Consider the following 65,318-nt stretch of genomic DNA (forward strand, 5'->3'; position numbering starts at 1 on the left):
CTGCATACATTCCTGCTCTCAATTGGGTTTGTTGCTTCTAAAACTGATGTCTCTTTGTTCTTTTATTCCAAAGGATCTGCTTCTGTATACTTATTAGTCTATGTAGATGACATTCTTGTGATGGGTACTGATCAGCAATTGGTGTCTGATTTGCTGTCCCGGCTGTCTACTACCTTCAAGATTAGAGACCTTGGTGATCCTGGCTTCTTCCTTGGGATTGAGCTAGTGAAAACCAGTGCTGGTGTTATCCTTTCTCAGCAGCGATATATGACAGATATCCTGAAACGTGCTGGCATGACCGATTGCAAGCCTCTGGCCACTCCTATGTCTACATCAAAATCTGTTTCACCTGCTGCTGATTTATACGAGGATCCAACGAAGTACAGGAGTCTGGCTGGTGCACTTCAGTATCTAACTATTACACAGCCTGATCTTTCTTTTGCAATAAATCACCTATGTCAGCATATGCATGCCCCCACTATATCTCATTGGGAGAACCTAAAGCGGGTCCTCAGGTATGTTAAAGGCACTCTGTCCTTTGGCTTGCGTATCTCTAAGTCTTCATCTAGGCAGCTTCATGCTTTCTCGGATTCTGATTGGGCTGGTTGTCCTGAGGATCGCAAATCTACCAGTGGGTATGCTATTTTTCTAGGCACCAATCTTGTATCTTGGGTGTGCAAGAAGCAACGAACAGTTGCTAGGTCCTCTACAGAGGCTGAGTACAAAGCCCTAGCAGATGTGTGTGCTGAGGTACTTTGGATAGTGTCCTTGCTACGTGAGATTCGTATATCTGACATATCCACTCCTCATCTATGGTGTGACAATCTTGGTGCTACGTACATGTGTGCGAATCCTATTTTCCATGCGAGGACTAAACATGTAGAGATTGACTACCACTTCGTCAGAGATATTGTTGGTAATGGGGATATTCAAGTGAATTTTATCTCAACAAAGGATCAACTTGCAGACATCTTCACCAAAGCTTTACCTAGTCCTAGATTTTCCTTTCTTAGAGACAAGCTACAGGTGTCTAGTTTACCTTGTGCTTGAGGGGGAGTATTAGGACTCTATGAATCAGAGTTATGTTAGGACTATATGTCCCAGTCTCCCCGAGACTCTTCTTGTATATATATCCCCTATTCCTACTATTGTAATATTGAGTTCATTAATACAATTATTGTGTTCTCATCCTCAGGACCAAAAGTGTAATTTTCTCTTATAAACTATTTAATACTTTAATAATTTTTATTTGAAAACCAAGAAATTCAACAATACTTTAATAGTTAATACTAAAATATTAACTTAAAAAAATATAAAGTTTGAACAATTTAAGATTATTTTGCTCAAAACGATGTTGTTTTGAGTGAAATAACCAATTTTAAAAAGAAGAAAACAGTAGTTAATCGGCTGGCTAGACGACCTAAGTGGTGCCTAGTCGGCCTAAGCGGTGCCTAGGAGGCCTAAGCGGTCAACGATAGGCGGCCTAGTCGGTCAGCCGCCTAGACGACCGATTATGGTGATACGCTAAGCGGCCGACCAGCGCCTAGCAACTAAGGCACGGATAATCGATGTCTAAACATAATTTTTATAACACTAATTTTTAATTTACGAAATATTCATTTTTAAATATACTACCTAAAAATGAACATTCAATAAATTAAAAATAAATTTTCAATGAGTTAATTCCATTTTTGGTCCTAGATTTATAGGTGGTAGTCCACTTTTAGTCATTTTTTTCTAAAACATCCACTTTTAGTCCTAGTATTATTGTGACGTGACCATTTTTGATCCTCTATCAACAAAACAGTTTAAATGTCGTTAAATACAAGGGTATTTCAGTCTTCAATTATGGATTTTTTCAAAAAAATAAATACAAAAAATATAACGAGTCAACTTACTTTGTATAAAAAAGATCAAAATGCCATTGTATTTAACAACATTTCAATGATTTTGTTGACGGAGGACCAAAAATAGTCATGCCAAAATAATATTAGAACTAAAAGTGAACTATCACCTATAAATCTAATACCAAAATTGAAATTAACTCATTTTCAATATACTAAAAATTAACATGGTCCAAAATATAATTTGCCTTGTTTGGTCTATAAATGCTTTTGTGTCCAAAGCTCTTGGGCCGGAGTTCATTACAAAATGACCCGAACCCAATTTCGTTTGTATAAAGTGTCGAAACCTAGGTCTTCCACTCCACTCGTAACAACACAGGCTTCGCATCAGTTCTCTGAGCCTCTTTTCTCCTCGGTACTCTTGACAGCTTCTGGTTTGTTCTCTGTTCTTGTAACTTCACAAGTTATTATATTTTTATTTTGCTTAAGTTAGTCATTAGGGAAGAATTTCTTTCTTTATTTATTGAGTTATTTATTTTACCATGTTTATATCATTTTGGATCTGATACTTGCCTTTCATACTTCTCATTAATGTTTCTGTAGTGAATGATATGTGGGTATTTGATCAAATTTTGTCCAAAATTGAGTTACATTTAACTATCAGAAGCTGTGTTTTTTTATAATCTGTCTATTGATTCGATTAATTAAAGTTTTTTAAGCCAGAAAAACTGTGTCTTGATATTGAGATCCATATGCAAAACGAAGTTAACAACATCTTTTCAATTCATATGCTATAAGTTTGCTGGAACTAGTCACATCTTACAGGTATAATTGTGCCCATATTGAGCTACTATCTCAGTGGAAAACAGTGGGTTATGTGAACAGGATTAGCAAACTTTTATTGAGTTCTAGTGTTCTCTTTTGAGCTATTATTTATTTGTATTGTAGATATATAGTCATGCTATCATGCAAGCTGTTTTCAATGTTTGTGTTTATGAATGGACTCCTCTTTTCTCTGTATTGACAGGATTTGTCACATTAATATCTTGAAATGGCTATCGCATTCTACAACCTCAACTCAGATGCTGGCCTCAAGAAGCTTGATGAGTACCTCCTGACACGTAGTTACATTTCTGGGTGGGTCACTATCTGCTGTTGCATTTTATGGTTGTGTTCCCATCTTAATTTACATTCATCTTATTAATTACTTCTCAGGTATCAAGCTTCCAAGGATGACATCACAGTATATTCATCACTTCCCAAGCCCCCATCATCTGAATATGTCAATGCTTCTCGGTGGTACAAACACATTGATGCACTTTTGAGGATCTCGTAAGTTCTAACTACTCAGAGCAACTTTCAATTTAGTTTATATGATTTAAATTTCAAATTGTGCAACAGCATGCTAAGAATCCACCCTCTGTCTTCACTTTTATGTGTATACAATACATAATTCTCTGATATTACAATTTATTTTCATCAGTGGTGTATCTGGAGAAGGTTTTGGGGTAATCATTGAAGGTTCTGCACCTATCCCTGTAGGTGTGGCAACACCACCTGCCGCTGACACAAAGGTAACCCAGTTAATAGTTTTTCTTTGTTTATTGGCATTTCAAATCTGTTGCTATAATTGTTGATAGTTTTGTCTCCTCTATCTTGCTTGAGTTATTGTTTGGTTATGCTGTTAGTTTTCCTATTTTTAGCTTTCTGTAGCCATTTGTAATGTTTGTATTTTATGATTTAATTTGATTATATTTGTTAGCTTCAATCTTCTTGTGCTTCAACTAACTGTAAACCTGAAACACAACTACAGGCCTCAGCTGCTGATGATGACGATGATGATGATGTTGACTTGTTTGGTGAGGAGACTGAAGAGGAAAAGAAGGCTGCTGAAGAACGTGCTGCAGCTGTCAAGGCGTCAAGCAAAAAGAAAGAGTGTAAGTTTCTCCGTTTGCATTAATTGAATAATTATTTTATTATTAGAAATATTAATTAATGGATAATAATAAAATGTCTGGATGATGAATACCACTGTTTATTAACTTACCTGGGATTTGTTATCTCAGCTGGAAAGTCCTCGGTTCTTATGGATGTGAAGCCATGGGATGACGAGACTGATATGAAAAAGCTTGAGGAAGCTGTTAGAAGTGTTACGATGGAAGGATTACTCTGGGGAGCATGTATGTTCCATTTCTTCTCTCTATCCATGAATCATAATTTTTGTATTCCACTTTGTGTAACACCTCAAGTCTTAATGGCATGACTTCTATATGTCCAACACATATTGAATTGTTAAAGGCCTTTTTAAGGCATTGTTCTTCTAGTGTGTTTAACGCACTGTTGCATTTATCGATTAGGCGCTAGGCGCCCCTAGGCCGAGTACCCTTAGGCGGACATTAGTCGGCCGACTAGTCTGCCAAACTAGGTGCCCGAGTCTGCCAAATTCGGCGTTCAACTCGGCCAACTTGGCCGAGTTTTTTTTTTTTTTCTTTCGGTGTGCTGTTTCTTATTATTGTTACTTGGCTGCCTAGGCCTTCTACAACATTGGTTTGACGCTGAGTTGGACCATAAAAATACCGATTAAAATTTCAATGAAGATTATTGCCTGTTAGACTAAACTAGATTCATAACTGTTGATTTTTTTGCAGCTAAACTTGTTCCCGTTGGGTATGGTATTAAGAAACTACAAATTATGCTCACCATTGTGGATGACCTCGTGTCCGTGGATGAACTTATTGAGAGTACTCTCACTGTTGAACCTGTCAATGAGTATGTCCAGAGCTGTGATATCGTAGCTTTCAACAAGATATGTAAGCTCACTTGTCCTTCGATTCTTCTTTTAATTAATGGCTACAAAGTGTGATCATTGATTCCCATTATTTACCACACATCCACTACTATTCAATGTCTAATTTATGCTATATTTTCTTACAGGAATTTTCTGCACTAAGAAGTTGGAAATTGCAGCTGCTTATACTGCCTACCAAGTGATAGTAATTCTCATTTGGTTTTTGTTTGACATTCTCAGTGTTTCTTGTTAGTGTCTTCCTGGAGTTCTCCTGATTTGCCTCTATTGCTTTCTGGTTGTACTGACAGACAAATTGTCTTTTTAATAACATGTTTTCGTATTTGCAGTTGCCAAAGTATTCTGTTGCCTCATTTATCACAGTTTTAGCAGCCAGCTTATTAGAACATTTAAAATTATTGTCATGATTATAAAAAAGTGCTCTTACTAATTAGAGGAAATTTTTACTTTTTTTTAAAGAAATAAAAATAAACAAAACAAAATATAAAATATGCTTTGTTTACATATTTCTTCAATTTACTTGGCAGAAAATTGTAAAATAATTTGACAAATGAAACGATTAGAGAATTTTTATTGGAATATCTTTTTAGTAAGGTATATTCTGGCAGGGTTCATAAGTAATGAACCTTTGGAATACCTTTTTGCCTTGTAATAAATGACATTTGGATCAATGTAACTACTTATAATGAATGAACCTTACATAAGGAATGACTTTACATAATATTTGATCAATGTCAGAAACATTACATAATTTAAATGAAGAATAATGATTAATTACATAATTTGATGGCAACCTATAAAGATGACTAATTGGTCCACGTTTCTTTGCTATAACACTAATTATAATTACTCCTATTTCTACCAAGAACAACAACATAACTATCACTTGCCATTTCTTGTTGTCTTTCCCAGAACTAGGCTTCTTTGGACCATCAACACGTTGTAATAATGCTTTGAGCATCTCAATTTCTTGCTCATTTCGGTTCACCCTTTTGAACAATCTAAGAATGATCTTCTTCAACCTTGAACACGTTGCAGAGGATCGAACCAATTCAAAAACCATCAATAGTGCATGCCATGTAAAAATTTATGAACAATTCTAAATAAATAAATCAATAAAAAAAACATGATTTTCAAAAAAATCAATAAAAAACATCATACTAACACAAATAATGCTACTTGCTACTGGAACTAGAAAATGAAGTCCTAGAAAATATGGCTACTAGATATGGCTACTGGTATTTTGGCTGCTAGCCTTAGAAAATAAGCTAATTGCTACTAGATACTTGGTCATTTCAATAAAATATGGTAATTGTTCAACACAAAAAATACACAAATATGGCTAATTGCTAACAAATATATGTTTGGCTGTAAAAATACATAAAATCTTTTATTCGTGTAGCAATAATATGGCTTACCAAAAAATACCGTTAGAAAATAAGCTAATTGCTTACATTGATGCCAACACAATTCCAAAGTCTTCGACCAAGATTATCATAACTCCATGAGTTTTGAATGATTAACTCATTACCGCAATTACAATGAAGAATTGTAATTACTTTTCCAAAGTGAAATCTTTGCTTCAGTTAATCAGAAATCTTCATATTTTGCTTCCTCCTTTGTGACGAGATTCTTTTGGCAGATAATTTCTGCCAATGGCACAAACCTAGGGCTGGAAATATGATTGTTCTGTAATGGAATTAGAGAGAAGGGGGTTAAAAACATGTCTAAGGGTTGAGAACATGTATTGGTGTTTTTGCTCATCTAAATAACGATTATTGGATGACATTTGTAAAAGAGGATCAAATTGAGTCAATTTTACAAGTTAGAAGACTAAATTGGGTCATTTACAAAGTTTGAGATTAAATTAAGCAATACTTAATAGTCGAGGGACCAAAAATGGGTATTACCTTTTTTTTTTTTTTTTTTTTTTTTTTTTTTTTTTAAATTTCTTTTAATTTCCATTTGTTGTTAAAACAAATTGTTTTGAGAGTTTGTCAATGACAACAATTGCTACAATTGTTGTCAATAGATGATGTCGATAAATAATTTGAAATAGATAGTTACAATAGATATTGTTATAATGATATAGTAAAAATTAGTTGACAAATTTCTTTAGAAGTTTTCATGCGTTGATAAAATTATGAGAATGGTATGCAAACTTATTCAGTTGGAGCTAGTGGAGTGTCATCATTATCAATTGTTTGGACAATGGTCCTACCGTTTAAAATCGAGGTGTAGTTTTATTTTTTATTAACAACTTTGTAGTTAGGTCGTACAAGTTTAACAATTGTATTTGAAATAGTATACAAGGAGTTAGTCTGTAGAGTGATGTCATACATTCCAATGTCGTGATCAAACACTATTGCTTAAGCTCGAGTTTCCTACATTTAAATATACCATTTATGATTATATCCCCATATATATATATATATATATATATATGCTTTGTTACCCTAAAAAATTATCCCTCTTCACTAACAACAATTTTGCCCAAAATTCATGTTAAAATTTTTATTGTATTTTTTAACACACGTACTCTAACATATTTATAGTATATGTTTAACAATTATGCCAACTTTGATTGGGATGTGGTTCGAAACTAAGACCTTCCTTATGAAAATCAATGAGTAAGTTAATAATAATAAATAGTTAACGGAATATTCCGTCACTAAAGTTTATACTGATGGGGTGCAAATGTATTTTGAAAAATTAAATGATACAATAGAGGGTAAAGCAGGAAAATAAATTTAAAAAAAATCTGTACCATTCATTTCATCAAATAATTGGACAGACAAATTTTAGTTCCCATTATAGGCTCAACTTTATTAGCTATTATTACTGTGTGCGTGTGCGTGTGTATAATTCAGTTCCCGTGCGCTGGGTGTTTCTCATGCGGTTGTGCAGTTGCTTTAGGTACGTAATTTTCTTCTTAAGGTGCGTGATTTTCCTTCTTAAGGGGCGTGATTTGTATGCTTAAGGTGCGTGAGTGTTGGAACATATGATGAGTGAACTTAAAGCTTAAGGTGCGTGATTTCCCTTCTTAAGGTGCGTTGTTTTCCTTCTTAAGGTGCGTGAGTTGTTGAAACGTAAGGTGTGTCATTTTAAAACTTTAGGTGCGCGTGGTTTGTGCTTTTAAGGTGCTTTGTTTGTGTGCTTAAGGGGCGTAATTTGTGTACTTAAGGTGCGTTATTGTAATGTTTAAGGTGCGTAACCGCACAACCGCACGGGAACCCTTTCCCGCACCTGAACCCTTCCCTCTATGTGTGTGTGTGTGCGCGCACACGTGCATATATAGTGGATGCATATGCATGACAACAATAGTGAAAAAAAAAATAACGAAAGTTATAAGTTATAACGGTAGAAGTTCTTTTGACCAAAATATTTTATAGTACAATTCTTATAGCATATGCGTACAAAAAGAAGTAATGAAAAAAAATGACATAAATTAATGATATAAGTTTCATTCACACTTATTAATTTTTAGATATATAGTATAGTAGATATCTAAAAGGCCATGATGGATTATTCCACAAATAACATCTTGAATCCTCTGTAGAAAGGTTGGTGATTTTATATCAACCTTAGCGGGTTTGGCTCCACCTTTTTTTTTTTTTTTTTTTAATTCTTTTTAATTCTTTTTATTTTATTTTTGTTATTGAATAATAATAATAATAATAATAATTATGAAATATATGTGTACCTTTAGAGTTATTTTACATATTAATCGTTAACTTAAATATCTAATTTTAATAATCATTGATACAATGCGTTGGTCAAACTCGCTAATATAATCTGCTATTTGATAACTGTTAACCACTGATTGCCAAACAAGGCTAGAAAGAGATCCAAGTGAGAGTGGTGGAGAGAAAGTATGGCGCCTAAATAGTCGACTTATCGCTAACTTAACCGATTAAATTTAATCTGTTAAAGAGTTCTTAAAATTTACTTCGTGTTATTTTTAAATTTTTCATAGCCTAACATTTTTTTTTTTTGAAATACTCATTTTTATTTTGCTTAATTTTTTAAATTTATTCAACCATGACACAGGTCCATCCCAATGACAAAAATATAAGCTCTGCACATCAAATTTTTTCAACAAGTTTTAAATCCTTTTCAATTTCATTATTAATTTGGTTGACTAACGCTAGGCCAAATAATAAATATTTAGTCCACATAGGGCTTATAGCCTAATTTTTTAATTACAAAGTTAAGTTTTTCCTAATTTCTTTAATTTGGTATGGTTAAAGATGAATGGACGAGCTTATCCCTCTCGTTTCTTTGACGAGTTTCTCTCTCGGTCTTTTGACGAGGTTTGTTTTGGAGTGCAATAAGACAAGTATTATATTGGTCATGGCTTATGTGAAACTCATCCAGAGCGAAGTAGATGACAATGTGTCAATGGACGTCAGTATGAAGATAAAGACTCAGGTGATATGCAAGACTTTCTATCCAGAGATAGACTTGTTTACACTCGGCAAGACCAACAAATATTTGATAGAAGCCTTAAGGTTCCTTGAGGATCAAAACTCTCTTTATGTAACACAGTCTGCGAATTCAAATTTCATTAACTTAGCTAGGAAATTTAATTCTATGTCAGATTGTATGTAATAGCTTTTCATTCCATTGAACCTTGTTGTATTTGTTCTTAATGTTTATTAATGCAATTTAACTTTCAAAAAAAAAAAGTAGCAAACTTAGCTAAAAGATGAGCAACCGTATACACACAAAACGAAACACAATATCTTAAAATTTGACAGTAAAGAATTAATATCCTCTAAAACCAGACCGAAAGGATCAGAGAAAGATTCGGCATGTTGAGATTTGTAATCAAAACGTTAGCATTAGTCTTCACAATGACACCATCCAAATGATTGGTCTTAAGCCAACTTAAAGCTTCCCGAACCGCAAGGACTTCAGCTTCTCTAGGCTGTAATGCACGACCAATGTGTCACTAGAACTATGAGTTTAGAACTGTTATTGCAATCATCCCTTCATGTATGTTGCTATTTCACTTTAATATCCATAGCCTAATGCGACATTAGTGGAGATGATGAAGGGGGAGGGTTTTTTTTTTGTTTTTTTTTTTAATAAGCTAATCTATGTATAGATTGAAAAACAACACACCGTAATTCTTATTATCGTCTAAGTTTACAAGTTTTTTAAAAATCCCTAGAAAACTAAAATCACTATTTTTTGCTAATCAGCACACCGTAATTCTTATTACCGTCTACTTTTACAAGTTTTTTAGAAATCTCTAGAAAACTAAAACCACTCTTTTTGGCTTTTTGCTAATGTTGTGGGCGTGGCTATAAATGGATTTTTGTAGCTTTTTTTATGCATGGAATTTTGGATGTGGGGCACCACGTTATGTCATTAATCATTGGGAAAATGAGTTTACTAAAAAAAAAAAAAGAAAAATAAATACACCGCAACTCACCGTCTCACCAAGATACATAATTATAATATTATTTTAATCTACATGCATGACAACATGAAAGTGGGGCATCACCACGGTGGCATTGGAATCATCCTCTTTTTTTTTTTTATCATCTTTATGTATGTTTATTTTGCTTTAATTTTCATAGCCTGATGCTTAATTAGTCAATTGAATTATCTATCTAATTAGTGAATGTACAACTTTATTTTCGCGTTTCCATACCAGTATATTTGTCTTCCTAAAGGTTCTTTGAGAACGCTGGGAAAAATAAATTCTATCATGCAATAATCATTTGTCATTATCTACATTTATTTGCACAAATTACTTTCACACAATGCACATATAAGATGATTACCTCAATCTCATGAAAAAACATTCCTTTTACTTTTCTTCTCTTTTCAGCCCCTTCCCTTCTATATACTAAAATCAACAGAAACAATTAAGAGAACAAAAAAAATTGCTCGATTTGCTTTAATGGATGCCGGTGCAGAAAATGGAGTTGGATCTGAGCCGAAGGAGTGGAGAAGAAGAAGCGCTAGCTAGGGCAAACAAAAGAAGCCATGCATACATATGATCGAATAGCCAAGAAGGCTAACTTTTAAAGTATATTAATTTTGTTTTGATTTGTTTGGGAGGTAAATGTGAAAGATAAGTTAGTGCAAATTAAGTGCAAAATAAGTGCATGATAAGTGGTATCTAGCTTATTACATGTTAATAAAAACATGATTGATTGTAACTCAAATGCTTACATTAAACTAAACAAATATCCTCACTTGGATAATTGATCCCTGAACTAATCACAATACACCTTCACTTGATGACACATGAAAGATAATAGTGTCAATCTAATGGAATTTTTTTTTTCTCATCCTATATGACCTGATTTCCACTATTTTCTTTTTTGGACGAATCGAACTAAAACATATACCATATATGGGGTGAGTAAAAATTGAATAATAAGAAACTAGAAGTGTGTATAATATTAAGTAGGTCACTTCATATAAATGTATACCGTTTTTATCCTTATAAGGCACCTTCACATGATGACACATGAAAGATAATATGTCAATCTAATGAAATTTTTTTTCTAATACTATATAACCTAATTTCCACTCTTCTTTTTTTTTTTTTTTTTAATGAACTAAAACATACCATATATGCGGTGAATAAAAAAAATGAATAATAAGAAACTAGAAGTGTGTATAATATTACGTACGTCACTTCATATAAATGTATACCATTTTTATCCTTACGAGACACCTTTACATGATGACATATGAAAGATAATATGTCAAACTAATAGAAATATTTGTTTCTCAACCTATATAATTAACCTGATTTCCACTCTTTTTTTTTTTTTGAATGAATGAACAAAAAAATACCATATATGCCGTGAGTAAAAAAATGAATAATAAGAAATTAGAAGTGTGTAAATATCACTGTTGCAAAAATCCCCGCCTAGGCTGCCTAGGCGCTAGGCGCTTCTGGATCGAGGCGAATTGCTCCCTAGGCGTCCTCCTAGGAGGCCGCCTAGCGCCTAACTCGGCCGACTGGGCCGAGTTGGCGGCCGACTAGGCCGAATTTGACCGAGTTAACTCGCCCAACTAGGCAGAGTTAGCCGAGTTAACTCGAGCGAGTCGGCCTTGTTAATTTTATTATTACATTTATATATATTTTTATTTATTTATTTATATAAGTAAGAGAAGTAAGAGATATATATATAATATATATAATATAATATATGACATACACCCACACACATAAATTAATATTTTGTTTTTATAGATCGCCGCCTAGAACCGCCTAGGTACCGCCTAGACTGCTTAGGCGCTAGGCGCTAGTCTACCGCCCGACTAGCGCCTAGCGCCTAGCGCCTACTGCAACCATGGTAAATATTACGTACGTCACTCCATATAAATGTATACCATTTTCATCCTTACAAGCCACATTCACATGATGACACATGAAAGATAATATTTCAATTTCATGAAAATTTTCTCAACCTATATAACTTGATTTCCACTCTTTTGTTTGGATGAACTAAAACATACCATATATGCGGTAGTGAAAAATGAATAATAAGAAACTAGAAGCGTGTATAATATTACGTACCTCACTGATAGATTTAATTAACCCGGGGTAGCCCGAATCATTAAACCCGAATAAATAATAGTAAATAGCGAATAAACAATTCGATAGGAAAGATAATGGACGAATGTCGCGGGGACAATTCTTGTATTAAATATAGTGTGTAAGAGTATTACAAAGGGTGTTGTATTAGGACAATTAGGATAACATGTCTTGTTAAGACAACAATGGGCTATTTTATATTACAAAGCTCTCTAACCGCCCCCCTAAAACGGGGGTTGGTTGTAACAAACTTTGACCGTGGGCCCCCCGAGTCCTTCTTTGACCGAGCCCTCAAGACCGACCCGGGGTCGGCAACCCAGCCGAGGCCCAAGGCGCCAACCCGGGGTCGGCACCAACCACGACCTAATGCCCAAACCGAGGTCTTAGGTGTCGACCCGGGGTCGACACCCACCATGGCCTAAGGCTAACCCGAGGTCCAAGGTGCCGACCCGGGGTCGGCACCAACCACGACCCAAATCCACCAAAGTCACGGAGTGCCGACCCGAGGTCGGCACTCGAGCCATGGCTTACACGGAGCTTAACCTCGGGTCCGGGTTCGCTCAGGTCCTCCTTGCTCCGCTCCTCCGGGTCAGTTCGCTCCACTCCACTTCCTAATATATCCATCATCAGTCCCCCACTCTCCGAGCTGCGAGTATTCGTTAGTGAAGGAGAGTAGACGTTAGCACCACTCTGACCCGTCTTCCGTGCGTTTTTTGGCCTTCCTCCTTCGATGTAGGGTCATTAGGGTCGCCCCGTACCTCGACTTGTTTCAATACATCTTCCAAGCCACGAGCTCCCCAACCCCAAAGAGTAGGGGTTATATAGCTTTCTCGGCCTTTGCTCATATGAAAGTGCTCTAAGACAAACATCTCTAGTAGGAATTGGAAACCTTGCTTCGTGTTCCTCTCCATTGGACCCTCCATCCCCTTCGTTTTTCTATGGAATACCCGTTTTAGAAAGCATAGAGCTCCTCTACCCAACGCCGACTTGATTAGGGACGTTAATGTTTTTATGGGGTCAGGGGAAACCATTTATATTGGGCCTACGTTGAGTGAGTTGAGTATGGCATACCTAGGTCTTGCCCAAGGCACCCCCTTCCCCCGAAATTATCGACCTCGGGTCCCATAGTAGCCTCGGCCGAGCCCATCGAGGTGGGCTCCAATTTCGAGGCCGAGTCCTCCTCCGAGCTCACGGCCGAGCTCTCTCTCGACGTCGTCGCCGCGCCTCCACCTGAGGTCGAGTCCGAGCTCCACGCCGTCGTGTCTAGAGGTGGCTACCTACTCCCTCCTTGCCCGTATTTTCCAAGACCATATGAGCTCTCCCACCAATGCTGTCATAATCAAACTTTTGCTTAACTATGTGTAGGAAAATCTCCCACAATGACCTCCCGCGATGACCGCGCGCCCGCACCCGTACCGAAGAGGAAAAAGGTCGGAGGAGGAGGGGGTTGAGTCACCCGGGCGTCCTCCTCCGACTCACGCCTGAGCCGCGACGCTGCTCCACCTCTTCTCGCACCGGTTGCTGCTCTCGCTCTCGCGCCTCGTGCCCTAACCCCACCTCCACACTGGTTGAGGTATTCCCCTTCCATTGTTTGCTTTCAAAATTCCATTAAGTATACTTCATGGTGCATATTTTTCCCTTTTAACTTTTAGGCTCTCCTTGGGTGGACCATTGTTTTCGACGAGTTTGAGGCCTCGAAGGAGCAGGTGTCAGACCTGGAGAAGCACCTAGCATTGGACTAGGCCACGACTAAGAAGAAACATGTTGAGGAGCTTGTCCGCGCCATCCCTGCCTACAAGGAGCCCGAGTAGTTCAAACGGGACGTCGAGGCCTACAACAAGGATAATTTCGCACCTCCACTCGAGGCCCCTATTGGCAACAAGGATAATTTCGCACCTCCACTCGAGGCCCCTATTGGTGTGTTCACCATTCGTTTCACCATGATAGCCTGAGCACTTGTCCAACCCCGGGTCAGTCGAAGTACGTCCGAGGTGGGCTCGAACAAGGCACTTGACCAACCCCCGCTCGACCAAAACATTGCTGAGGTGAGGTTGGTCGGAGTCGCGAACCTAGCCTCGGCCAAGGCCTAGCTCCGTTGTGGCGGCGATGCCTTTGCTTGGTCCAAGCTCGGGGCTTGGGCTTACTTTGGGGGTCGGACCCCTCTCGCCATGGACTACCTTTGTTTTTTTTTTTTTTTTTTTTTTTTTTGTAGTATGTAGCTATTTAGCCAAGGATACTCACGAGCCAAAAACTCTTCTGTTGGGGTTGGTGCGCGAGGTCGGACCTCATGCCCCCTTAGGGTACGATAGCATTTCGACTCGGGTCCTTGGATGTCAGGTCGTCAAGCTCTTCCGTCGGGGTTGGTACGCGAGGTCGGACCTCGTGCCCCCTTAGGGTACGATAGCCCTCCGACCCGTGTCCTTGGACGTTGACAACACTTGCGTGCGTAGGGTGAAATGTCAAAAGATATTTGTATGATAAAACGGAAAGTATGTGACTCCCCGAGTGTCGGTCTCGAAGGAGGGACGTGGAGGTATGTCAAACATTTGGGAGTTTACTTGATTGGATCATGCATAGGACTTGAGTGTGGTGAAGGGTGGAATTGCAAGTGAGAGTGTAGTTCATTGGTTGGTTTGAGTGCAAAAGAGTAGTAAAGTAAAAGTGATTTTGGGAATATGTAAAAGAGGTAGGGATTGGATAGTGTTCATGAATATTGCATAGTGAGAGTGCAAGGTCATGGATTAGGATTGCTAGGATATTGGCTATTCAAGAGTGTGTTGTCTTAGTCCTTTTCCACCTTGTGTACTAAGGCTTCTTTGACTTAGGAGTGCCTTCAAGCATCCAAAGTTCTAAGAGGAATTTTATCAAACACTTAAGCTACACATTATCCTACTATTCTTAAGAAGTCCATATGAACTTTGATTGTGTAAAGCTTTAAATCCTAACTCTAATCAAAGACATGAAAGAGTCAAGAGCTCAATCTCTCATCTAGATTGGCTAAATCCAAACAAGATCTCATCAAAACAACAATCAAAAGACAAGAATAGATAATCCATCAACACAAACTCATAGATCCGAGATATAGAAATAAGATCATCACAAAAGCAATATTCAATCACACAATCCAAATCCCTAGACTAAATTAGCTACTCATAATATGAAATGCAAGCAAAAGCTAATTTAATCCAAGAATAAGATTACTAAAATTATAGAAATGAAATAGAGATCACCTAGAGAGAAGAAGATCTTCAATCCAAGCTTGTTGTCTTCTACAATGGAGATTGATCTAATCTAAAAACTAAGAAAAAATGGAGAAAGTTCTCCAAAGGAAAAACTAAGAAAAGGGAAAACTAAAATTCTGGAATCCTCCTCTAGAAATTCATCAAAGGGGTTTAAATAGTCTCCGAAATGACAACCCTAGCTGAAATTCGCGCATCACGCCTCCACGCCTCTCACACGCGTGTGAGCGTGCGTGGGGAGCTTCTGGAAAGTTTCCACGCTTGCTCACACGCGTGTGGCCTTCCAGTTTGGTCCTCCAGGGCTCCGCTTTTGCCTGGTTTGCTCTTTAAGCTCATCTTTTGGTCCTATTTGCTCCCGGGACTCCTGTTTTACTTCTTTTAAGCTAAAAATAGCTTTTGTGCATCAGTTAGTGATTTTCAAACATTTACGTACATAATTTACCAAATAAGGATGCTATAGACGCGATAAAACACCCTAAAATGTGCCTGAAATAAGGGTATCTCGGAGTCTTATCAGGCGTCGGGTCGTCAAGCTCTTCCGTCGGGGTTAGTACGCGAGGTCGGACCTCGTGCCCCCTTAGGGTACGATAGCCCTCCGACCGGTATCCTTGGACGTCGGGTCGTCAAGCTCTTCCGTCGGGGTTGGTACGCGAGGTCGGACCTCGTGCCCCCTTAGGGTACGATAGCCCTCCGACCTGTGTCCTTGGACGTCGGGTTGTTAAGCTCTTCCGTCGGGGTTAGTACGCGAGGTCGGACCTCGTGCCCCCTTAGGGTATTTTTGGAGAGGTCGGGTAGGTACCCCCCTTCCCCCTCTAAAAGTAGTGAAAATGAGTCATCCATGGCGAAAATTTCACAAAGTTTATTGCAATGAAGGGGACGGACCACCTTCTAACAAATGAATTACTGATAGTACTTCAATAAATGTTCAGCATTCCATACTAGGCATGGTGCGGTAGGCGCACAGGGTGGCGTCTAGCTCCTCAATCCAAGGTCCTCTTGCCGATTCATAAATCCTCCGCTACTATTAGGTACCTCCTCTTGCCCGACCCCACGGGTAGGGCTCCGACTAGGTAGGTTGAGCGACTCCTTGCATAGTTAGCGACTTAGCGCATTCCTTGGCCATGCTGGGCTAGGAGTAGCATTGTAAGATTGCCCTCCTAGCCGTGGTGCAGGCCCCCAATGGGGCTGCGCAGCTGCCTTCGTGGATCTCCTCTATGACGGACCTCACCTCGTCAAGGTACAAGCAGCGCAACAGGGTGCCGTTGTAGAATCTCTTGTAGAGCATGTCCCCGAGGAACGGGTAGGTTGGAGTTCTCTTCTTCACGAGCTTGGCTTCCGCCTCGTCTGGGGGTAGGACACATGTCTTCTTGTACTGTTTGATATGGTCTAGCTAGCTGGTAGGTCGTGCTTGCACGGGGAGGACCGGGTAGGCCTCCAGACTTGACCTCATCAGAGTGTATCACCGAGGAACAAGTAGGTTATCCTCACCCGCTTGGCATCGGCCTTGTCAAGGGGCAAGCTGCCCAAAATAGGTTCTTCCGCTATGTAGTGAGCGGGGGCGTCCCCCCTGTACTACCATAGGGAATGCCAAGGTCGAGACCAGCGCGCACGGTCGCGACCAAAGGGTTGATTACATTGCCTTGCTAGGCGAGGTTGGACCTTGCCAATCTACTAGGGAGAACATATGTCGATGTTTAATTTGGGGTCAAGTCCCCATTTATCTTTGAAAATAAAATAGCTTCAGGCTTCCGGGGTGGGTCACCAGGTGCACCTTTTCTGGAATAATAATATCGGCTTGAAACTCTAGGGGGTCCAACCCGTTCCTTGGTTCTCCAAATTTGTCCTACGCCTTCCAATGATTCATTGAAGGGTCCCATGCCTCATGATGGGGCTCGGGTTCCACACATTTAGAGAAATAATTTGCTAGTCGTCACCTAGGCTCCTCGAGGGATCCATGGTGGTCGAGCTTGATCTCCTTGTGTTCTTAGCGGTTGAGCTCGGGTTCATTACGCTTGTGGAGGCCAGGTCTCCAGCATCTTGCTTAGTCTTGGAGAGGTTGGGGTGAAGGTCGACCGTTGACCACCCTTGCATGACCCCCTGAGGTGCCCCGGTGCCAAGTTGAGGGGGTTGCACTACTCCTTGTAACCCCTTGATGAGGCGATTTGGAAAGGTCGTGAGTTGTTGGATTATGACCACTTCATCTTGGAGTCCTCGGGGCGGAAGTGGAAGGGCCCGAACATCTCATTGGAGCCCCTCCACGAGGTGGGTCAACAAGGTGGTAGCTAGTTGGAGCGCGACCACCCCTTCCTAGAGCTTGTCCACCCTCTTCTAGAGCTATTCGACCTCATCAGGGTGAGAGTTTGGGGCTCAGTCTCTAGTTTTCCTCGACCGCTCCACCCGGGAGGCTTGCGCACGTCGCGACAAGGCCTGGAGTCCACGGCTTGGCGACCTTCGTGAGAATGATTCCTCTACCGGGGGGTCGTTCGCAGTCGGCCTTAGCCATAGCCAGTCCTGAACAGGTGCGTGGGTGCCCAACTACGTCAAGGCAGACTTGGATCGGGTTGGTCACCCCTTACTCGCTCCCTGGTGTCCTTGCTTGTCTTGATTAACCTCACCTCCTCCACGCCAACCAGACGGTCGGGGTGAGTTGACCTCCCCCTCGGCTTGAGTGTTTAGGGCTCGGGGGAGCCGGGTGCTGGCCTACCATACTCTCTCGGGGGGTCGGGGTGAAGGTCGGCACTCCTCGAGAGGCCTCGGGGCCGAGATGAGAGCTCGAACACCTCCTCGGAGCCCCTACACGAGGCGGGTGAGAGGGATAACGGCTTGCTAAATGGCAGCCCAACCCTCCGGGGGGCTGAGACTTGTGGAAGGGCAGTAGCTGGATGGCGGCCCACCCCTCTTGAGGGGGTGGGACGGGTAGGGGAGCCGTAGGTGCCGACCCCTCATTGTGGTTGTTGGTGAGGTGGTCCCTAAGGTCCCCCGTCGACCTCACGGAGAGGATCCGCTGATGGCTGACAGCCCCGTTACGACCGTTCCCGCCTGGGGTGATGGGGCGTTCCGGGAGCCGTGTGAGTTGTGAGAGTTTGATCTCGATCTCGTCATAGCTAGGGATAACTAGCACGCTTGAGCCTGACGTCGGCTCTCAATGAAAGCACCAATGATGGATTTAATTAACCCGAGGTAGCCCGAATCATTAAACCCGAATAAATAATAGTAAATAGCGAATAAACAATTCGATAGGAAAGATAATGGACGAATGTCGCGGGGACAATTCTTGTATTAAATATAGTGTGTAAGAGTATTACAAAGGGTGTTGTATTAGGACAATTAGGATAACATGTCTTGTTAAGACAACAATGGGCTATTTTATACTACAAAGCTCTCTAACTGCCCCCCTAAAACGGGGGTTGGTTGTAACAAACTTTGACCGTGGGCCCCCCGAGTCCTTCTTTGACCGAGCCCTCAAGACCGACCCGGGGTCGGCAACCCAGCCGAGGCCCAAGGCGCCGACCCGGGGTCGGCACCAACCACGACCTAATGCCCAAACCGAGGTCTTAGGTGTCGACGCGGGGTCGACACCCACCATGGCCTAAGGCTAACCCGAGGTCCAAGGTGCCGACCCGGGGTCGGCACCAACCACGACCCAAGTCCACCAAAGTCATGGAGTGCCGACCCGAGGTCGGCACTCGAGCCATGGCCTACACGGAGCTTAACCTCGGGTCCGGGTTTGCTCAGGTCCTCCTTGCTCCGCTCCTCCGGGTCAGTTCGCTCCACTCCACTTCCTAATATATCCATCATCAGTCCCCCACTCTCCGAGCTGCGAGTATTCGTCAGTGAAGGAGAGTAGATGTTAGCACCACTCTGACCCGTCTTCCGTGCGTTTTTTGGCCTTCCTCCTTCGATGTAGGGTCATTAGGGTCGCCCCGTACCTCGACTTGTTTCAATACATCTTCCAAGCCACGAGCTCCCCAACCCCAAAGAGTAGGGGTTATGTAGCTTTCTCGGCCTTTGCTCATATGAAAGTGCTCCAAGACATAAACATCTCTAGTAGGAATTGGAAACCTTGCTTCGTGTTCCTCTCCATTGGACCCTCCATCCCCTTCGTTTTTCTATGGAATACCCGTTTTAGAAAGCATAGAGCTCCTCTACCCAACGCCGACTTGATTAGAGATGTCAATGCCTTCATGGGGTCGGGGGAAACCATTTATATTGGACCTATGGTGAGTGAGTCGAGCATGGCTAGGTTTCGCCCCGAGCACCCCCCTTCCTCCGAAATTGTCGACCTCGGGTCCCACGGCGGCTTCGGTCGAGCCCATCGAGGTGGGCTCCGATTCTGAGGTTGAGGCCGAGGCCGGGTCCTCGTCCGAGCTCGCGGCCGAGCTCACCTACGATGTTGCTGCTACGCCTCCACATGAGGTCGAATCCGAGCTAAATATAAAACTATACCGTTTTTATCCTTACCAGGCACCTTCACACGAGGACACATGAAAGATAATATTTCAATCTCTTGAAATTTTCTCATCCTATATAACTTGATTTCCACTTCTTTTTTTTGGATGAACTAAAACATATCATATATGCGGTGAGTGAAAAATGAATAATAAGAAACTAGAAGCGTGTATAATATTATGTACCTCACTATATATAAATCTATACCGTTTTAATCCTTACTAGGCACCTTCACATGAGGACACATGAAAGATAATATTTTAATCTCATGGAAATTTTCTAATCTCATCCTATATAACTTGATTTCCACTCTTTTTTTTCTTTTTTCTTTTTTTTATGGATGAACTAAAACATATCATATATACGGTGAGTAAAACATGAATAATAAGAAACTAGCTAGAAGTTTGTATATATAATATTATGTGCGTCACTACATATAAATGTATATTAGTTTTATCCTTAGGAGGCACCTTCACATGATGGCACCGCACATAAAAGATAGTAGTGTCAAGTTAATGAAAATTTTTAAAAAACAACTTCACATAATGACACTACATATAAAAGATGATAGCATCAATCTAATGAAAATTTTTAAACTGGCAACTTCACATGATGGCGCTGCACATAAAGATAATACTCTCAATCTAATAAAAATTTTAAAATAATTTTCTTCCCATCCTTTATAATTGGATTTCAACTTCCCTTCCGTATATATAAGCTAGCCGCTTTCCCGTTCCCTTCTATACATATTAAGGGAGAAAATTAAAAGAAAATTAGAGTTCTGATTTTGGTTTGATGGCTGCCGGTGGCGGAGATGGTGTCGGAGCTAGCAGATGTAGTAAAGGTGGAGGAGCGGAAAAGAAGAAGCGGGGGCCTAAGCAAAAGAATCCATACAAAGGGATCCGTATGAGGAAGTGGGGAAAGTGGGTAGCTGAGATTCGTGATACGAATACAAGGCTCTGGCTCGGCTCCTACTATACCCTGGTGGCTACTGCCCGGGCCTACGGCGTGGCCCTGTTTTACTTGCGTGGCCCGGCAGCCAAGCTTAACTTCCCCGACTGCGTGGTTGGCGATGGGCACCACCGCCAACTCGTGCCAAAGGAGATTCAGAATCGAGCCACAGCAGTTGGATATAGGATCGATGCAATTCAGAGGGGACTACATATATCATCCACTCAGATGAGCGTCAACGTTGTTGATCACCGCCCCGAGTCAGATGTTTATGTTACACCTGACTTGAACAAGTACCCTCACCTCGACTAATCCTACCTTGACCTGCCCACAAATTAACGGTTTAAGGATTTATTTCTTTGAAAATCAGCCTCAATTGAAAGTAAAATAAATAGGTTAAATAAGAAGAGTGAAAAATTTTGCAAAGCCTTTTTTTTGTGGGAGTTCTGGAGTTGTTAAGAATAGTTTGGGAGAGTGGGTAAGTGATGGTTTTGCATTGAGGATCAGAGAAGTAATAATAACCAGTTTTATGGCTAAAGTTTGAGATATCTATCATGGATGGATGGATGTTTTATTGGATAAAGCCTCTTATTATTATCTTCCAAAGTGATTCAATTCATTGTTGGGTTTTAATAATAAGGTAAAGTTTAATTTGCATCAAACACATATATACAAGGTAATGTTGAAGGCGGTGGCAATACTTATCACAACTCACCAATATATATAGTTATAAACTTATAATGGGACACCACCACCATCGGAATATGAGCTCACCAAAAAAAACAACAACAAAAAAAAAAAAAAACACTTATCACCTATCACCTATATAGATAATATAATGTTATTTAATCAATATGCATGACAACTTGATTTTGGGGTACTACCACCTCCTCATTGTGAATATGAGTAAGCAAAAAAAAAAAAATGCATCTCATCAGTATAGATAATATAGTGTTATTTTAATCTAGTGCCTGACAACTTGATTTTAGGGCACCACCACCGTGCTATTAGAAATATAAGTTTGCAACCGTCAAATGCATATATGATCTCTAATTTTGGTTAATCTCTATAGCCTGATACTTAGTTAATGGAACAGTCTACACAACTAGTAAGCTAGGCAACCAGAATAAGCTTAGAATGCTGGTAGACTTGTGACTTTCCAAAGCGTTCTATTACTTCACTTACATAAATTAAAGTTGCAGATTAAACTTTCCATTTGCTATAAATAGATGGAAGGTCTGATCAAATGCATGTATGTATGAAATCAGAGACTTTTAGGTTCAAAGTCGGTTGACTTCCCAATGTCCACTGCTCAATTATTCTCCCACATACCAGTTATCACTAAGATCATAGCATTGCATATCTGAGTTTTTATGGAATCAGTTGCACATGATTTTGCTTATTTTTTAGTGCAATTTATCTGGCTTAATTTGCTAACTAATTATATCCTTGAGTTTTAAGGACAGGGATGCTTTTCCTTAGCTGGTGAATATTGATATGGGGAGTAGAAATTCTTCATCCTCTTGGAAATTTTTCATTCCGTTTAGCATATGCATCATTTATTTTTTACAAAGTAGGAACTACAGCATAAGAAATTAAAGTCGAAACTAAAATCATATATAGTCCTTAGGGTTGGAGCATCTGGGCATTATTAGTGGTGCGCTAGATATATATTTCTAGTTGAATTAGCTGATAATAGAAATTCCTAAAGTTTTAAATCAATCATTGAATTGAATTAATTCTATCACAATCCAATATATGTTTAAATATTAAAATTAAATTAATTGCTTCCTTTATTATTTTTCTTTTTATCATCCTTATACAGTTATACATAGTATTGTTTATAATTTTTATTTCAGTATATAAGACTTAGCTACGCCCACACATTGCACATGTAAAATGATTATCTCAATCTCATGATAAAACATTCCTTGTTCTATCCTTCTCTCTAATTTTCAATCCCTTTCCTTCTATATACTAAATTCAAACACAAACAATTAAAGAAAAAAATTGGGGGTTCTGTTTTGATCGATTCAAGTGCAAAAAATGGAGTTGGAACTACCACTGGAGCTGAAGGAGTGGAGAAGAAGCCATACAAAGGGGTCACATGATGAAGTGGGTGGCTAAGATTTGTGAGTAAGTTTAAAACACAAGGATATAACTTAATCGGGCACATATAAAACTATGGTAGCCCCACTACTCGAGCCTACGACATGGCCCTGTATTACATACATCTCCCGTGACGAAGTTCAACCAACACAGCCAACACCCGCCAAATGAGATTTAAAATTGAGTAGTTGAAGTTGTATACAGTGTGGGTGCACTACATACTGGGCTTTATGTTTTTATATATATGGTCCACCAAGATGAGAATCAACGTGATTGATTGTAAGTTAGATGTTTATGTTACATCTGAGTTAAATAACTACCCTCACTTGGATAATAAATGATACTAGAATTGTCCAACAAGATTTATTGATACATTTTTGTATATAAATAAAAAATTATAAATTATAAATTAAAAAATGCTTGTTAGTGCAAAATAAGTGCAAGTTAAATGCGCACATACCTGATTATAAGTGGTATATCTAGCTGATTACATGTTGATAAAATTTAATTTATCTAGCTGATTACATGTTGATAAAATTTAATTTTACCTATTTTTTTTATGTTACGAATTTTCAAGAGACCACCATACATAGGGCTTAGGTTGATTTTATCACCTAATATTGTGGGCCCACATCATAACATATACTTAAGTATTTTGTAGCCTCCAAAAACCGGTATATATAATTATCATATATTCATATCAATCATTATAATGTTATTTTAATTAGTATGCATAATAAAGCGAATGTGGAGTATCACCACTGTCTCATTGAGAATATGAATTTACAAATATCGCACAATATATAATAAATAATTTAAAAACCGGATAAGCAATGCATATCTCGTCTTCTCTAGTTATGGTTTAAAAACCGGATAAGCAATGCATATCTCGTCTTCTCTAGTTATGGTTAAGTGACATTGCTGATGAAATCATCCTTTTTTTTACTTCATTTATTATTTTCCCTTTTACATCTTTAATTTATGTTTGGTCATAGTTCATTTTTAATTTCGTTTTGGTTAAGTGACATTGCTAATGAAATCATCCTTTCTTTTACTTCATTTATTATTTTCCCTTTTACATTTTTAATTTATGTTTGGCCGTAGTTCGTTTTTAATTTCGAAGGGAGTAACCTGCATTGTGTTTTTATTATTAATTAATAGAAGAAAAGGCTAAGAGAGTAACAAACATATATGCCACTTATGTCAATGGCAAAATAAAAAATGAATAAGAAACTGAGTAGGTATAATAATATTACTTCAATTCAATGGCAAACTATTTTTTTATTTTCTTCTCGTTGGTTTCAGGGCCAAGGTTAATCACTCGACAGACCAACATAACCAATTGAATGAAAATAAAATGTAAAAAATAAACAAAGACATTTTAACATAACCAATTGAATGAAAATAAAATGTAAAAAATAAACAAAGACATATTTTAACGCAGAAACCGAACAGTCTAACTAGTAAAAAAAAGATGTAAAAAAAAGATGTGAGTGAACTATGGATACTCTCATACTCATTCCTGGTACATGAAAGAAAAAATGGCAAACCAGAGAATACCACATGCATACATGGATTATATACTATAAGCAATGCTATGATAAATGCCTTAAGTAATTAAGGTACAGAGTAGCAATCTTACTAGACAATTAAATGCAGGTGAAACAATGTAATACCAAGCCTCCATAAAGAAGAAAAATAAAGAAAAATTTACTTTATTCACAACATGGTGTCAAAATAACCCAATTTATATATAATAATAAAAAAACACAAATGCAGCAAATAATGATAAAGAACCCAAAGATCCATCAAGAAGAATTAAGAATTCACCTTAAATTAAGGCAGAATATGTCAAAATAATTCAATTCACTACATCAAAAACAACTAGAACAATTAATGATCAAAGCTCACAGGTCTAGATCAGAAAAAATCCATAACAATTCACCTAATATTAAAACAGAGTTCATCAAAAATAAAGCAATTAAATATCCAAAAATGAAATACTTAATTATCAAAAAGCACAAAAGCCCCACAAAAAAAGAATGAATATGGATTCACATCATATTTTAACGCACTATCAATATAACCAAATTCACTTTATACAAATACATATTAAACAAAAACAACAAAGGGAATCCAAAAGCCCCCTAATAATTACTACGAATAAACAATAAACAGAACACTAGAAATCAACACTTCCACAACAGAGACAAAACCCATACGAATAAACAATAAACAGAACACTAGAAATCAACACTTCCACAATAGAGACAAAACCCATACACAAAAAGATATACAATTAAATCCAACAGTATTTAGTAAAAGAACTCAAGAAAACAAAATCTTGAATTCAAAAGACTTACTACAAAAAATCACTTTAAAAAAATAAAAAGAACAATTCAAAACACTTAAAAATGCTGAACAGCATTTCAAAAACTAAAAAGAACACTTAAATAACATCATTTCAAGAACTAAAAAGAATACTTAAAATGCTGAAAATCATTTCAAAAAATTAGAAACAATTGAAACCACTGAAAACCATACACAATTCACTACAATAACTGGGGTGTGTCAAAATAAACCCAATTCAATATATCAAAAACAAATAGAACAAATAATGATTAAAGAACTCAAAGCCCCAACAAGAAGAATCAATAAGAATTCACCGTAGAATGTGTCAAAATAACCCAATATACTACATCAAAAATAACTGAAGTTAATAACAGAACACACAGACCTCAATCAATCAGGAAGGAATCCATACAGTTCCCCTTATGTTACAGGGGAATTTGTCAAAATAAAACGATTAAATATATCCAAAAATAAAAGATATTCAAAGCACACAAGGCCTTACCAAAAAATTCTATACTGTCAAAACAACTCTATTCACTATATTAAATATTTAAAAATAAATAAATAAATAAAGGAACTCCATAACCCACAAAAAAATTACTACGAATTAACAAAACCCTATAAATCAATGCCACAAACAAAACCCATACACTAAAAGATACACAATTGAATTTACCAAACAATATTTAGGGAAAGCCCAAGAAAACAGAATCAAGAATTCATAGGTCCAATAATCGTTACAGTTCATTTGAACTAAAATACTTGAAAAGAAGATAAATTTATATTAAAAAAAAAATAAAATACTTGAAAAGAAGATAAATTTATATTAAAAAAAAAAACAAAACAATAAAGTATACACGATAACAGTGAACCACTTCAAATAACTAAAAGTCATTATCATTTCAAAAGTAAAAATTACACTTAAAACCACCAAAAGTCAAATAATGAACAAATATCCCAATTCAATATATATATCAAAAACAAATTGAACAAATAATGATAAAAGAACACAACCCATTATAAAGAATCAATAAGAATCTACCTTAAATTACAGCAAAATGTATCAAAATAACCAAATTCACTACATCAAATACAATGATCAAACACACAGGCCTCAATCAAGAATTCACCTTTTTAAGTTACAGCCGAATGTATCAAACTAACCAAATTCACTACATCAAAAAACATCAAACTAACCAAATTCACTACATCAAAAAACAACTTTTCAAAGCACACAGGCCTCGATCAAGAAGAATCCATAACAATTCATCTTTCATAACTATTCAACTTGTATCCAAAAATGAAACACTTACTGATCAAAGCACACAAACCCCACAAAAAACGATGAATAACGAATTACCTATTGAAAGCAGACAGTCAAAATATTACCAGATCAACTCAGGAACTCCAAAACCACAAATAATTACAACAAATTATCAGAACCCTCTATAAATTATTACTGATTCAGGAACTCAAAATCCCACAAGTAATTACTACAAATTATTAGAAACCTCTATCAATAAATAGAGCCAGAGACAAAACCTATACACAAAAAAGATATACAAATGAATTACGAACAGTATTTAGTAAATAGTAAAACATAAACACACAAAAAAAACAGAATTTTTGAATTCAAAAATGATGAAATAACGAATTGAAAGCAGACTGTCAAAATATTACAGATTGACACAGGAACTCAAAACCCACGAACAGTTAATACAAATTATCAGAACCCTCTATCCTTATACTGAAAGCAGACTGTCAATTACCCAGGAACTCAAAACCCACGAACAGTTAATACAAATTATCAGAACCCTCTATCCTTATACTGAAAGCAGACTGTCAATTACCCGATTGACTCAAGAACTCCGAAACCCACAAATAATTAAATACGAATTATCAGAACCCTATATAAATCAACACTGCCAGAGACAAAATCCATACACAAAAACGATATATACAATTGAATTATGAACAGAATTTAGTAAAACATAAATCCAAAACCAAAAACATAATTTTTGAATTCAAAACCCACTACAAAGTATAACGCTCCATTCCAAATGATCAAGAATATATATTATATATATAAAGGGGGAGGGGTGTGTAGCAATAATGGAGTAGAAGGCTGACAGAAAGAACAGGAAAGAAAGAAAGAGCAGTAAAGAAAGAGCAAGAAAGAAAGAGCAGTAGAGGGAACCTGAAGAGAATAATCAGCCATCGTCATCACAGAGGGAGGAAGGGGGGTGGGGGGGGGGGATTACGAGACAGTAATTCAAAAAATATTACAACTGTGGAACCGAGCCATTTCCGGCTCCGCGTATGCGAGAGCCAGTTTGGCTGGTTCCCTGTTCGCCCATCAACGGATGGAGCTTTGTGTTTAAGTTTGAGCCTTGAGGCCCCTTTTATAGGAGCCTCAAGGCTCCCATGCCACTTTTCCCACCGATGTGGGAAAAGTGGCAAAACTAAGGTAGGAGCTCGGATTTTGTTTTCCATCACAGTTGGGAACAAAAATTAACCTCACAAGACTATTTTGCCCTTCTGTTTTCTTCCTCGTCTCCCGTTTCTTCTTCTTCCCTACCAAACTGGAAACTGGAAAGCTTGCCGGTCGCCGCAACTGCCCTCGCCGCCGCATCTGCCCTCGCCGCCTATGCCCTCGTCGGTCACCGCCTTCGCCGCGCCGCGCCCGCCTCCGCGGCTCCGCCTCACCGCCTCCCCTCGCCGGTCGCCGCCTCTCTGGCTCTGCGAGATTTCGACGCAGCTCACACACGCACACGGCACACAGGATGAGGATTGGGGATTTGGGGCTGAGATGAGAAATAAAACCTAAAAATTACCCCAAATTTTGCTTAATCAAAGGCCCAAAATATTGTAAAAAATAAAAATAAAAATAAAAATTGGCCCACAAAAGGCCCAAAAATTTGTTCCCAAATTAAACAATATTATTAAGAAATATTAATTTTATTATCATTACTAGTTTCATACGCTCATTACGCGAATGGGTTAATGCCCAATGTTTATATTTAAATAAATATTTGAAAGTATATCAATGCAAGATTATATAGGAGAAGTTTATACATGGGTAATTGAATGTCGAATTTTTTTATTTAAATATCTAACTCAAAGTATATGAATCCAAAATAATATAGAAAATTCATTATAATTATTACTAAAATAAATGTTTGCAACCTTATAAAATCGATAATCTAAATATTTGGTCTAAAAATGATAGTCTAAATAAATACTACTTTTAATTTGAATTTTTCTAAGTGTTCTTAATTTTCTTTTGAGTAACATTGCCATTGTCTTAATCTTTACTATTTGTTCTATTCTTTTTTGTTTGTAGTGTGTTATTTGCAATTCGGTTATTATTGGTAACATAGATGACAACGTCATGCAATGAGATTATGATATAGAAGCTATGGACTTTTCTTTAGGTGTTCTGCTTGGTGTTCATTTGGTTCAACCATTATTGTTGAATGAATTATTGTTGATAAAGAAATCCCTAGTTTAAGAAAAAAGATTAAATAAATTAATAAAAATTTGAAAATTTAAAATATTATGTAGTCCAAAGATATTAAAAGGTAGTTTCTCGTTTCAATTTGCTGGGTAATGGGTTATTTAAGTACTTTCATTGTCAATAAATCCCCCAAGTAGTTAATATGATTGGTTTCAAAATATTTTTTTTTATTTTTTTCATGGTATTAAAGAAATACATATGTATCATTTTTTGGTTAACTACTAATTTATTTAATTCAATAAGAGTAAAATAGAGTGATTCCGCTTCAATTTGTTGCGTTATATTTGAGTACTCTCTTTGTCAACCAATCCCCAAGTAGTTAATATAGTTAGTTTCAAATTATTTTTAAAAAATTCATAGTATTAATAAAATACTTGGTAAATAAATATATAACATTATTTTGTACTATAACTTTGATATTTAATTACAAGATATTGTAAAAATAAGATAATAGACAATGTAATGAATATCAATTGATAAATTTGAATGTAAAGAATCTTTGCATGTGAGAAAATAAAGACAATATAATTAACTAATGAAATTATTTCTCTTATTTAATTTAATTTAATTTTTTGATAATGAATAATTTTTTCAAATAAAGGTATTGTAGACACATAATTCTAAATTAAAGAAATACATATGTATCATTTTTTGTTGTAACTACTAATTTATTTAATTTAATAAGAGTACAATAGAGTGAGAAACTTAATTATGTCAAATTTGATTGAGATGAGGTTCGAACCTAAGACCTTTCTTATAGAAATTAATGGGTAAGTTAAAAGTTAACGGAATATTAACGGAGAAGAGAATATTTAACAGAAAACTTAACAGATAATCATAAAAGTAAGGTTAAATTAGGTAATCTCTATTAATAATATTAATCTGAATTATCTTAACCATCTATTTGATTAAATAATTCATCTGAACCATCCATTTGATTAAATAATTTGACCGCCATTTTTTCTACCCATTTTAGGCCTAACTCTCTTTGGCTCTTATTAGTATAGTAGATTAATACACAAGGGCATATAGGTCTTTATACTCATTATTCCCATACTCTTTTACCTCCAACCAAACAACAAAATTTATCTTCGCATAAATTTCTTTTCCACCAACCAAACAACAGAATTTATCTTCCTTGTAACTACTTTTCCCCGGAATTTCACTTCCACTTCCCTTCAAATATTTTCCGCGAACCAAACGAGCCCTTAGTATTTGAAGGTTTGAGTATCAACTTGCCTTGTGACCAAGGAGTACAAACATCAATAGTTATAACATGGACCTGGGTCCACCTTGCAAGGTGGACTCGTCCTAATTTACATACTGAATGTTCACAATTCAAATTGTGAACATTCAATATGTAAATTGTGAACATTTAGTTTTGAACATTCAGTAAATAAATTGTGAACATTTAGTATGTAAATTATGTATTTTGGACCAGGTGGACTCGAGTCCACAGAATAATTTGCCCACAAATACAATTCGTTAACAATACATCTTTGACTCTTTAAGTGGGTGTCCTTGAGTACGTCCAATGATTCTGCACATTATTGTTGTCCCTCGGTGACCTAATCGGTCATGTCAAAACTAAAATTCATTGGGGTTTATTAATTTTCTAGTCACCGCAGTATGATTAGGATTCTATATTTGATAAACACAAACGTTTAGGATTACAACCAGGAAATCAATACAAATAGAAGAGTTATAGATTAGACTATAACTATGACACATTAAGAGTCCTAATACTCCCACTCAAGTTCAGGTGGGGGCAAGAACCTGCAGCTTGTCACGCAAGAACAAAAACCTCGGTGCAGCAAGAGGTTTAGTAAAAAAATTTGCCAACTGATCCTTCGTAGAAATGAAATTAACCTGAAGATCACCTACAGCCACCTTGTCTCGAACAAAGTGATAGTCAATCTCAATATGCTTCGTGCGGGCATGGAAAACTAGATTAGCACACATGTAGGTGGCACCAAGGTTGTCACACCACAGCTTCAAGACAGGCACATTAGGCATACCTAACTCACGCAGCAAAGGCACAACCCAAGTGACCTCAACACAGACATCCACAAGAGCCTTGTATTTAGCCTCAGTAGAAGACCTTGCCACTGTACGTTACTTCTTACAAACCCATGAAACAAGATTAGAGGCTAGAAAAACCGCAAAACCACTCTTAGACTTCCTATCCATATGATAGCCAACCCAATCCGAATCGGAATAGGCATGAATATCAGTGTTAGGGGACTTACTCAACTTCAAACCATAATGTAACATCCCATTAACATACTGTAGCACCCTCTTAAGTTGAGCCCAATTACCCATCATCGGAGCATGCATACGTTGACACAGCAAGTTAACAGCATAGGACAGATCAAGACGAGTCACAGTGAGGTACTGCAAGGCACCAACCAAATAAAACTCATGTACTTCGTGGGATCCTCAAACAACTCATCCTCCTCAATAACGGGACGAGAAACAGGAACTAGAGTCGCCAACGGCTTGCAATTAGACATACCTGCACGCTTCAGAAGATCTATCATATACCGCTTTTGAGAGAGCAGCATGCCTGTAGCAACACGCACAGTCTCAATGCCTAAGAAGAACCCTGGAGCACCCAAATCACGAATTTTGAAGGCAGTCGACAACTTGGATATAAGCGTAGACACCAAAGATGAATCACTGTCCATTACCAAGATGTCATCCACATAAACGAATAAATAGACTCTCAAATCCCCCTGTGAAAAAATAAAGAGAGAGGCATCAATTTTCGAGGCTCGAAAACAACCAGACAATAAGAAAGATTGCAACCGAGTAAACTAGGCCAAGGGAGCCTACTTGAGCCCATATAAAACCTCTGCAAACAATAAACGTGGTCAGGAAACTCCATGTCAACATACCCAAGTGGCTTGCGCATATATACTATCTCAGCTAGCATGCCATTCAAAAACGCATTGTGCACATCAAGTTGCCAAATGACCCTGCTAGAGGTCAATGCCAAAGACAACAACAACTGAACTGTGGTCGGTTTAACCACGGGACTAAACGTATCAAAGAAGTCTTGCCCAACCACTTGGTTGAACCCCTTGGCCACCAACCGCGCCTTGTGCCATTCAATAGAACCATCGGCCTTCCGCTTGGTGCGAAAAATCCATTTCCACCCAACTACATCCATCCCTGAATGGTAGGGCACAAGCCGCCATGTCTGATTCTGCAACAAGGCATTAAACTCTGCATTTATAGCCTCCCTCCATTCGGGAAACCTAACAGTCTGCGTGTAATAAGTAGGCTCCGAAGGACATACCTCAACAGATAAAGCAACGAAGTCCACACCTTCAGACCTGCTTCTTGTGACCATATCATGAGTACGAACCGAGGGCTGAGTAGCCTTAGGAGGTCGAGCACTGACTACAAGAGCAGACTGACCAGAAGTGAATCTTGCGGACCGACCAGAAGAGACCGGGGTCATCACAGAAGAAACAACTAGAGCTAACATACGAGAGACAGCCAGGGCTCAGGCAGCGAACGTACGGATATTTGCAAAACAAGCTTATCAAAAGGAAACACATGCTCATCAAAACAAACATACCTATATATAAAGACCTTGTTGGTGGTTAGATTTATACAACGATACCCCCTAAACGACTTTGGATATCCAAGAAAGACACAAGGAACAGATTGGAAACTCATAATTATAGGGGCGAATATGAGGGTAACACAAACAACCAAACACACGAAGAAACGAATAGGACGGAGGAGACCTATGTAATATAGCATGAGGGCTATAGTTGTGTAGAACAGGCGTAGGTAATTTATTGATTAGATATATTGTAGACTCAAATACATATTCCCAGAAATGAGAAGGAACAGATGCATGATCCAGCAAAATAAGACATGTTTCTACAAATATGACAAAGTAACAACATCCATTAACAGAAAGAACATGCGCAAGGCCCCAAATGCCGGCACTACGTGTCGTTGCTTGTTGCAGGAGTTTTCTTGCTAGAAAGAGAGAAAGTTAGACAAGAATTTTCATAGTATACACCAAATCCAAAATATGACTACTAGACCATGCCAAACCGACGCGGACGCACGAGCAGAAAAGAACGAAGACGAAGAAGACATTGGCAAATAGTACAAGCCACTCGCACTCTTACCCCAAAGAAGAACCTCTCTAGTTACGATGTCTTTCACAACAAAATATGAGGGGTGAAATTCAAAGAATACATTATTTTCATACGCAAATTTCTGAACAAAAAGTAACGACGCAGATAATTTGGGAATATGAAGAACACGAGACATAGTAAAAAAACCTAAAAGGGGTATAAAACGAAGTATGACCAACACTAGAAATTAACAAGGCCTTACTGTTACCAACACATAGAGTGTCAATACCCGTATAATCCTCGGACGAAGTAAGAGCATGAATATCAGGCGTAGTATGATTAGTGCCACCTGTATCAGGGAACCAACTTTGAGATGTCAAAGACGCACTTAAACCGAAATCGTCTTGAAACACCATGTTAGCTTGTGCACCATCCGAAAACCGACGATAACACGTGACAACCATGTGACCAGTTAAGTCACAAAATTAACACCGAGGGCCATTGCCATTTCGTGACCACTGTTGACCGCCATGTCCACGACTCCTGAAATTCTGCGCATGCTGATTTAAATTGCGAGAATTATCGCGCCATTGATTCCAGTACGTTGATTCCCATAATAAGCCCATTTACCAACATTACTCTGACCACCACCGCTTCACCAATTCTGCCCAAAAGCACGTCGTCCACAGCTATTGCCTCTGCAAGCAACAAGAACAACTGGCTCCGACGCACCACTAGCAACAACCGGAAAATCATCTGCCATAAAAAATTCCTGAGCACTGAGGAAGTCCGCCAACTCTTCCAAGGTCGCCATAGTCTCACGGGTAGAGAGAGAAACAGTGAGAGACCTATACTCCGGACGCAAGCCACGAAGAACGTATAGATTTTGTTCCTCCGCTGATACTGGCCGACCAGCAAGAACCAAGTCTTCTACGACCACCCGTGCTTTACCCAAATAATCAGCAACATACGCGTCACCTTGCCAGAGACTCTGCAACTGGCCAAGAAAGTTCAAAGCACGCGCACTGGAGGACGAAGTTAAGGCCGTCTCGATCGCCACCCAAACCTCCTTGGATGTACATCTACCGACTGCCAAATGCATCACCTCCTCCGAGAGAGATAGGAGATGGTCATTGAAAGGATGGCCTGATCCTGCTGAATCCAAAGACCATAAGTCGGGTTGACGGTAACAATAGTAGGAGAGGAAGCTTCTTTGGCCGGCAATTGCAAAGTCCACGACTGACACGGTATAAAACCGTCAACGTACCCCAACAGATTGTGGCCTCGAAGAAAAGGGACAAGTTGAGTCGGCCAAAATAGAAAGTTGCGGTTGGTGAGTTTGATGCTTACAAAATGGTGAGCGGTAGAAAGAGAATTGGGAAGGGAAGGAACGACAATATCAGAAACAGTCCGCTCGAAAGAAATACTGACAGAGCTGTCGTTAGCCATGAGGGAGAACCCAGCAACTGATACCAGATTACGATTGTATATTTGAGAAACACAAACGTTTAGGATTACAACTAGGAAATAAATACAAATAGAAGAGTTATCTATAACTATGACACATTAAGAGTCCTAACAAGTTTAAGCCTCACAAGCTTTAACGTGGGCAAAATATAATTCAAAAGTTGTTACTTGACCATTTCTTGAATTGATTTAATTCCATTCTTAATATAGGTATAAAAAGAAAAAAGAAAAATAAACTCAAATAAAAAAATAAATTTTAATTTGGTTCACATTGCAACGTGGACCATGGTCTATGGTATAACAATTCTTGACAAGACAATAACTATACTGTGGAGTGTGGACTATGGTTCACATTACAAATTTACAATGAAAGTCTTTGGCATACATATTCATTTTTAGTATATTGAATGGTCATTCTTAGTATACTGAATGTTAATTTTTGGGGTAAATAATGCTCATTTCAAATATACTGCCTAAAAATGAAAATTCAATAAATTAAAAATGAAGTATACTAAAATTTACTCCGTAACATATATCTACTCCGTAACATATATCAACGGTCCATGGTCCAAAATATAATTTGCCTGGTTTGGTCTATAAATGCTTTTGTGTTCAAAGCTCATGGGCGGGAGTTCATTACAAAATGATCCGAACCCAATTTCGTTTGTATAGAGTCGAAACCTAGGTCTTTCTCTCCACACTTAACAACACAGGCTTCGCATCAGTTCTCTGAGCCTCTTTTCTCCTCGGTACTCTTGACAGCTTCTGGTCTGTTCTCTGTTCTTGTAACTTCACAATTTATTATATTTTTATTTTGCTTGAGTTAGTCCTTGGGGAAGAATTTCTTTCTTTATTTATTTAGTTATTTTGTTTTACCATGTTTATATCTCATTTTGGATTTGATACTTTTCTTGACACTTCTGATTAATGTTTCTGTAGTGAATGATATGTGGGTATTTGATCAAATTTTGTCCAAAATTGAGTTACACTTGACTACCAGAATCTGTGTTTTTATATAATCAGTCTATTGATTTGATTAATTGAAGTTTTCGAAGCCAGAAAAACTGTCTTGATATTGAGATCCATATGCAAAAAGAAGTTAATAATACCTTTTCAATTCATATGCTATAAGTTTGCTGGAAGTAGTCACAGCTTACAGGTATATTTGTGCCCATACTATCTCAGTGGAAAATAGTGGGTTATGTGAACAGGATTAGCAAAGTTTTATTGAATTCTAGTGTTCTCTTTTGAGCTATTATTTATTTGTATTGTACTGTGTTGCAAAAATCCCGCCTAGGCGCTGATTAATCAATCCCTGCCTAGGCGCTGATTAATCAATCAGCGCCTAGGCGCTAGGCGCTAGTCGACCGCGCCTAGGCGCTAGGCGCCAGTCGACCGCGCCTAGCGTACAACTTTAAATGGTGGTCTAGGCGACTGGCCGACTAGGCAACTGCCTAGGCCGCCTAGGCCGCTTAGGCGCTGACTGCCTAGGCCTTCTAGGCGCCCACTAGACCTCCTAGGCACCAACTAGGCCGATTAACTATTGTTTTTTTTTTAATCGATTATTTCACTCAAAACAACATCGTGTTGAGCGAAATAACCCTAAATTGTACAAACTCTAGATATTTTTTAGGTTAATATTTAATATTTTAGTATTAAATATTAAAGTATTATATAATTTATAATTATTAGTCTTTAAAAAATTTAAAATACTTAAACAAATTTTTAAAAAATAAAAATTAAAAATAAAAAATACACGGGGGCCTATTAATCCCCGCCTAGGCGCCCGAGCGCCTAGCGATTTTTTAAACCATGGTATTGTAGATATATAGTCATGCTATCATGCAAGCTGTTTTCAATGTTTGTGTTTATGAATGGACTCCTCTTTTCTCTGTATTGACAGGATTTGTCACATTAATATCTTGAAATGGCTATCGCATTCTACAACCTCAACTCAGATGCTGGCCTCAAGAAGCTTGATGAGTACCTCCTGACACGTAGTTACATTTCTGGGTGGGTCACTATCTGCTGTTGCATTTTATGGTTGTGTTCCCATCTTAATTTACATTCATCTTATTAATTACTTCTCAGGTATCAAGCTTCCAAGGATGACATCACAGTTTATTCATCACTTCCCAAGCCCCCATCATCTGAATATGTCAATGCTTCTCGGTGGTACAAACACATTGATGCACTTTTGAGGATCTCGTAAGTTCTAACTACTTAGAACAACTTTCCATTTAGTTTTTGTGATTTGAATTTCAAATTGTGCAACAGGATGCTAAGAATCCATCCTCTGTTTACTTCACTTTTACGTGTATACAATACATAATTCTCTGATATTACAATTTATTTTCATCAGTGGTGTATCTGGAGAAGGTTGTGGTGTAATCATTGAAGTTTCTGCACCTATCCCTTCGGGTGTGGTAACACCACCTGCCACTGACACAAAGGTAGCCCAGTTAATAGTTTTTCTTTGTTTATTGGCATTTCAAATCTGTTGCTATAATTGTTGATAGTTTTGTCTCCTCTATCTTGCTTGGGTTATTGTTTGGTTATGCTGTTATTTTTCCCATTTTTAGCTTTCTGTAGCCATTTGTAATGTTCGTATTTTATGATTTAATCTGATTATATTTGTTAGCTTCAAGCCTTCAAGCTTCTTGTGCTTCAACTAAACTGTAAACCTGAAACACAACTACAGGCCTCAGTTGCTGATGATGACAATGATGTTGACTTGTTTGGTGAGGAGACTGAAGAAAAAAAGAAGGGTGCTGAAGAACATGCTGCAGCTGTCAAGGCTTCAAGCAAAACAAAAGAGTGTAAGTTTCTCCGTTTACATTAATTGAATAATTATTTTATTATTAGAAATATTAATGTCTGGATGATGAATACCCTATTTATTAACTTATTGAGAATTATCTCACTGTTGAACCTGTCAACGAGTATGTCCAGAGCTGCGATATCGTAGCTTTCAACAAGATATGTAATCTCACTTGTCCTTCGATTCTTCTTTTAATTAATGGCTACAAAGTGTGATCATTGAGTTTTACATTCAAATGTATCAAAGGCATATATAGTACAACAGTATGGTGCTCTCTCAATGAAATATTGAAATCTGGAGGTGACTTTTTTATTTTAGGTAATTCGTGGCACATTTCGCCCTTTTCCATGCAAGCAGCGGCGGGGCAACTGTCGGCGCCTGTTCCACCATCTGAAAAAGGCGCTAATGGTTCCTCTAAAGATTTCAAGAAGGTTCAAATGACCAAAAGGACCTTTGTTGAGACGGTGACGAAGGCTCCACGATTTGGAGATGAAGTGATGGAGGAGGCAGGCGATGCAAATTGGTTTGAAGAGGAAATCCTGGTTGAATCTGACAGTGAGGACGAAGAGGAGTATCGGGATGGCATTCCTGTCGTCAAAATCTCTAAAGACTTGAGGAAGAAACTCATCGAGCCTTGGAAAAACGCCCTCATCCTGAAATTTCTGGGCAAGAGAATCAGTTTCCGAGTCCTTCAACACAAACTCCTACGAATGTGGGCACCGCAAGGGACGTTAAAACTGATTGATCTGGGATATAATTACTATGTGGCACGCTTTGAATTGGAGAAGGATTGCATGCGGGTGCTGTTCGAAGGACCTTGGAAAGTCTTCAATCATTATGTGGTTCCTCAGCGTTGGAAGCCAGAGTTCATTCCGAGGAATGTAAAGGCTGAGAATATGGCAGTTTTGGTTCGATTACCAGGACTGCCTATGGAGTGTTTCAGAGAAGATACAATCAAGCTTATATTGAAACAGGTGGGCACGCCTTTGAAACTCGACTGGACTACGGCTGGGGTGGATAGGCGTCGTTTTGTGCGTGCGGCGATTGAGATTGATCTATCTAAACCTTTAGTCTCCATGGTTAAAGTTGAGAGCATGATACAGAGGATCGAATTTGAGGGACTTCATATAATCTGTTTCGGGTGTGGGGAAGTCAGCCACTGTTCGAATGACTGCCCTAAAAAAACCATGTGAACAACCTTTGGAGGAAAACCAGATGAATCGAGGGAGAGATGGACCGAGGTACGGGCCTTGGATGTTGGTGCAACGTAAAGGAAAAACTCCAATTGCGCCGAACAAGAAACAAGCTGGTGGGGTACAGGCTGGCGGCAGCAGAACCTCACCGGCTAACAGGTTTACCGCCATCTAGGAAGGACATATTGAAGAACTGGAAACGCCGGTTGAGCAAGCCGCTGAATGAGGGCAACATGTTGACAGTTTCCCGGCGAAGTCAGGTGACAATTTGTCAACTTTCAAACTTGCTCCGGTTGATTTAAACTCTCCTTTGCAGGTGGACGATGGATCTCATGAGGCCCCCCTTAGGCTGGTATGGGATGGTCGGGAAAAAAACGGCACCGGCAACCCTAAAGGGAAGAATAAAATCCCAAAGGAACATAGAAGTGGTGGCAGGACCCAAGGTTTAAAAAGGTGTTTTTGAGGCGCGCCTCAAAGTGAGGCGTAGCAGGTAGGTACTGAGGCGTACGCCTCATACGCGCCTCAAGGTTTTCTGAGGCCTTTTTTCTAGGCGAACCAGTGTTAACCTAAAAGAAATTTAGATAAGTTAGGTCTAATTTATCTAGAAACCTGACTTGCACTCTTGCGGCTCGCGACTTTGACTTGCGACTTGGGACGATACTCGACTCTTGCGACGGCGACCTGAAGCACTGGGAGGTCATCGGAAGCTGGAGGTCGCCGACCTCCCAGTGTCCGGTGAACTCCCAGGTAAAATTTCAAAGGGTGTGTGTGGAGATGACTCTAAAGGGGTGGTTGAGGTGATGAATGGCTTTAAAGACAAAGAAGGGGATTGGTACACCTTGGTTGAAGACTGTGCATCTGAAGACCAAATTTGACGATATCACGTTCTCGCATGTCTTCCGGAAAGGGAACAAATGTGTAGATTTTCTAGCTTATCTCAGGCAGTCGAGTGTTTGGGCACCTTGGTATCGGAAGATCCTCTGGAGGGGATTGCGTGTCTTCTTGCGGGGGATGCCTGGGGTGGTGCTTCTCGTAGAATTAGATAGTGATGACGCCTAGCCACTCTTTCTTCACCCATAAAAAAAAATGTGATCATTGATTCCAATTATTTACCACACATCCACTACTATTCAATGTCTAATTTATGCTATATTTTGTCACAGGAATTTTCTGCACTCTGAAGTTGGAAATTGCAGATTAGCAGCTGCTTATACTGCCTACGGCCTACCAAGTGAGATAGTAATTCTCATTTGGTTTTTGTTTGACATTAATCTGTGTGTTTCTTGTTTTAGTTTCTTCCTGGAGGTTTCCTGATTTGCCTCTTTTGCTTTCTGGTTGTACTGACAGACAAATTGTCTTTTTTAATAACATGTTTTCGTATTTGCATTTGCCAAAGTATTCTGTTGCCTCATTTATCACAGTTTTAGCAGCCAGCATTAGAACATTTAAATTTATTGCCATTATTCTGAAAAAGTGCTCTTACTAATTAGAGGAAATCTTTACTCTTTTTTTTTTTTTTAAGAAATCAAAATGAACAAAATAAAATATATAATATGCTTTGTTTACATATTTCTTCAATTCACAAGGCAGAATATTGTAAAATAATTTGACAAATGAAACGATTAGAGATTTATTTTCTGTTTTTTTAAATAAATAATTAATTAATGAATGAATAATAGGGAATATTTTTATTTATCAAATAGCAAAGAATACAATTAGAAACTTATATAATTTGCAGTTTTTTTTTTTTAATTCAAGTGTTTAGAAATTTAGAATGTCTTTTTCGGAAAATATTTGAAATGAAATAGAATTGAAATTTGATGGAAAAGAAATTATCAAAAAGATTAATTACATTATTTGGTTGGTGAAAATTAAATTACGAGATTATTAATTCTATTAATTCTATTGTTTGGTTGGACTTAGAATTATAAGAAATAGAGTATAAACACAATTATATCCTTACGCAATAATAATAACAACAAATCAACAATAATAATGGTAATTAAGAAAAGTTGATGAGGGTATAATTGGCATACTTGTTTTTCATGGAAAACAAAATACTAGGGAATGGAAAATGTTTTCTATAAACCAAACAAAGGAAAAATCAGTTTTCTTCAAATTTAAGGAAAACATTTTCAGCGAACTATACATGCCCTTAGGTGACAAAAAATTTTGCAAGATGGTAATTACGGTTGTTGATGATAGATACAAATAGATTGATTAATGTACATAATGGTAAAATTTGTGATACAAATATTTTAAAATGACTCCTGAAGATTATCTTGGATATGTAATACATACTAATTTGTCTCACGGACATTTGCCAGTGAAATGGTCTAACGTTCTAACCCAAGTTTTTGCCAATATGTGATAGTCTAAATATACTACATTTTCTTGGAGGCAGGCGATTAAATTACAATAAATTAAAGAGATTTTGAAGTCAACAAATAAAACAAGATTTTGTATTTTAAAAAAATTGTATGGGTAAAATTAAAATTGCCTACAAGAAATATAAAAAAAAAATCCTAATAATTGTGTGAAAACAAAGAAAACTAAGTATGCTCCCAATGATAGTGCTTTCTTGTGTATGAGTTTATAGGTAGCAAACTGTTAAAAAGTATTTTGTTTTCAGACTATGATAGAAGAAAAATAATATGAACAAATCAAACGTTGTAGCAGCCAAAACACATCCTCCATTGTCCCCTCTTCCTTGAGAATCTCCTAGTCCTATCCCCATCTGCCATCCTCATAGGGCTGCCATTCCAATCCGATGCTAATCTGTTTCATACAATATTCAAAAAAATTAGTAAAAAAAAAACATTGTTAAAAGAGCTTTGGATGATAACTCTTAGAAATGAATGGATAAATGATTTATTGAAGGATGCTTTTTGTTAACTAATAATTAGATTATACATTTATTATTAAAATAACTATTTTTTTTTTCAATTTTGTTCCCTTAACTTTTGTGACATTTACTCTGCAATACTTAATTCAAAATGACGTTTGGCCTAAAAACTTACACTGAAATGACTAAAAGTGCTAATAAAATCAAAGTTCTCAGACTTTAGTAAAAAGATGATAATTTGTAACTGAAAATTGAACAACTAACAATCTATGTGGATGTTTGCAAAAAAAAAAAAAAAAACAATCTATGTGGATAAGTGACATAATTATGACTCTCTCAAATTGGAGGTGGTGGAGGTGGGGGTATTAACGCATGAGGAGGACACCAAATGCAAAGAAAACTTTTTTTCCACGGAAAATAAAATACTAATGCTTGACAATATTTTCTCCTGAATTGATTAGCCCCATTAGATAGGTAAATTATTGCATGGACCATGGTCCACACAACTGTGTGGACCAAAAATAAAAAGTACATTATTTTTGTACTGAAGGTTTATTATTTTTGTACTGTATGTACATTATTTGATAGTATATATAGCAAATAATGTACCTTCAGTACAAAAATAATGTATCCTAAAATAATGTACCTACAGTACAAGAATAATGTACCTTCAGTACAAAAATAATGTAATTTTTATTTTTAGTCCAATGGTCCATGCAATAATGATTGCATTATATAGGGATGGATTTTCACCTCCAATATTTTCTCCCGAATTGATTAGCCCCATTACTTAGGGATGGATTGAAAGGAAAAATATCAGGTCTATAGCATTACTCTTTAAAGAATTCTACTTTCTTTAAAAAAGAAATTTTATGAACCAAACAAAGAAAATAAAAAAATTTCTTGAAAAATAACTTTCCTTATATTTTAAGAAAATGACTTTCTTGGAAAATAATTTTAATCCAACCAAACATGCTTTAAAATGAGTTTTTTTTTTTTTTTTTTTGCTTTTTGAAATACTCATAATTCTCTACAAGGTAATATGTGTTGTATACTTTTTCAAATATTTTCAATTAATTTGACCATGGTCTCCCGTCTCCGATTTGCCGGCCGGATAAGATCTCTAAGATTGGCCAGCCAACTGGGCTGGTTTGACTATTCTTCTCTATTCAAAAGGAGCCAGTTGTCTGGGCGAGTAAACTCCACCACCACCGGAGTTTAAACTTATGACTATCTATTTAAAATGATAATTACCGAGATGCCATCACCCTAGATATCACACTACATGGTAATAAAGGATAGGATGGACTTACATGGGGAAAGCAAAGGATCGTGTGCTGGTGGTGCTGTTTGACCGAAAAGACATGGTGTCATAACAAGACGTCGTCATAGATCCTCCTCCTGGGACTATCAGGTGCCCTGAAGAAGAAGACGAAATGGAGTCTCTGTGATCCATCTGTTGAATGGAAAACAACGCCGCCAGACTTTTAGGCTTCTCATCTCCGGCAACCTCGCCGGACATCTCCTCAATCCTCGAATAACGTTGTTCAATGCCCGTGTTCTTCTCACCTTTGACCACCGAATCATCCTTCATATTCCCACTCTTGCAAAAGGTTAGCAACGGCATAAATGGCTTCCCACTTGGATCCTGCAACAAACAAATCAAATCAAATTACTGTTCTTGCCAACTACTATGCAGTGAAATGACACTTCTGTAATCATTCCAAATAGATGATCACAGAATTTTGAAAAAATCTTGAAAAAAAAAAGATTTTCAAGAATGCAGACAAAGAACCGAAATAGAAGGATCCTGAGTCCGGAAGCCCGGGCCAGGATTCCCAGGAATGATAGACTACCCAGAAGTTACAGGCCCGGGTGAGAATTTATATTAGGTAACAATTAAAGAAATCCATAAAACCTGAAAAAAGATACTTGAGAAAGTATAAAACAGAACCCGAAATTCTTGAATTTACCTGAATATCGTTTTCGTTGTCGGAACATGGATTCGAACCGGGCTTATCCTCGTCGAAACGGGTGCGATTAATCTCTGGGGCTGAACCGGAATCCATCAAGAACACCCGACCAAAACTGCAGATTTCATCACCCTCATTGAGTTCAAAGTGTGAACAAAGATTGCGATGTGGCACCAGAAATTAGATACAATGTTGTTTGTTTTTTTATGGACTAGGAAACTGTGTGGTCGGGCCCTTCCAACTAAGATTGAAGAGATTGTGGTTTTTCTTTTGTGTAGGGAATTGAAAACACTCTGTCATCAGCTTCTGTACTTTTCTTGTACAGTTCACATTTAAGTGGGCAATGACATTAAATTTAATGCTTTTATATATATATCATGTTACAGCTCATATTCTGAATGTAACATCTGTATTGAGAATGATCTTTCCCCCAATGAGAAAAGGTCCTCCCATATCATATATTGCCACTCAAGAACCACTTATAGAAACCCCACAATAAACCAGGCTATATATTGCTAATCATTTGGTGTCCGGCCTTATTAGGTGGACCATGGAGAGAAAATTCACCAAGAGTCTATGGCTATATATTTTATTTTTAGAAAACGATGAAATAGGTTCTCAAATTTTAAAGAATAATCCATTAGACCCTTAAATTTTAAGTAATTAGTTCTAATTAAGTACCTTAATTAACATATCATTTCAATGCATTCAGATCAGACCCATTAATTGGCCGGTAATCCTACTAATTATACCTGTCAAATTATAAAAATAATCCTAATTCTCTAACTTGTCGTCACGCCTCGTCATCACTGTCATGTTTGTCGTGTCTCTCATAGATTGATTTGAGGAAGGCAACGCAACGGTCGCCTTCCTCAATTGAAGAAGGCAACCATGTTCTTCTAATTTGAAGAAGACCAATGTTACTTTCTTTCACAAAAGAAGGCAATCAACGGCAGTCCGACTGTTGTCGAGCTTGAAATGACATGTTCTCTAAGTTAATGTTTGACGTGATGATTAACGTTTTAAAATTAATTATTTATTTCATCAATTTAAATATTAAAAGGTCAAAATTATGTTTTTTTTTTAAACCTCCTCCCTTTCGGGTAGGAGACGAAGAGTGTCTCCGGTTAGATAAGACTTCTTCTCCAACACGAAGCTGAAGGGAGGGAGGAGGAGGCCGGGGAGGGGAAGGGGTTGTGTTTTTTTCTTTAAATGTTTAATATTTAAAATTGATAAAATTAAATTTTAAAAAAAAAGTAATGTTTTAAATGTTAACTGCCACATTAGCAGTTATTTTTTGACTTATTCAAAAGAGCTAATTGCATTAAAAAAAAAAAAATGACCCACTTGTATTTTTCTGTTTTGTTCAATGATTATTTTTATCCTTAGCTTTTTCCTAGATGATAAAAGTAATTAACTATAACTAACACACACACACACTATATATATATATATATATATATATATATATATATATATATGCTCAAATGTGACTGTGCTTGCATGTGCGGTCGGTGCGATATACACCACTATGTATATAAATATGCACTACTCAGTATTAAAAATGCACAACAACGAAAATACACAAAAACACCTACATAACCCATGTCCCTAATTGTGCATTTTTGAGCACTGTGTTGTGTATATTTGTATACTTAGTGGTGTGTTTTTTGGTGATGCGCACCTAATGGTGCATATTTGTGTTTATTTGTGTTGTGCATTTTCTAACATTAAGTGATGTATTTTGTTAACACTAATGGTGTAAACCCCACTAACTGCACGGAAAGGCGTGACCACACCTGAAGTCTACTATATATATATATATATATGTTAGAATTATACATGCACAATTCTTACAAGCAAGTTAAAAATATTCAGCAATGACCTCAATTAGAAAAACTAATGGTGACTATTCAAAAGACGAGATCTTGACAAAATGAAAATCATCGCTACACAAATATACATGACCTAAATAGAATATTATAATGTTAATTACCTAATTCAAAAATAATAATGAATTCTTTCCGGAATGAATCAAACTCAACCGTATCCACCAAGAAAAGCATGATCGGTCATTATAGCCACCAAGATTTTACATATTCATTAGGAAGATTAGCTTAATTCCAAGTCAAGTTTAGATCACGAGGTATCCTTATTAGCTCTTATCTATAAGAGACATTTTTAATTCCGTACTTAGACTAATCACGCCTTTATGTACTGGGCCTAAAAGTGTATGCCTACTCATGCTAATCAAGCTGATTTCTTTTTTTTTTTACAACTACTTTCTCAACCTATGGGCCTAAATTTTTTTTTTTAAAAATACTACAACTACTTTCTCAACCTATGGGTCTAAAAGTGCAGGTCTGCTCATGCTAATCAAGCTAGTTTTGTTTTTTCGTTTTTTTTTTCTGAATACTACAACTACTTTCTCAACTTATGAAGCACAAAGAGTCAATAATAGACTCCCCTGGCTACTTTCTCAACTTATGAAGCACAAAGAGTCAATCATCTCCCCTAACTACTTTCTCAACCTATGAAGCACAAAGAGTCAATCGCCTCCACTGAGACTCGAACCCTTCGAACCCACAACCTCCCACATGAGGAATAGCTTGGTGCCAACCACAAGGTCCTTGGTCGCTTGGTTAAAAGGCTAAGCTATTTATTGATACCTAAAACCAAACTTTGTTTATAAGACAAATATATATTACTCCAAGATTTATAAGCACCAAAAAAAAACTTCAAGATTTATTCTTTTTATGCCGGAAATCTATTAATCAAGCAGCGCGGGTATATGAAATAAAGAATTCCCCAAAAAGCTGAGAAGTGAAAATGAGAATGAATAGGGAAATTAATGGAAACAACCATCATGTACAAAAAAAACCAGACAACATCAGATGGTACGGTGATGATAAGAAAACAACAATAATATAATAATCTGAGGAACAGCTAGCGAAACTTACCGGTTAGAAATCAGTGCATCATAACATATCTGATCTGATCTGCCAATTCTCTGCTGTGTTCCAGTTTGTGTTTGAACAAATTGTGCAGAGAAATGAATTGAAGGATTAACTGAAGGCAGATAAAAGCGCAGAATGGAACAGTTCAAATGCAAAATTAGATTAGAAGGGGCCGCCTGGGACGAGCTGAACTGAGGTACTATATATTAGATTTAATATCAGTCAACTCGTCCATAATAAATTCCTGCATGGACACGTACACTGACGTACATATCTTAAATTAGGTAAGAAAATTTACAATTAAGAAGTTACCTATACTATTTTATTTAATATGTAACACGCCCACCCCTCAGTTTGGAAAATCTATTCAGTACACAGCCTTTACGTTGTCAATTATATTTTCCTAATTCTAGCACACTCTTATTATAAATTTACGAGTTAATACCCGATATAGTCCTCGACTATAATGATTTTACTCAATTTATTCGTAAAGGACTTTGTTCGCTCAATTTAGTTTTCGATTTCGATGGTTTTACCCAATTTAGTTCTTTGTTAAAAATTCAGTTAGTGAACAGTTAAAAATAGGATCATAATTGTAATTTCTCATCCTTCATCCCATTTGGGATGATTCCTTCTTTTTCTTCTTATTAAGATCCACACACAAACGCAAATTTTCGTACCAAATCAACTTCAATCCTAAATAAATAAATACAGAGTAAATAAATATTTGAATACGAAGATTTACATTTCTACGTTGATCTTAATAAGGGGAAGAAGAAGGAATCAACCAAATGGGATAAATAAATTATATAAGACTCGATGATATTGTAAATGTTCTAATATAATGGAAATATAAAATATCTTACCACTGTAATCATTTGCATTGATATTTTCATTATTATGTATGTATAACTGATGAGATTTTGAGGAAATTAGGATTTAAGGTTGAAGTAAATTGGAAATTTTGATATTATTCGCAATTGAAGAGGGGGGAAAAATGATATGGTGAAGACACACAGTCAATAAAATGACGATTTTACCCTTAAAATTAAGGTCTAAAAAACGTTAAGGTGACACAATGATCAATGGTGGAAAGATTTTAATAGACAAATGTCACATTTGTCCAAATTAAAATACAAAGATCAAATGTGAAAAATCACTATAGTTAGAGGACATTTGCTAGAATTAACTCTTTTCAAAATTACAATATTTCATTTTTTTGCTTTTTCATTTATAGACAAGCTTTGGTAACGAAATATTTCTTTAATTTATTATTTTTCTTAACTAGACTTATTGCAAAATATGGAGTAATTTCTAACCTTTTAATAATAACAACAACAACAACAACAATAATAATAATAGTAGTGGGTATTCATTTTTATATTATTATTACTACTAATAATTAAATCAGGGCATACAAAACAGAATTCGTTACTTTTTTGTATATATTCTTTTTTTTTTTTTGCAACTATTTTCTCTTTTTTTTTTGGTAAAAATTAAAATATAACAATATTTACTTAATTTGATATATTTCTTTCAACTATTAAAAAAATGAAAGATATTATTTTTGAATTGTCATCCTAAAGGAATATTGATGCCATACTAGAATATAATTATTTTAAAAATACATTGTATTTTCTTTACTTAAATCAAACATTATTTGTTGTACACAAATTTTAATTTTCTATTCCAAAATTATATTGTTTTAAATAAAATTTAAATTTTGTTACATGTTGATTTATTATGTTTGGGAGACTGGGATAAAATTTCTCTCCACTTAAAGAATTTAATTGTAAAAATTTCATTATCTATCTAATTAATCTTATAGGGAAAAAATTAATATTTTAAAATATCAATGAGAGTTTGCAAGAAAAATAGTTCACATATAATGACAATTGAGGTTGCAATCATATACACAAGGAAACCTATGAATTCATACGTTATAAGTTCATTGCGTAACTCTTTAATTATTCAACAACATCAATAAACATATTATAATCATGTCATTTTCAACAAAAATAAGTTAAGTTTTACTGGCTCATCAGCAAATCATATATATCGTATTAAAAAGATTTAATTTATTTTAATATGACAATTGTTAAGACATGAATTTTATTTTCGATTATAACTATCTATAACAATACATATCTTTACTACAAAATATTTTTATCATAAGTTGAAAATACTCATCTTGATTATACTGAAAATAATCAATTTTATTTTATATTATATAACTTTCATATTGAAAAATTATATTAATTATTTACTTATTTTAATTTTCATATTCAACATTAACTTAATCACGCAATGCACGCATTATAACTAATAAATAAAGAAAGAGCAAACTCCTAATTTCAATCATTATACCGTAGATTATTAGCATACATTAGCATACATGTTCATTTTTAATATAATAAAAATTCATTTTTAGTGTACTTTAAGTATTTTTTTAAATGTTTTTTATTGTACTATTTAAAAATGAATTTATAAGATATTAAAATTAAACTTTTAATATATTAAAAATGAACGTTTATAAATGGGGAAGTATAATTTGTCTCCTAATTTAAGGTAAGTTTATCGGTTATTCTCGTTTAATATGCCATTTATACAAATTAAATTTCTTATTGTTGATTATTTTGGAATGATTGCCAAACCCGACCAATTTAATGAGTGGTCCAATAATTAAATATGGGAATAGTAAATCAAAAGAACAATGAATAAGGCTAGAACCAAGTAATTAAGGGCAATTAAGTAATAATTAAGACAAAAGAAAGGCGGGTGCCGAATTTTACCCTAGACCATGATCCATGTAGCAACGTGGAGCATGAAATATGTATCATTGTAATAATTACATTTAAGTTTCAATTGAAAATATTGTTATGTTTTAATTTAGTTTTATTTTCCACACACATTAGTTTCATTATAGTAATATCAATGTATCATTTTAATTTTGCTAAAGTTTCAATTGACAATGTACAGTATTACAAGAACTTTTTGTTTTTTTTCCACAAACACTAGTTTAATTATAGTAATGCTCCACGCATTAGTTTCATTATAGCAACATTAAAGTATTATTTTAATCATACTATAGTTTCATTTGCCAATATACGTTATTGAATGAGCTTTGTTTTTTATTTTCATTTTTCACACATACTAGTTTCATTATAGCCGCAACTGATGTGGTTAAATATACTAAGGTATATAAATACGCCTAAATACGATTTTAAGGCTAATTATATGGGCTCAGGTAATTGTGGCAGTGGGTCGAACGATCCCGAGCTAATAATAGGTTTAGTAGAAATCTAAAAGTCCCCCCCCCCCCCCCCCCCCCTCTTATAGGAATTTAAGGGAGCACATGATGGTCGCCCGGCATGCTTGCCACGTGTTTTATATGCACCGGTTAGGTCGACAACACTTCTAGTGGGTATACCGTCGCGTGTACGTGAGTATTTGTCCTCTTGCTTAGTGACACTCGGTTGGGGAGTCCGAGTCTGAGTGCTAATGTTGGATTCGATCTCATTAGGCGCCGAATAATAACTAATAATCTAACAGCAAGTTTGGTTCACGGAATGAATTGGGAGGGAATAGAAATGTTATGCCACATGAAATGGAATAGGTAAGGAATAGAACATGTATTGTATTCTATTGTTTGGTTTGTTGAAGGAATAGACTTTAGGAATTGTATTCCAACTTTTGGTGGGTTAAAGGAATCGAAATGGAATATATGTTTAAAAGACATAAATACCCTCATATAAAATATATTATTATTATTATTATTATTATTATTATTATTATTACTAGTATTTTACCCGTGCGATGCACGGATGAAATTTTTTTATTAGATATTTTAATAATAAATTAGAGGTTAAATTATAAACAATAAATAATTATCATATTTTTAGTGTATATTTGTTCAATGATAAGATAAGTGTAAAAGTATGAATAATATATTTCTCGATATTTAATGTCATTACTATCTAAATAAATATGGGAAAAAGTGTAAATAATTTTAAAAATCATTAAGATGATTAAAGATTCTTGGAATCAAACTGTATTTGAATGTTTTTTTAAATTACTTGATTTAAAACAGTTTTGTTCCCATAGTTTTTTTTTTGTATAATAAATATGTTTGAATAGTTTAAAAAAAAATAGTATACAATAGTCTGGAATTAAAAAAAATCTCGAAATTAAAACATAATTACTTTAATTACTACTGTAGTAAATTTTGTTTTGAAAGTAAAGAAGATAATAAATTTAATAACAGTTATAAAGTTAAAATATTATTTTAGAATGAAGTCGAATATTTACAAATTCTTAAAAACTTCCTTGTATACAATGTTTGTTGTTGAAGTTTTTCTGGTGCTTTCACTGTCACAAATCAATATTTTCAGCCCTTCTAGAGTAGTGACCCTAGAAACTGCAACATATAATTGTCCATGACTAAAGACAGGTTTTTTCAAGAATAGGCCTACATGAGAAAGCGATTGTCCTTGACTCTTATTAATTGTCATTGCATATGAGACAATTAATGGAAATTGTCTTCTTTGAAATTTAAACGGCAACCTCAAGTCTGATGGAGTAAGTGACATTCTCGGTATGAGTACTTTCTCACCTGCACTGGTTCCGGACAATATCCTTGCTTCTAGAACATGGTTTCCAAGTTTAGTAATTACCATTCTTGTGCCATTACATAAACCAATTGAGTGATCAATATTTCTTAATAGCATAACTGGAGTGCCAACTTTCAATGTCAATGCATGATTGGGTACACCTGAACAGTTGATTCCATTTAAAAATTCTGGACTGTGAACATCAGCTAACATATCAACATTAGAATCAGATTTGCAAGTACTATCACAACTGAAATATGTAATTCCATCAGACGTGTTTAAAGAACTCATATATTCATTTATAGAATGTACCACGTCAAGTGTTGGTGCCAATATCGCCCTTTTTTGTAAGTACGATGGATCATCAATTATACTTGAGAATGATGGATACGTGCTTTCCACAATTGCTTTAATGGGATCTGTAGAATACTGTAAGAGTATTTGTCCAGGTATCTCTATGTATTCACATTCATCTGTTTGCCCCTCAATTTTGCCATCTCCAATTTTTGCAATACATTCAGAAAAATGTTTCAGTTGTGCATAATCATTATTTGAGGATGAGTGTTAGAGTCTCATATTCTTTGTCAAGCGTAGGACTTTACAATACCTCCATAGGTAAGATGCATTTATTGTTGCATGCACAATATCTTGTCCTTTTTTTATTTATATNTAAAAGTCCCCCCCCCCCCTCCCCCCTCTCTTATAGGAATTTAAGGGAGCACATGATGGTCGCCCGGCATGCTTGCCACGTGTTTTATATGCACCGGTTAGGTCGACAACACTTCTAGTGGGTATACCGTCGCGTGTACGTGAGTATTTGTCCTCTTGCTTAGTGACACTCGGTTGGGGAGTCCGAGTCTGAGTGCTAATGTTGGATTCGATCTCATTAGGCGCCGAATAATAACTAATAATCTAACAGCAAGTTTGGTTCACGGAATGAATTGGGAGGGAATAGAAATGTTATGCCACATGAAATGGAATAGGTAAGGAATAGAACATGTATTGTATTCTATTGTTTGGTTTGTTGAAGGAATAGACTTTAGGAATTGTATTCCAACTTTTGGTGGGTTAAAGGAATCGAAATGGAATATATGTTTAAAAGACATAAATACCCTCATATAAAATATATTATTATTATTATTATTATTATTATTATTATTATTACTAGTATTTTACCCGTGCGATGCACGGATGAAATTTTTTTATTAGATATTTTAATAATAAATTAGAGGTTAAATTATAAACAATAAATAATTATCATATTTTTAGTGTATATTTGTTCAATGATAAGATAAGTGTAAAAGTATGAATAATATATTTCTCGATATTTAATGTCATTACTATCTAAATAAATATGGGAAAAAGTGTAAATAATTTTAAAAATCATTAAGATGATTAAAGATTCTTGGAATCAAACTGTATTTGAATGTTTTTTTAAATTACTTGATTTAAAACAGTTTTGTTCCCATAGTTTTTTTTTTGTATAATAAATATGTTTGAATAGTTTAAAAAAAAATAGTATACAATAGTCTGGAATTAAAAAAAATCTCGAAATTAAAACATAATTACTTTAATTACTACTGTAGTAAATTTTGTTTTGAAAGTAAAGAAGATAATAAATTTAATAACAGTTATAAAGTTAAAATATTATTTTAGAATGAAGTCGAATATTTACAAATTCTTAAAAACTTCCTTGTATACAATGTTTGTTGTTGAAGTTTTTCTGGTGCTTTCACTGTCACAAATCAATATTTTCAGCCCTTCTAGAGTAGTGACCCTAGAAACTGCAACATATAATTGTCCATGACTAAAGACAGGTTTTTTCAAGAATAGGCCTACATGAGAAAGCGATTGTCCTTGACTCTTATTAATTGTCATTGCATATGAGACAATTAATGGAAATTGTCTTCTTTGAAATTTAAACGGCAACCTCAAGTCTGATGGAGTAAGTGACATTCTCGGTATGAGTACTTTCTCACCTGCACTGGTTCCGGACAATATCCTTGCTTCTAGAACATGGTTTCCAAGTTTAGTAATTACCATTCTTGTGCCATTACATAAACCAATTGAGTGATCAATATTTCTTAATAGCATAACTGGAGTGCCAACTTTCAATGTCAATGCATGATTGGGTACACCTGAACAGTTGATTCCATTTAAAAATTCTGGACTGTGAACATCAGCTAACATATCAACATTAGAATCAGATTTGCAAGTACTATCACAACTGAAATATGTAATTCCATCAGACGTGTTTAAAGAACTCATATATTCATTTATAGAATGTACCACGTCAAGTGTTGGTGCCAATATCGCCCTTTTTTGTAAGTACGATGGATCATCAATTATACTTGAGAATGATGGATACGTGCTTTCCACAATTGCTTTAATGGGATCTGTAGAATACTGTAAGAGTATTTGTCCAGGTATCTCTATGTATTCACATTCATCTGTTTGCCCCTCAATTTTGCCATCTCCAATTTTTGCAATACATTCAGAAAAATGTTTCAGTTGTGCATAATCATTATTTGAGGATGAGTGTTAGAGTCTCATATTCTTTGTCAAGCGTAGGACTTTACAATACCTCCATAGGTAAGATGCATTTATTGTTGCATGCACAATATCTTGTCCTTTTTTTATTTATATTATTATTATTATTATTATTATATTATTATTATTATTATTATTATTATTATTATTATTATATAAAAGATAAATTTCCCAAACCACAAATCCCTACCTAAATGGCAAAACAAATCCGTACCAAACCACAAATCCCTACCTAAATGGCAAAACAAATCCGTATACTATTTACAATCCCTACCTAAATGGCAAAACAAATCCGTATACTATTTACAATAGTCAATAATAAGGCAAAACAAATCCGTATACTATTTACAATAGTCAATAATAACAATTCACATAGTATTCCTAATTCATAAGCTTAAAAGTATATCAATTCCCATGAATTGTGTTTATAGAAAAAAATTAAAGAATTCCTAATGTGATAAGTATCTGAATTTCCAATCATTGGCTAACCAAAAAAAAAAACTTAATTATTAATTTAATAAAAAAATATATTACCGTCTGTACGATTTGTGGGACTTAGCCGTGACTGTTTTATGGAGGTTGGTTCCATTAACTGCTTCATGAGTATTATAGCCTAAATGTGTAGTTTGAAAAGAGTATGGAATAATATAGCTTAAAACTTAGTTGAAAGACATCTTCAAAAAAAACTTAGTTCAAAGACAACAATTTGGTATTTATACTTCTGTGATGTAATATTTTAGTTAAAAGAATAATATATATTTTGATTCTGCTCATATTTAGAATGATTATCAATGAATATTTTATTTTAATTTATACACCATAATAAATTCAACAAATTTATAATTATTTTATGATTTGGTAAATATAAAATAAATGATTCTGCTCATATTTGTAATGATTTTTTAACAATTATATATCAAAACCTTAGTAGAGCCATTTTTTTTCCTATTCAAAATTTGAATATTTGTATTTTATAAACAAAAAAATTGAAAAGTACATAAATAATACTTTTTTTGTTAAGAAAAATAAGTAACAAATTTAATTTCTACTACTGTGTTATTCCTATAACATGTTATTCCTATAACATATTAAGATAAATAGAAAAAAGTAAAAAAATAGAATTGAAATGAAATTAAATTAAATTGATTTATGGCCTACTCTTTTATGAAAACACAAAAATAAAATATTGTTATAAAAAAAATAAATAATATTTTTACACTACAATTGTGTTGTTCTTCACATTGTCCTTTTTATTATTATTATTATTATTATTATTATTATTATTATATATTTTGGGACTTAGTCGTGACTGTTTTATTGAGGTTGATTCCAGCAGCTGTTTCATGAGTATTATAGTCTAAATGTATAGTTTTTAAAGAGTATGGAATAATGTAGCTTAAAACTTAGTTGAAAGACAATAGTTTTGTATTTATACTTCTGTGATGTAATCTTTTAGTTAAATGAATAATATATATTTTGATTCTGCTCATATTTAGAATGATTATCAATGAATATTTGATTTAAATTTACACCATAATAAATTCAACAAATTTATAATTATTTTATTGATTTGGTACATATAAAATAAAGATTTTGCTCATATCTGTAATTATTTTCAACAATATTTGTTTTTATTTTACATTGTGGTGTTGACAGAAATAATATCCGTAATATATAATTTAAGGAATTAATATAAATTTTTATATAAATTTTTAAAATATATTGTAGTTAGGGTGCTTGATTATGTTCAAATGTTTGTTTTGATAAGCCTATTTTTTAACAATTAAATACAATTTGATTTCTTAATTATACTATTACTAAATTTCATTTCATTTTTTATGAGTAAATTGAATCAGGTAGTTTGTTATTATATAATTTTTTTGAGTACTACTGCAAATGTTACAATGTAGTATCTGTTCATTTGAAATTATATATTTATTTATATATATAGATAGATAGATAGATAGTTAATATTTTTATAATCTAAGAGTAATAAAAAATCTCATAAAAAAGATTTAAAAAAATATAATATATGGAAATAAATATATTTAATGAAACATTTAATAGCACAAAAATCTGGCTTATAACAGAAATCCAATTTATTTTTTGAAAACAGAAATCCAATTTATTAAAACATGACAAATTAAAAAAATACTCACACCAACATAAATGCAAACTAATTCAACATAACTTTCAAACTTTCTGAACAAATGTAATAAATAATTCACCAAATAACTCCACCCTTGTTCAATTTCAAGGTTTTTCTATCTTCACAATCGATTTTGACTTCTTTCCAACATTGGATGAAAATGAATCATTCAAGGTACGTTTAATGCTGTTACTGGAAGATCCAGATCCAATTATTTCAACATCAACGTCTTTTTTGAGATCTTTTCTTGGTGTTGTGACCTCACCACCTGAAGACAATTCCTATAAAAAAATGTTTCTATAATTTATGTTGTCTAATATTTTCAAAGCTAAAAGAATAAATATAAACATAGTTTATTATATAACAAAGATAAATTACCTCAACACTGTTATCTTGACCATGTTGGAATGTAGAAACAGCATCTGAATCCTATACAATGAAAGTATATATATTATTTACTTTGTATTATTTAAAAATTAATTACAAATTAAATATGAGGTATCCGTATTTCCAACTTGGCTCTCGAGCACCATACTATCACGAACTTTTGAAATAAGTCCTGGTTCACGACAAAGTTTCATTACAGTCCAAGATCCATAAAAATTTGATAGGTGCTCTGGCTTTACTTGAACCTTAAACAGAAGGGTTTGGTGAACTACAACATTCATTTCCGGGGGAAACGAATCCATTTCATCCTATACAATAAAGGATTTGAATTAGTATAATTCTAAAAAAAATAAAAGAGAAGTTGAATATAATACAATAACAATTAGTTCTAACCTCCACATAAGATTTTTTTAATTCAGATGCAGATTTTCCAAATAAATCATTGCATTCACGATCCCATAGTTGGAAGGCTGCATTCCAAATAAATTTTACCGATTTTTTCAATGCAAATAAAACATAAAACTTTGTATTAAAAAAAACAATGATATACAAAATTTTAAAAAGAAAGAAAAAAAAAACAAACTTAAAACAACAATTGATAAAGCCAAATAATAAATAATAAATTATAAATTATAAATAATAATAATAATAATATAAACAAATTTGTAGAGGGGTTTATAGAACATATATATGAATATGAATTAGAAAATATATATTATACCTCTACCTCTTCCAGCACAGATTCTAAGGTTGCACCTCTGTTGTTCTTTACTTCGTAAATACGAATCAATCGTACTATTATTGACCACTCAGTGTTGTAGGCGTTTATCTTATTGAGTGTAACAAAAGTAGGGGCCATTATAGATATAATTTTTTTGCTATGCTATGAGGCTATAGTAGTTCTAATATATAGTGAATGCTGTAAAATAAGTTGAATTCATATTGATTTATATAGTGGTATGAGATTTATTACATAAGAGATTTATTTGGAAAATAATAATAATAATTGATTAATAATTATTATTAATTGATTATTTATTAATTACAAATGAGTAAATATAATCCTTGGCTGTATTCTAATTAGGTAAAATTAGGTAATTAGGGTGGTTGTTTGTTGGACTAAGTCAAATCGTAGAGTATAATGTGTATTTTCATTCCCGTACTTTTCTGTTTATAACCAATTTATTTATCTACTACACACGTTAATTCTTTTGATTCTGGGGTTGTGAACAACCAATTCCTCCTAATATGCAGTTATCAAAAACTAATAAAATGATTGATGTACAAATTATTCTTTGTGCATCTATATTTATATATATCCTAATATGCAGTTATCAAAAACTAATAAACTGATTGCACAATTTCAGTCAATATCCATTTATATATAACCAGGCCATATATATGTTAATCTTATTAATTATGTTTTGATTCCGTTTGTGCATATATCCATAATAGTAACCAATGATCCAGCACCCATGCTTTCATCTTGAAACCTTCGGCCATTATCCACCTTTAATATCCATTATATTCTTTTCATTTAATTATATTAATTTATTATTTATGTTTTGACTAAAATGCCCTCCAGGTTTTGGGGGGAAAAGCTTTCCAGGAACTTGTGTTATTATATATATATAGATTATTATTATTATTATTACTAGTATTTTCACCCGTGCGTTGCACGGAATGAATTTGTTATAATATTTTAAGAAATATTTGAATCGGTATACAATTATATAAAATTATAAATTATAACATTGAATATGAGTATGAATAAGTGTATAAATACAATTATAGTATGAGTCTTCCTTGCATGCAACAAATATCACAAAAATTCAGTGTTCTAAAATAAGTGTATAAATGCAATAGATAGATAATTTACATTATTGCATCATATTCATTAATTTAATTACTTGTCGGTTAGTTATTGCAAGATCTTGAGGTACACTTATATTTTGATATTCAGTAAGTATAACTATATTAGAGAAAAGTTTACATGGGAGTAATGAGATAATCAGTTGAGTAATTGTTGGTTGACCGTAGAGCGTTGTGTTGGAAGAGGAAGATGATATATAGTGAAGATGATATTGCCCTTCACTATATATCATCTTCTTCCTTTAACACGTTGATATTCTCTGGACAAATAACTGTTGGAAAAAAATTAGCATAAAATGACATTTTACTGGCAATATTGTGGTACAAATATATGTGGGGTCCACTTTCTTCGTAGTTAGACGAAAAGATTGATATATTGTACGCTCAAAACTGATAATGGGTGAATGAGAAATTGGAACGTAGGAAAGAATATATTTTATTAGGAATTCTATTTTAATTTACAATTGTATTATGGATAGGAATTGTATTACCATATTTTACAATATTACGCAAACCATAATATTATAGGTCTGTTTTGGGCGGGAAATTAAAACTGAGGATATTGTTTTTATTAATAGTATAGATTATATAAGATTTTTATATAATTTATTCTATAGCAATTATAATATTAAAAAAATGATCTATAAATTATTAAACAAAATATTCATATAAATAACAAAATTTTTTAAAGAACATTTAATAATATTCAGAAGAGGAAATTATGAATTGAAGTCTTCAAGAAGTTGGTTTGAGATGGGTGTCTCTCCTTATTTCAAGGAGTCTTCTTGCAACAAATGATCAGATATTCAAGAGTCCTAATATTACTACAAAATGTGATGGGATTATCCTAAGCAGAATACATGCTCTACACACCATTCTTCCTACAAATTCTAATATGATTAAATCTCTTGTATTAATGTACTCTTATATACATTACTAAGTGGTAGTCTAGTGCTGCATATTTTGAAGAGGCGTGAATGTTCAATAGGGAAGAACAATACACATGGCTTTCTCCTGCACTATATTGAGTTAATATCTGCTTAATTAATTTGATGTTGGGATAAATGCACGAAAATATAATAATAATCCTACGAAAAAGGATTATTATTTCTACCGGTGCTGCCGCCATTCTGGTGGTTCTTCTCTGCAACCTGCTGACCTGCGTACAGAAACTTGATCTACTATTTCGTACACACACACACAAATATATATATATATATATATATATATATATATATATATATATATATATATATATATATATTAATACTTAATTTGTAAAAGATAAAGTTTAGAAGAATACCTTTAGCTTGATGAAGAATTCTAATATGATTCAATGGCGAAAGTGATGTAAGGATAGAGAGAAAGAGAGAAAGATAAGCATAAAAATTTTGGTTTAAGAAAGGGTAAAAAAGGAAATATAATATAAAAACATATTCCTGAGAACTCAACAGTCAACAATAAGTTAATACCTTGGGGGAGGGGGGGGGGGGGGGGGAATAAAATTTNGGGGGGGGGGAGGCAAGAAAATCTATTCCCATTGCAAGGGGAATATGTCATTTCCAGAAACAATGTTCTCGGGAATAGAAGTGTTTACTAAACAAATGAATAAGCTTATTACTCTGGGAATGCTATGCCATTTTGACGGATGCAGTTTTGCGAAGGGGTGAGGTGTCAAATAATGTGAATGTATGTGTAAAGATAAAACGAAGAGTCTATGACTCCCCGAGTGTCGGTCTCGACGGACTCGACGGAGGGACGTAGAGGTGTGTCAAGTGCTAGTGCTTTTGATTGATTGTGGGTTGTGGATGTGGCGAATGGTAGTTGAGAGGTGTAAATGTTCATAAGGTAGCGTAATTCAAATGTAGCTAAAACAAATATACGTAAACAAATATGAAAGAACAAGGGATTGGATCGTGTTCTTCTATGTTGCATCCTAGTGTGTCTCGAGTAGTGGATAAATGATGCAAGGATGTTGGCTATTTAGGAGTGTGTCCTCTTAGTCCTTTTCCACCTCTGTGTACTAGGGCATCTTAGACTTAGGAGTGCCTTTTAGCAACCAAAGTCCTAAGAGACATTTTATCAAACACCTTAGCTTCACACTTTCCTACTATTCCTTATGAATTCCATAGGATCTATGATTGCCACAAAGCTTCAATTTCAACTCTAATCAAAGACATGAAAGAGTCAAGAGCTCAATCTCTCATTTAGATTGGCCAAATCCATACAAGATCTCATCAAAACAACAATCAATAGACAAGAATAGAAATTCCAACAAGCAAAGCAATCAAATCCAAAATAAGACATAGGATCATCACACTGGCAACATAGCTTCACACAATCCAAACCCTAGATTAAACTAGCCACACATATTCAAGAATTCAAGAACAATAGCTAATTCAATCTAAAAACAAGATAAGAAAAATAGATAGATTAAAGTAGAGATCACCTAGTGAAGAAGTGTATTCTTCAATCCCAGCCTTCAATCTTTCTTTACAAGGTGAAATTGCAAGAATAAAACTATCCTAAAAACTAAGAAAAATGAAGAAGAAATGAAATTGGGGTTGGGAAATGTTCTTCTCCCCCAAAAGAAGAACTTTTCTGAAATTCTATCAAGTTCCTTTAAATAGTCTCCGAAATTTCGCCCTAAAAATATTTTCGCGTAGTGTTCCATCCACGCCACCTACATGCGTGTTTGCAGGCGTGGATGGCTACTGGAAAGCTGTCAGGCCACCTACACGCATGGTTGCATCTTTCCGGGTCCTCCGGGGCTCCTGACTTGCTCGTGTTTAGCTCGTTCCTTGTTCCTAGTAGCTCCCGAGACCTCTGAAATGTCTCAATTTACAACAAGGGTAGCTTTGTGTGTGGTTAATGAATTTAAAGCACAAAATCTCACAAGATTATCACTTAAGGATGCTAGAAATGCTATAAAACACCCTTATTTATACTCAAATAATAGGTGTCTTGGGAGCTTATCAAGTTTCCACACTTTACTTCTTGCTTGCCCTCAAGCAAGATAATATACTTCTAAGCACATAAGCTTCCAAGATACTAACTCATACAATACGGAAGTCTTGGTCAATCAAAATGATCACACAACTAGGCAATCGAAAAAAAAAAAAAAAAAAAAACAATAGTGAGTTGAGTAAATAAAAGGGAAGTCCAACTGCTTTATTTCCTGCACTTGTGCTACATTAAAATAAAGCTACAAAAATGGATAGGCTAACAACCCATCTACATGCAACGGTTTTGTTCTGATTGCCACATTAAACAATATTAGGTGACATGAGAAATCTAAGAGGTACAATAATCTTTGTCCAGTAATATTAATTGAGTTATTTTAAGTACTTTTTATATCAAGAAAAGCATTGATCAACTAATGAAATTTAAATAGTACCTTTGCAATCAAGAATTGATGTCACGACCTGCAAACAACGTAACTACCTTAATTAAATATGTTCATAATTAGGTTGTGAGTATATCTAGGGGATAAAGGGAGGATAACAAACCAGGTGATTATAAGAGGAAGAAAGAGAAAAAAAAAAAGAAAAAGAAAAAGAAACAAAGTTTACATTATAACTTTTTTTTTTTTTTAGTACTACTGACTCAGTTAAAATGTAGTATCTGTTCATGAACTACTTTCTCAACACTGAAGCACAAAGAGTCAACATTGTCTCCACTAAAGCTCGAACCCACTCCCTCTCATATGGAGGTGCAACCGGATGCCACTAGACTACAAGGTCATTGGCACATATCGTTGTATGTATTGGAGTGAGTAAGATTTGGATTAAGATGTTATGTGTTGCTATTCAGATCCAAAAAGTCCAACACAACCATGCCAATAAAATGAATATGACATAATTTTTATGTGAAAACTGAAAACTCCGAAGGAAAAAATTGCACACCTTTTTGGGCCACTTCGATTAAGTTAGGAGACTCCACTTTGTTATTGTAATGTTACATGTACACAAGTAGGTTTGTTAAAATTCATTAATGGTTCATTATTTGTGAAGAAGGAGTAGCAGGGGAAGAACAAGGCTACGGATTTTCTTGTTATAGAGGGACATTTTTTAAAAGAAATTATGTATAATATATGTTGGCATTTGAATCTTTGAGTCTTTGACCCAATACAATCAATATAAATAAGTGGCCCAATTATAAATTGCATGGGTATTAATCAGGCAAACAATCAATGTATAAGCTAAGAACACATGATAATAGCATATTGTGCTTAATTGGCACCAATCATTATTGTATGGATCATGATCCATATAGCTATGTTGACAATACTATCAAATAATGTAGATTTCATATAAAAATAAATAATAATTTGTAGAAGGTTAGTTTGGTTTTGGGCATATCACGTTTCTTCTTTAATCCTAAACTTGTTACATGGGCATTAATTTTAGCCTAAGAAGCTTAACATTGGGGTGGATGAAAAGGCCCATATGACTAAAGCCCAACCAAAGCTAGCAGAACCAAGTACAAATACCTTGCCTACTAACAGTCCGTTTAGTTTGCTGAAAATATTTGAAAAAAATGGAATTCAAATTCCATAGAAAACAAATTACTAAGAAAATAGATTCCACTGTTTGGTTGGTGGAAAAGAAATTACTAGGAATATGAATTCCATTGTTTGGTTGGGTTTGTAATGATAAGGAATTATGAATATAAAGACCAATATGCCCTTAGTAATTAATAGTTTGACTATATATACATGTCTAATTAATCAATTTTGATGAGGGTAAAGTAGTCCAAGGACGTAACTTTCTTCCCAATCTCTCTGGAAAATAAAATGTCTATCTCAACCTCAGAATTTGTTTTCCTTCCCTTTTGGGAGGTCAAATTCTATGGAAAATATTTTTCATCCAATCAAACAACATAATAGCTCATTTTCCTTAACTTTCTGAATTTTATTTTTTTTTTTTCATAAAATTGATTTTCCATTCAACCAAACATACCATCGTAATGAATGAGGGGATCAACATGAAATTCAGTGTACAAACGAAGTAATAATTTAACATCATGTATACATGATTTGTAGAACAAATTGAGTATCCAAATACTTTTAACCATTACAAGAAGACTCATCTGCAACAGTATTGTCAATATCATATAATTTTAAGAATGGAAATTTTTAGGATTATAATTCAAGATTTATCAAGTCTGACCTAATAAAATTAATGAGTTTATATCATCCGGGATCCTCCGAGTATAGTGATATTTTCATGTTTAGTCCTAAACATTAAAATTGATCACCTGTGGTCCTTCGACTTTTAAATTGTTACCATTCATGGTTCAAGTAGCCACACATGATCCTTCAACTTTTAAAATTTAACCAAAACTGGTGCTCCTAGAAGGACCACGACTGGTTAAAATTTGATAGTTGAAAGATCAGGAATGGTTAACTTGAACCACGGATGGTAACAATTTGAAAGTCAAAGAACTACGGGTATTCAATTTGAAAATTTAGGATTAAACATATGTTACTTAATAAGTAGTAGAGTTTATTTACAAGAACGATAAGTAGAAATCTACATTCTCTCCATCTACCTTATTGTTTTTGAACGTTGTACATTATCCAATGAGGATAAATTCCTTTTAAAGAAAGGTTCTTGCAAAATTACAAAATATGAATTTTTAGGACAAGTTGCAAGCTACTATTCGACACAATCTACACATGTCAAATTCGAGCAAATATTTTAATGGCATGTGGATGAAGTTTAAATTTTGTTTCTTCTAAACAGACAAGTTCGAAGACACAACTATTAATATCTTGAATAATGAAGAGAAGAGACACATAAGACATATTCAAATTTACATATTCAAACAATTACAAAGCTCAAAATCGAAAACATTCAAGATCTAAGAGACTTCAACACCACAAAGATCAACTTGGTCTTTCAAAGTCACTTGGTTGAAATTTTGACTTCTTGTTGAATCATTATATCTCTACGTAGTGTAGAAACAGAAATATAAACAAGAGTGGCTATGAAAACCTTGTCCAACGTTGTTTTTGTGATCAAAACGCTTGATCGATATCACTGTAACTCTACTAGAGTGGGATTATAATGAATTCCTCATAGAAATAGGATTAGAGTGGAGTAAAAGAATTATATATCACCTTTAAACCACTAGGTGTTGAGGGCTTAGATTCTCTGGACTGAAAATGTTTGAGAAGTATAAAACAGATATTACCTTATCTTCACGTGAGACCCTTTATAAATGCACAGAAGCGACTACACGAATGCACACATAGATTAGATTGTGTGCAATTCGCCCAGCATGAATGCACACAATCTACCCTATGTACATTAGTGAAGTAGCTTGTGTGTATTTATGAAGGGTCTCACGAGAACATGTGGATGCACTTGAACATTAGCATGCGCCCGCGCACACACACATACATATATTTAGGAGCTTATAGCTTATTTTAAACTGGGTGGGGGAGCTTATAGCTTATTTTAAGCTGCTCACCAAAAAAAAAAAAAAAACTTATTTTAAGCTACTAATAAGCTATAATCTCTGTTTAGTAATGTTCCTAAAATAAGTTAGTAGCTTAAATAAGAGGTTATTTTTAAACGCTACCAAAATAAGCTAGTAACTTGCTAACTTTTTTTCCATCTTTAACCTTATTATTTTAAAAAAATGACATCATTTACCCTTCCCAATTAAAACTTTTTTGGCTAAACTTTGTTGGCTTTTTTTCTTCAATATGTTTGGTTGTAATTTCAATTTGACATTTGTGTTTGAACATTGATTTTTGTATGAACTAATCTTATGAATTTTAAACATTTTGTTTTACTTTATATGTTTTCAAATATATGTTCCTAGTTTATATTTTATTAAAATATATTGATTTCACTATTTTATATTTTAATATATAAACAAACCTATTTAAATTTAAAACTATTTAAATTGTATGAAATTTCCTTTTTAGTCTTTTTGCATTTATCAGCTTATCGAAAAGCTAATTTTATCAAACACTTTTAAACATAATAGCTAGCTTAATAGCTCTTTAGATTTCAACTTTGAGCTTATAGCTTTTCAGTTTTCAGTTACTTTTCAGCTTTCAGCTATCTTAGCTTTTCAGCTAGATTTGCCAAACGTAGCCTACGTGTTCAGAAATGACCAAGGTGAAATGCACAAATGCACTACAAAATGCACCAAACCTGGAGCATTTTTCAACACCCTAGTTATGGTGCATTCTTGCATACCTAGTAGTGACATGACCACACAGAATAACATTAACAACACAGAAACCAGAGTGTACTATATATATATATATCCTTAATCAAGTGAGAACCATGCCCTAGGTGAGAATGTGCTGACAAATCCGTACCATTGATCTAATGATTGAAAATAAACAAAACTTTGTAATATTTATGAAATTGACCCCGCTCATTGTTTAAATAATTTGAATTTGTCTACAAGGTCCTACCTGGGAGTGGTTCTCATATTATTAGGATTATATATATATATATATATATATATATATATATATATATATATATATATATATATATATATATATATATATATATATATATAAAA

The 65,318-nt window shown here is 35.2% G+C and overlaps 6 protein-coding genes across 6 annotated transcripts; 3 read left to right on the plus strand and 3 right to left on the minus strand.

The window, feature by feature from the left end:
* The first annotated feature begins 2,144 nt into the window (after positions 1–2,144).
* Positions 2,145–4,990, plus strand: LOC115995812 (elongation factor 1-delta-like). The gene is made up of 8 exons (XM_031234959.1): positions 2,145–2,278; positions 2,872–2,981; positions 3,060–3,176; positions 3,328–3,418; positions 3,658–3,781; positions 3,911–4,024; positions 4,493–4,654; positions 4,779–4,990. Coding segments are annotated over exons 2-8 (696 nt in total). The 5' UTR covers positions 2,145–2,278; positions 2,872–2,895; the 3' UTR covers positions 4,781–4,990.
* Positions 4,991–20,703: 15,713 nt separating this feature from the next.
* Positions 20,704–21,171, plus strand: LOC115995895 (ethylene-responsive transcription factor RAP2-9-like). Its single transcript, XM_031235041.1, has one exon. It carries the CDS (start codon positions 20,704–20,706, stop codon positions 21,169–21,171), a length of 468 nt encoding a protein of 155 aa, XP_031090901.1.
* A 13,866-nt stretch (positions 21,172–35,037) lies between these two features.
* LOC115996166 lies at positions 35,038–39,816 on the plus strand. The gene is made up of 6 exons (XM_031235303.1): positions 35,038–35,175; positions 36,311–36,420; positions 36,499–36,615; positions 36,770–36,860; positions 37,109–37,226; positions 37,547–39,816. The coding sequence occupies exons 2-6, from the start codon at positions 36,335–36,337 to the stop codon at positions 38,419–38,421; spliced, it is 1,287 nt and encodes a 428-aa protein (XP_031091163.1). The 5' UTR covers positions 35,038–35,175; positions 36,311–36,334; the 3' UTR covers positions 38,422–39,816.
* A 1,045-nt stretch (positions 39,817–40,861) lies between these two features.
* On the minus strand, positions 40,862–46,366 carry LOC115997259. The gene is made up of 4 exons (XM_031236775.1): positions 46,200–46,366; positions 43,240–43,354; positions 42,580–42,914; positions 40,862–41,199 (listed from the first exon to the last, which is right to left on the minus strand). Exons 2-4 carry the CDS (start codon positions 43,333–43,335, stop codon positions 41,085–41,087), a joined length of 546 nt encoding a protein of 181 aa, XP_031092635.1. The 5' UTR covers positions 43,336–43,354; positions 46,200–46,366; the 3' UTR covers positions 40,862–41,084.
* Positions 46,367–50,500: 4,134 nt separating this feature from the next.
* LOC115995896 (ATP-dependent DNA helicase PIF1-like) lies at positions 50,501–51,419 on the minus strand. Its single transcript, XM_031235042.1, has 2 exons — positions 51,414–51,419; positions 50,501–51,235 (listed from the first exon to the last, which is right to left on the minus strand). The coding sequence occupies exons 1-2, from the start codon at positions 51,417–51,419 to the stop codon at positions 50,501–50,503; spliced, it is 741 nt and encodes a 246-aa protein (XP_031090902.1).
* A 1,058-nt stretch (positions 51,420–52,477) lies between these two features.
* LOC115995898 (ATP-dependent DNA helicase PIF1-like) lies at positions 52,478–53,396 on the minus strand. Its single transcript, XM_031235043.1, has 2 exons — positions 53,391–53,396; positions 52,478–53,212 (listed from the first exon to the last, which is right to left on the minus strand). The coding sequence occupies exons 1-2, from the start codon at positions 53,394–53,396 to the stop codon at positions 52,478–52,480; spliced, it is 741 nt and encodes a 246-aa protein (XP_031090903.1).
* Positions 53,397–65,318: the final 11,922 nt, after the last annotated feature.

The sequence above is a fragment of the Ipomoea triloba genome, chromosome 11 (genome assembly GCF_003576645.1).
Source record: "Ipomoea triloba cultivar NCNSP0323 chromosome 11, ASM357664v1".
In the NCBI taxonomy this organism is placed as follows: domain Eukaryota; kingdom Viridiplantae; phylum Streptophyta; class Magnoliopsida; order Solanales; family Convolvulaceae; genus Ipomoea; species Ipomoea triloba.

What these genes read in the sequence shown, in the direction of transcription:
- LOC115997259 (XM_031236775.1), bottom strand. Translation starts at nt 43,335, where the DNA reads ATGGATTCCGGTTCAGCCCCAGAGATTAATCGCACCCGTTTCGACGAG. An exon ending in ACAACGAAAACGATATTCAG is followed by an intron (nt 42,915 to 43,239) that starts GTAAATTCAAGA and finishes TGTTTGTTGCAG; the next exon opens with GATCCAAGTGGGAAGCCATT. An exon ending in CGATCCTTTGCTTTCCCCAT is followed by an intron (nt 41,200 to 42,579) that starts GTAAGTCCATCC and finishes TGTATGAAACAG; the next exon opens with ATTAGCATCGGATTGGAATG.
- LOC115995812 (XM_031234959.1), top strand. Translation starts at nt 2,896, where the DNA reads ATGGCTATCGCATTCTACAACCTCAACTCAGATGCTGGCCTCAAGAAG. An exon ending in GATGCACTTTTGAGGATCTC is followed by an intron (nt 3,177 to 3,327) that starts GTAAGTTCTAAC and finishes TATTTTCATCAG; the next exon opens with TGGTGTATCTGGAGAAGGTT. An exon ending in CACCTGCCGCTGACACAAAG is followed by an intron (nt 3,419 to 3,657) that starts GTAACCCAGTTA and finishes ACACAACTACAG; the next exon opens with GCCTCAGCTGCTGATGATGA.
- LOC115996166 (XM_031235303.1), top strand. Translation starts at nt 36,335, where the DNA reads ATGGCTATCGCATTCTACAACCTCAACTCAGATGCTGGCCTCAAGAAG. An exon ending in GATGCACTTTTGAGGATCTC is followed by an intron (nt 36,616 to 36,769) that starts GTAAGTTCTAAC and finishes TATTTTCATCAG; the next exon opens with TGGTGTATCTGGAGAAGGTT. An exon ending in TTCAAGCAAAACAAAAGAGT is followed by an intron (nt 37,227 to 37,546) that starts GTAAGTTTCTCC and finishes TTTTTATTTTAG; the next exon opens with GTAATTCGTGGCACATTTCG.
- LOC115995895 (XM_031235041.1), top strand. Translation starts at nt 20,704, where the DNA reads ATGGCTGCCGGTGGCGGAGATGGTGTCGGAGCTAGCAGATGTAGTAAA.